This window comes from Macaca nemestrina, chromosome X (genome assembly GCF_043159975.1).
Source record: "Macaca nemestrina isolate mMacNem1 chromosome X, mMacNem.hap1, whole genome shotgun sequence".
Classification (NCBI taxonomy): domain Eukaryota; kingdom Metazoa; phylum Chordata; class Mammalia; order Primates; family Cercopithecidae; genus Macaca; species Macaca nemestrina.
In genome coordinates, this window is record NC_092145.1 from 82807590 (window position 1) to 82879678 (window position 72089).

Below are 72089 nucleotides of genomic sequence, written 5' to 3' on the forward strand. Positions count from 1 at the left end.
ATGGTACTGGTATAAAAATAACCACATAGACCAATGGAACAGAATAGTGAACCCAGAAATAAAGTTAAACACTTACAACCAACTGATCTTTGACAAAGCAAACAAAAACATGAAGTGGGGAAAGGACACTCTATTCAACAAATGGTGCTGGGGTAATTGGCAAGTCACATGTAGAAGAATGAAACTTGATCCTCATCTTTCACCTTATACAAAATCAACACAAGATGGAAAAAGGACTTAAATCTATGACCTGAAACCATAAACATTCTGGAAAATAATCTCAGAAAAACCCTTCTGGACATTGGCTTAGGCAAAGACTTCATGACCAAGAACCCAAAAGCAAATGCAACAAAAACAAAGATAAATAGATGGGATTTAATTAAATTAAAAAGCTTCCACATAGCAAAAGAAACAATCAGCAGAGTAAACAGACAACAGAGTGGGAGAAAATCTTCACAATCTATGCATCTGACAAAGGACTAATATCCAGAATCTACAAGGAACTCAAACAAATCAGCAAGAAAAAGCAAATGACCCCATCAAAACATGGGCTGAGGACATGAATAGACAACTCTAAAAAATATATATATAAATGACCAACAAGGATATGAAAAAAATGCTCAACATCACTAATGAACAGGGAAATGCAAATCAAAATCACAATGTGATATCACCTTACTCCTGCAAGAATGGCCATAATAAAAAAATTAAAAAATAACAGATGTTTGCGGGGATGCTAAAAAGAGATCACTTTTACACTGCTGGGGGGAATGTAAACTAGCACAACCACTATGGAAAACAGTGTAGAGATTCCCTTAAGAACTAAAAGTAGAACTACCATTTGCTCCAGCAATGCCACTACTGGGTATCTACCTGGAGGAAAAGAAGTCTTTATACGAAAAAGATACTTGCACATGCATGTTTATAGCAGGAAAATTTGCAATTGCAGAAATATGGAACCAGCCCAAATGTCCATCAATCAACAAGTGGATAAGGAAATTGTGTGTGTGTATATATATATATGTACGTATATATATATGTATATATGTGTGTGTGTGTGTGTGTGTATACACCATGAAATACTACTCAGCCATAAGAAGATTCAAAATAATGGCATTCATAGCAACGTAGATGGAACTAGAGACCATTATTCTTTTTTTTTTTTTTTTTGAAGTGGAGTCTCACACTGTTGCCAGGCTGGAGTGCAGTGGCACGATCTTGGCTCACTGCAACCTCCGCCTCCTGGGTTCAAGTGATTCTCCTGCCTCAGCCTCCCGAGCAGCTGGTACTACAGGCACGTGCCACCACACCCAGCTAATTTTTGTATTTTTAGTAGAGATGGGGTTTCACCATGTTGACCAGGACAGTCTCGATCTCTTCACCTCGTGATCCACACACCTCGGCCTCCCAAAGTGCTGGGATTACAGGCGTAAGCCACCGTGCCCAGGCTGGAGACCATTATTCTAAGTGAAGTAACTCAGGAATGGAAATCCAAACATTGTATGTTCTCACATATAAGTGGGAGCTAAGCTATGAGAATACAAAGGCATAAGATGGACTTTCTGGACTTGGGGAAGGGTTGGGTGGGGGTAAGGGATAAAAGACTACAAATTGGGTACAGTGTATGCTGGTCGGGTGATGGGTGCACCAAAATCTCAGAAATCACCACTGAAGAACTTATTTATGTAACCAAACACCATCTGTTCCCCCAAAACCTATGGAAACAAAAAATAAAAGTAAGTAAAAGAGTAATCAATTTGTAAACTGCTGATTTATTTGGGGCATTTCCCCCATAAACGTTTCTTTTTATTATTATTATTATACTTTAAGTTCTAGGGTACACACGCACAACGTGCAGGTTTGTTACATAGGCATACATGTGCCATGCGGTTTGCTGAACCCATCAACTCATCATTTGCATTAGGTATTTCTCCTAATGCTATCTCTCCCCCAGACCCCCAACCCCCAGCAGGCCCCCAGACTGTGATGTTCCCTGCCCTGTGTCCAACTGTTCTCATTGTTCAGTTCCCACCTATGAGTGAGAACATGTGGTGTTTGGTTTTCTGTCCTTTTGATAGTTTGCTGAGAATGATGGTTTCCAGCTGCATCCATGTCCCTGCAAAGGACATGAACTTATCCTTTTTTTATGCCTGCGTAGTATTCCATGGTGTATCTGTGCCACATTTTCTTAATCCAGTCTATCATTGATGAACATTTGGGTTGGTTGCAAGTCTTTGTTATTGTGAATAGTGCCACAATAAACATACGTGTGTGTGTGTCTTTATAGCAGCGTGATTTATAATCCTTTGGGTATATACCCAGTAATGGGATGACTGGGTCAAATGGTATTTCTAGTTCTAGATCCTTGAGGAATCGCCACACTGTCTTCCACAATGGTTGAACTAATTTACACTCCCACCAACAGTGTGAAAGTGTTCCTATTTCTCCACATCCTCTCCAGCATCTGTTTTTTTCCTGACTTTCTAATGATTGCCATTCTAACTGGAGTGAGATGGTATCTCACTGTGGTTTTGATTTGCAATTCTCTGATGACCAGTGATAATGAGCATTTTTTCATGAGTTCGCTGCATAAATGTCTTCTTTTGAGAAGTGTCTTTGCCCAGTTTTTGATGGGGTTGTTTGTTTTTTCCTCTAAATTTGTTTAAGTTCTTGGTAGATTCTGGATATTAGCCCTTTGTCAGGTGGGTAGATAGCAAAAATTTTCTCCCATTCTGTCAGTTGCCTGTTCACTCTGACGACAGTTTCTTTTGCCATGCAGAAGCTCTTTCATTTAATTAGATCCCATTTGTCAATTTTCGCTTTTGTTGCCATTGCTTTTGATGTTTTAGTCATGAAGTCCTTGCCCATGCCTATGTCCTGAATGGTATTGACTATGTTTTCTTCTAGGGTTTTTATGGTTTTAGGTCTAACATTTAAGTCTTTAATCCATCTTGAATTAATTTTTGTATAAAGTGTAAGGAAGGGATCCAGTTTCAGCTTTCTACATATGGCTAGCCAGTTTTCCCAGCACCATTTATTAAATAGGGAATCCTTTCCCCATTTCTTGTTTTTGTCAGGTTTGTCAAAGATCAGATGGTTGTAGATGTGTGGTGTTATTTCTGAGGGCTCTGTTCTGTTCTATTGGTCTATATCTCTGTTTTGGTACCAGTACCATGCTGTTTTGGTTACTGTAGCCTTGTAGTATAGTTTGAAGTCAGGTAGCATGATTCTTCCAACTTTGTTCTTTTGGCTTAGGATTGTCTTGGCAATGTGGGCGTTGTTTTGGTTCCATATGAACTTTAAAGTAGTTTTTTCCAATTCTGTGAAGAAAGTCATTGGTAGCTTGGTGGGGATGGCATTGAATCTATAAATTACCTTGGGCAGTATGGCCATTTTCAAGATATTGATTCTTTCTATGCATGAGCATGGAATGTTCTTCTATTTGTTTGTGTCCTCTTTTATTTCGTTGAGCAGTGGTTTGTAGTTCTCCTTGAAGAGGTCCTTCACATCCCTTGTAAGTTGGATTCCTAGGTATTTTATTCTCTTTGAAGCAATTGTGAATCAGAGTTCACTCATTATTTGGTTCTCTGTTTGTCTGTTATTGGTGTATAAGAATGCTTGTGTGTCGCATCTCTTCAATAGGCTGAGCCCCTGCCAGAATGGCTTTCTCAAAGATTGCAATAATATTTTCAATAGGACTTGTGAGTGGTTCAATAAGTCCAAGACATATCCAATACTTAACAAGCTTTTTGGCATCTGGAATATTTTTAATCAGGTCTTTCAGTGTGACCAGTATGTCTTCTTTTGGACATCCTTCATTAATCAAGTTCAGGCATTCAGAAAATGTGTTGTTTACTTTTTCAGTAAATTATCTTTGTTCATCTTCTTCTGCCATGGTAGTCCAAAAAGACCCAACTGGTTTTTCATTTTGTCCTTCAGGCTCATGCTGAGTAACTACTGAGTTAGGGGGCCTTTTCAGAACTCTTCCTTTGCCAGCTTTCCACTCACTCAGACGAGCTTTTCTCTCTTCTGAGGTTTCTTTGGGCTGAGCTGATCTACTATCAACAGTTGCTTTTCCTGTAGTATGTCTTCGCTGGTCAACAGGCTTTGACTTTTCCATCAGTTTATCATTAGACAATGAAACAGGCCTAGTTACAACTTCAGATGCTATGCATCTTGATAGTGTCTTATTTCTTATTATATTTTGAGAAGAACTGGTTTTGACACTAGATAAAGCTGTTTTTGATTGTAATACTTCTTTTTCACGAGGCCCTTTCCGGATTGTAACATTGGCAGAGGTTCTACTGATGCCTTGTTTCACAGTGTCCTGGGTATTACTGTGATGACTTCTAATAGGAGGTCGCACAAGTTGCGTGTTCTGAGATGTAGTGCTCACAAATTTAGTAGTGGCAGCCATATTGGACGATCTATTACTTTTAGTCTGTGGTCTCGTGGCCTCTTTAGATTATAATTGGGGTCACCAAGAAGGATACTTAATTAAATATCCCATTTCTAAGAGAAGATACTTTGTGTGAGAAAGGAAAGATGCCAGATTTAGTGGTTTAACTTCTGTAACTTCACTTGATAGATTTTAAACAATTAGAATGGAGTTAGGGAAAGAATATATCATACTGAATAAATGTCATTCTAGTTTAGACAGCATTTCTAAAATACCTGATACTAATACTTGTTTTGTTCCCTGTAACATAAAAACTTCACTGTTAAGTCATGTCCCCTGAAACATGATAGTTATATACACAGTTTTCTCTCCACACATAAATAACACTACTAAAGTTGTTTTGTAAGGTTCCAAACTGATAATTATATGGCACATATCTGTCAACTCTGCAGTTTCAAATAAATGACTTTTTAATTGTAAAAAAAAAAAAAAAGAATGCTTGTGATTTTTGCACACTGATTTTGTATCCTGAGACTTTGCTGAAGTTGCTTATCAGCTTAAGGAGATCTTGGGCTGAGATGATTGGTTTTTCTAAATATACAATCATGTCATCTGCAAATAGAGACAATTTGACTTCCTCTTTTCCTAAATGAATACCCTTTAGGAACGGCTAACTAGAATAAACAGTGTAGAGAAGATCTTAAATGACCTGATGGAGCTGAGAACCATGGCACGAGAACTTTGTGATGCATGCACAAGCCTCGATAGCCAATTCGATCAAGTGGAAGAAAGAGTATCAGTGATTGAAGATAAAATTAATGAAATAAACTGAGAAGACAAGGTTACAGAAAAAAGAGTAAAAAGAAACAAATGAAGCCTCCAAGAAATACGGGACTATGTGAAAAGACCAAATCTACCTTTGATTCATGTACCTGAAAGTGACAGGGAGAACCAAGTTGGAAAACACTCTTCAGGATATTATCCAGGAGAACTTCCCCAACCTAGCAAGGCAGGCCAATATTCAAATTCAGGAAATACAGAGAACACCACAAAGATACTCCTCGAGAAGAGCAACCCCAAGACACATAATTGTCAGATTCACCAAAGTCGAAATGAAGGAAAAAATGTTAAAGGCAGCCAGAGAGAAAGGTTGGGTTACCCACAAAGGGAAGCCCATCAGAATAACAGCGGATCTCTCGGCAGAAACTCTACAAGCCAGAAGAGCGTGGGGGCCAATATTCAACATCCTTAAAGGAAAGAATTTTCAACCCAGAATTTCATATCCAGCCAAACTAAGCTTCATAAGTGAAGGAGAAATAAAAACCTTTACAGACAAACAAATGCTGAGAGATTTTGTCATCACCAGGCCTGTCTTACAAGAGCTCCTGAAGGAATCACTAAACATGGAAAGGAACAACCAGTATCAGCCACTGCAAAAACATGCCAAATTGTGAAGGCCATCGATGCTAGGAAGAAACTGCATCAACTAACGAGCAAAATAACCAGCTAACATCATAATGACAGGATCAAGTTCACACATAACAATATTAACCTTAAGTGTAAATGGGCTAAATGCTCCAACTAAAAGACACAGACTGGCAAATTGGATAAACAGTCAAGACACATCAGTGTGCTGTATTCAGTAGACCCATCTCACGTGCTGAGACACATATAGGCTCAAAATGAAGGGATGGAGGAAGACCTACCAAGCAAATGGAAAACAAAACAAAACAAAAAAGCAGGGGTTGCAATCCTAGTCTCTGATAAAACAGACTTTAAACCAACAAAGATCAAGAGACAAAGAAAGCCATTACATAATGGTAAAGGGATCAATTCAACAAGAGGAGCTAACTATCCTAAACATATATGCACCCAATACAGGAGCACCCAGATTCATAAAGCAAGTCCTTAGAGACCTACAAAGAGACTTAGACTCCCACGCAATAATAATGGGAGACTTTAACACCCCACTGTCAACATTAGACAGATCAACGAGACAGCAAGTTAACATGAACTGTTAGGAACTGAACTCAGCTCTGCACCAAGCAGACCTAATAGACATCTACAGAGCTCTCCACCCCAAATCAACAGAATATACATTCTTCTCAGCACCACATTGCACTTATTCCAAAACTGACCACATAGTTGGAAGTAAAGCACTCCTCAGCAAATGTGAAAGAACAGAAATTATAGCAAACTGTATCTCATACCACAGTGCAGTCAAACTAAAACTCAGGATTAAGAAAGTCACTCAAAACCACTCAGCTATATGGAAACTGAACAACCTGCTCCTGAATGACTACTGAGTAAATAACGAAATGAAGGCAGAAATAAAGACGTTCTTTGAAACCAATGAGAACAAAGACACAACATATCAGAATCTCTGGGACACATTTAAATCAGTGTATACAGGGAAATTTATAGCACTAAATGCCCACAGAAGAAAGCAGGAAAGATCTAAAATTGACACACTAACATCACAATTAAAAGAACTAGAGAGGCAAGAACAAATACATTCAAAAGCTAGCAGAAGGCAAGAAATAACTAAGATCAGAGCAGAACTGAAGGAGATAGAGACACAAAAAAACCCTTCAAAAAATCAATGAATCCAGGAGCTGGTTTTTTGAAAAGATCAACAAAATTGATAGACCACTAACAAGACTAATAAAGAAGACAAGAGAGAAGAATCAAATAGACACAATAAAAAATGATAAAGGGAATATCACCACTGATCCCACAGAAATACAAACTACCATCAGAGAATACTATAAACACCTCTATGCAAATAAACTAGAAAATCTAGAGGAAATGGATAAATTCCTGGACACATACACTTTCCCAAGACTAAATCAGGAAGAAGTTAAATCCCTGAATTGACCAATAACAGGCTCTGAAATTGAGGTAATAATTAATAGCCTACCAACCAAAAAAAGTCCAGGATCAGACAGATTCACAGCCAAATTCTACCAGAGGTACAGAGAGGAGCTGGTACCATTCCTTCTGAAACTATTCCAATCAACATGAAAAGAGGGAATCCTTCCTAACTCATTTTCTGAGGCCAGCATCATCCTGATACCAAAGCCTGGCAGAGACACAGCAACAAAAAAAGAGAATTTCAGACCAATATCCCTGATGAACATCAATGCAAAAATCCTTAATAAAATACTGGCAAACTAAATCCAGCAGCACATCAAAAAGCTTATCCACCACAATCAAGTTGACTTCATCCCTGGGATGCAAGGCTGGTTCAACATATGCAAATCAATAAACATAATCCATCATATAAACAGAACCAAAGTCAAAAACCACATGATTATTTCAATAGATGCAATAAAGGCCTTCAACAAAATTCAACAGCTCTTCATGCTAAAAATTCTCAATAAATTAGGTATTGACGGGGCATATCTCAAAATAATAAGAGCTCTTTATGACAAACCCACAGCCAATACCATACTGAATGGGCAAAAGCTGGAAGCATTTCCTTCAAAAACTGGCACAAGACAGGGATGCCCTCTCTCACCACTCCTATTCAACATAGTGTTGGAAGTTCTGGCCAGGGCAATCAGGCAGGATAAATAAATAAAGTGTATTCATTTAGGAAAAGAGGAAGTCAAATTGTCCCTGTTTGCAGATGACATGATTGTATATTTAGAAAAACCCATCGTCTCAGCCCAAAATCTCCTTAAGCTGATAAGCAACTTCAGCAGTCTCAGGATACAAAATCAGTGTGCAAAAATAACAAGCATTCCTATACACCAATAACAGACAAACAGAGAGCCAAATCATGAGTGAACTCCCATTCACAATTGCTTCAAAGAGAATAAAATACCTAGGAATCCAACTTACAAGGGATGTGAAGGACCTCTTCAAGGAGAACTACAAACCACTGTTCAACGAAATAAAAAAGGACACAAACAAATGGAAGAACACTCCATGCTCATGCATAGGAAGAATCAGTGTCATGAAAATGGCCATACTGCCCAAGGTAATTTATAGATTCAATGCCATCCCCACCAAGCTACCAATGACTTTCTTCACAGAATTGGAAAAAACTACTTTAAAGTTCATATGGAACCAAAACAGAGCCCGCATTGCCAAGACAATCCTAAGCCAAAAGAACAAAGTTGGAAGAATCATGCTACCTGACTTCAAACTATACTACAAGGCTACAGTAACCAAAACAGCATGGTACTGGTACCAAAACAGAGATATAGACCAATAGAACAGAACAGAGCCCTCAGAAATAACACCACACATCTACAACCATCTGATCTTTGACAAACCTGACAAAAACAAGAAATGGGGAAAGGATTCCCTATTTAATAAATGGTGCTGGGAAAACTGGCTAGCCATATGTAGAAAGCTGAAACTGGATCCCTTCCTTACACTTTATACAAAAATTAATTCAAGATGGATTAAAGACTTAAATGTTAGACCTAAAACCATAAAAACCCTAGAAGAAAACATAGTCAATACCATTCAGGACATAGGCATGGGCAAGGACTTCATGACTAAAACATCAAAAGCAATGGCAACAAAAGCGAAAATTGACAAATGGGATCTAATTAAATGAAAGAGCTTCTGCATGGCAAAAGAAACTGTCGTCAGAGTGAACAGGCAACTGACAGAATGGGAGAAAATTTTTGCTATCTACCCACCTGACAAAGGGCTAATATCCAGAATCTACCAAGAACTTAAACAAATTTACAAGAAAAAATTCAAACAACCCCATTAAAAAGTGGGCAAAGGACATGAACAGACACTTCTCAAAAGAAGACATTTATGCAGCCAACAGACACATGAAAAAATGCTCATTATCACTGGTCATCAGAGAAATGCAAATCAGAACCACAATGAGATACCATCTCACACAAGTTAGAATGGTGATCATTAAAAAGTCAGGAAACAACAGGTGCTGGAGAGGATGTGGAGAAATAGGAACACTTTTACACTGTTGGTGGGACTGTAAACTAGTTCAACCATTGTGGAAGACAGTGTGGCGATTCCTCAAGGATCTAGAACTAGAAATACCATTTGACCCAGCCATTCCATTACTTGATATGTACCCAAAGGATTATAAATCATGCTGCTATAAAGGCACATGTACACGTGTTTTTATTTTTTTTATTTATTGGGCCAATATTCACAATAGCAAAGACTTGGAACCAACCCAAATGTTCATCAAGGATAGACTGGATTAAGAAAATGTGGCACATAAACAGACACATGAAAAAATGCTCATCATTACTTGCCATCAGAGAAATGCAAATCAAAACCACAATGAGATACCATCTCACACCAGTTAGAATGGCAATCATTAAAAAATCAGGAAACAACACGTCCTGGAGAGGATGTGGAGAAATAGGAACACTTTTATATTGTTGGTGGGACTGTAAACTAGTTCAACCATTGTGGAAAACAGTGTGGCAATTTCTCAGGGATCTAGAACTAGAAATACCATTTGACCCAGCCATCCCATTACTGGGGATATACCCAAAGGATTATAAGTCATGCTGCTATAAAGACACATGCACACATATGTTTATTGCGGCACTATTCACAATAGCAAAGACTTGGAATCAAACCAAATGTCCATCAGTGACAGACTGGATTAAGAAAATGTAGCACATATACACCATGGAATACTATGCAGCCATAAAAAACGATGAGTTCGTGTCCTTTTTAGGGACATGGATGCAGCTGGAAACCATCATTCTCAGCAAACTATCGCAAGAACAGGAAACCAAACACCACATGTTCTCACTCATAGGTGGGAATTGGACAATGAGATCACTTGGACACAGGAAGGGAAGCATCACACCCTGGGTCCTATTGTGGGGAGGGGGTAGAGGGGAGGGATAGCATTAGGAGATATACCTAATGTAAATGACGAGTTAATGGGTGCAGCACACCAACATGGCACATGTATACATATGTAACAAATCTGCACGTTGTGCACATGTACCCTAGAACTTAAAATATAATAAGAAAAAAAAGAAAGAAAAAGAAAATGTGGCGCATATACACCATGGAATACTATGCAGCCATAAAAAAGGATGAGTTCATGTCCTTTGTAGGGACACGGATGCAGCTGGAAACCATCATTCTGAGCAAATTATCGCAAGAACAGAAAACCAAACACCGGATGTTCTCACTCATAGGTGGGAATTGAACAATGAGAACACTTGGACACAGGAAGAGGAACATCACACACTGGGGCCTGTTGTGGGGTGGAGGGAACAGGGAGGGATAGCATTAGGAGATATACCTAATGTAAATGACGAGTTAATGGGTGGAGCACACCAACATGGCACACGTATACATAAGTAACCAATCTGCATGTTGTGCACATGTACCCTAGAACTTAAAGTATAATTTTTAAAAAAAGGAAAAGAAAAAAATGTGGGTTTCAGTAAAAAAATACCAAAAAAATGGTGGTGCCTTTGCACTCAATGCCAAGTTTTTGTTACAGATTAATTTTTCCATAAATTGAACCAATCAGTAATTTAAGATTTTGTTTTTTCTAAATGTAAGAGTTCAGGATTACATTCTATGAAAGTTTTGCCCTAAAATAAGAAATGCTACTGATTTTTGTACATTGATTTTGTATCCTGAAGCTTTACTGGAGTCATTTATCAGTTTCAGAAGCCTTTTGGCAGAGTCTTTAGAGTTTTCTAGGTATAGAATCATATCATCAGGGAAGAGAGATAGTTTGACTTCTTTTCCTATTTGGATGCCTTTTATCTTTCATTTCTTTCTCTTGCCTGAATGCTCTGGCTAAGACTTCATATGTGTATATTATATTTTCTTAACAAAACCAGTTAAGAAAGCAGTAATTGAAATGAATTTCCTTAAGCTGAAAACGATTTCTACAGAGAAGAGTTGAACAAGTTGGTAGAATAGATGCCTACACCATTTATCCCCACTGCAGGAACACTAGATTTTAATAACTGTCTGCACACGGAAAAGCACCACCACAAGAACCAAAAATTGGGGGAGCAATCACAGTGCCTGGTTTTGATTTCATATTTCTGAAAGAGGCATTGAAGAGTGTCAGAGAGAGAGAGAGTCTTGAATCACTGATACCACCCTCCCCCGATCCCCAAGCAACAGCCACAGAACATCACAAAGAGTCTGCACTTTGGGGAAGGAGAGTGCTGTGACTGGGGGACTTTATATTGAACTCAGTACTGCTCTATCATAGTGGAGAGCAAAGCTGTGCTGGGCTCAGCCAGCCCCCACGCATGGAGGGAACATTCGGACCAGCCCTAACCAGAGGGGAATCACCCATCCCAGTGATCAGAACTTGAGTTTCTCAGCAAGCCTCACCACCATGGGCCAAAGTGTTCTGGGTCCTAGGTAAACTTGAAAGGCAGTGTAGGACACAAGGACTGCAATTCTTAGGCAACTCCTAGTGCTGGGCTGGACTCAGAGCCAGAGGACTAGGGTGGTGTGTGACCAAGGAGGACACCAGCCAGGGTGGCTAAGGGAGTCCTTCTGCCACCCCTCCCCCAACTTCAGGCTGTGCAGCTCACAGCAACGAAAGTGACTCCTTCCTTCTGCTTAAGGATAGAAGAGCAAAGAGTAAAGAGGACTCTATCTTGCATCTTGGATACCAGCTCAGCCACAGTAGGACAGAGCACCAGTTAGAGTTGTGAGGCTCCCATTTCAAGCCCTAGCTCCCAGCCAACATTGCTAGACACAACCTGCGCCAAAAGAGAACCTGCTGCCTTGAAGGGAAGGGCCCAGTCCTGACAGGGTTAATCACCTGCTGACTAAAGAGCCCTTGGGCCTTGAATAACAGGCAGTAATACTCAGGTAATACGCCATGAGCCTTGAGCTCTGAGATGTGCTAACTACAGGTGTGACCCAGCACAGTCCCAGTTGTGGTGGCCATCAGGAGAGACTCATTCTGCTTGAGAAAAGCAGAGGGACCAGTAAAGGAGACTGTCTTGCACCTTAGGTACCAGCTTAGACACAGAGGAGTAGAGAAATAAGCAGGGTCTTAGGGTCCCTGAGTCCAGGCCTAGGCCCTTAGACAGCATTTCTGGGCCTGCCCGAGGCTAGAGGGGAACCCACTGCCCTGAAGGGTGAGTTCCAGGCCTGGAAGTATTAACCACAAACTGATAGGAAAGCCCTTGGGCTTTTTTTTTTATTTTTTTATTTTTTTATTTTGAGACGGAGTCTCGCTCTGTTGCTCAGGCTGGAGTGCAGTGGCACCATTTTGGCTCACTGCAAGCTGTGCCTCCCAGGTTCATGCCATTCTCCTGCCTCAGCCTCCCAAGTGGCTGGGGCTACAGGCACCCACCACCATACCCAGCTAATTTTTTCTATTTTTTAGTAGAGATGGGGTTTCACCGTGTTAGCCAGGAAGGTCTCAATCTCCTGACCTCGTGATCCACCTGCCTCGGCCTCCCAAAGTGCTGGGATTATAGGCATAAGCCACCATGCCCGGCCGGCTGCCCTTGGGCTTTAAATGAACATCAGTGGTGGCCTGGCAGAATGCCCCCATGGGCAAGTTGTGGTGGTGGCCACAGGGAGAGGCTCCCCTGCCTCTGTGGAAAGGAGAGAGAAGAGCAGGAAGGATTTTGTCTTTTGTGGTTTGAGTGCCAGCTTAGCCACAGTAGAGCAAATTTCTAAGGCTTTTGACTCCAATGCTTGGCTCCCAGACAGCATCTCTGGGCCCACCTGGAGCCTGGGGGAACTCACTGCCCTAGAGGGAAGGACACAAACCTGGCTGGCTTCACTACCTGATGATTATAGAGCCCTAGGGCCTTAAGTGAACTTGGGAGATAGCCAGTTAGTGATTACATTGGGCGTTGGGCAAGACCCAGTGATATGCTGGCTTCAGGTCTGACCCAGTGCAGTCCCAGTAGTGGTGGCCACAGAAGTGCTTGCATCACCACACCTCCAGTTCCAGGTGGCTCCACACAGAGAGACTCTATTTGTTTGGGAGAAAGTAAGGGAAAAGAATAAAAGTCTCTGTCTGGTAATCCAGATAATTCTTCTGGATCTTATCCACGACCATCAAGGCAGTACCTCTACAAGTCTACAAAAACCACAGTTATATTGGGCTTAAGGCCCACATCCCTTTGAATACCTGGAAAGCCTACTCAAAAAGGATGGGCACAAAGAAGACCAGAGTGTGAACACTACGATAAATACCTAACTTTGGCCTGGCGTGGTGGCTGACGCCTGTAATCCCAGCACTTTGGGAGGCTGAGGCCAGCTGATCACCTGAGGTTGGGAGTTCAAGACCAGCCTGACCAACATGGAGAAACCCCATCTCTATTAAAAATACAAGGTTAGCCAGGTGTGGTGACTCATGCCTGTAATCCCAGCTACTCAGGAGGCTGAGGCAGGAGAATCACTTGAACCTGGAAGGCAGAGGTTGCAGTGAGCCAAGATCATGCCACTGTACTCCAGCCTGGGTGGCAGAGTGAGACCCTGTCAAAAAAAAAAAAAAATACCCAACTTTTCAATGTCCAGACACTGATGGACATCTACAACCACCCAGATCAGCCAGGAAAACATGACCTCACCAAACAAATTAAAGGACCAATCCTGGAGAAACAGAGAAATGTGACCTTTAAAACAGGGAAGCCAAAATATCTGTTTTGAGAAAACTCAAAGAAATTCAAGATAACACAGAGAAGGAATCAGAATTCTATCAAATAAATTTAACAAAAAGATTGACATTAAAAAGAATGAAGAAGAAATTCTAGAGTTGAAAAATGCAATTGACATACTGAAGAATGAATCAAAATCTCTTAATAGCAGAATTGAACAACTAGACGAAAGAGTTGGTGAGCTTGAAGACCGGGTATTTGAAAATACACACTCAGGGGAAACAAAAGAAAAAAAAAAGAATAAAAAACAATGAGAAGGAAATAAATGAATTTGAAATGAAGAAAACAATAAAAAAGATCAACAAAAGAAAAAGTTGGTTTTTCTTTTGACAAACCTTTAGCCAAACTGATAAAGAAAAAAGAGAGAAGACCCAAATATATAAAATTAGAGATGAAAAAGTTGACATTACAACTGATACTGCAGAAATTCAAAGAACTATTAATGGCCATGAGTAACTATTTGCCAATCAATTGGAAAATCTAGAAGAAATAGACAAATTTCTAGACACATACACCTACCAGGATTGAACCATGAAGAAATCCAAAACCTGAACAGACCAATTACAAGTAATGAGATCAAAGCTGTAATAAAAAGTCTCCCAGTAAAGAAAAGCCCAGGACCTGATGGCTTCACTGCTGAATTCTACCAAACACTTGAAGAAGAACTAATATCAATCCATTCAAACTATTCCAGAAAATGGAGGAGGAGGGAATACTTTCAAACTAATTCTATGAGGCCAGTATTACCCTGATACCAAAACCAGACAAAGACACATCAGAAAAAGAAAACTACATGCCAATTTCTCTAATGAATATTGATGCAAAAATCCTCTACAAAATACTAGCAAACTGAATTCAACAATTCATTAAAAAGATCATTCGTCATAACCAAGTGAGATTTATCCCCAGAATGCAAGGACAGTTCAACATATGCAAATCAATGTGATACATCATATCAACAGAATTAAGGACAAAAACTATATGATATTTTTTAAACAGAGTCTTGCTCTGACTCCCAAGCTGGAGTGCAGTGGGATGATCTTGGCTCACTGCAACTTCTACCTCCCAAAATCAAGTGATTCTCCTGCCTCAGCCTCCTGAGTAGCTGGGATAACAGGTGTGTGCCACCACACCTGACTAATTTTTTTTGTATTTTTAATCTAGACAAGATTTCACCATGTTGGCCAGGCTGGTCTCAAACCCCTGTCTTCAAGTGATCCACCCTCCTTGCCCTCCCAAAGTGCTGGGATTACAGGTGTGCACCACCATGCCCAGCCTGAAACTATGTGATCTTTTTAACTGATGTTTAAAAAGCATCTGATAAAATTAAACATCCTTTCATGATAAAAGCCCTAAAAAAAACTGGGTGTAGAAGGAACATACCTCAATATAATAAAAGCCATATATGACAGATCTACAGCTAGTATCATACTGAATGGGGAAAAGCTGAAAGCGTTTCCTCCAAGATCTGGAACGTGACAAAGATGGTGCCCATTTTCACCTCTGTTATTCAACATAGTACTTGAAGTCTTAGCTAGAGCAATCAGACAGGAGAAAGAAATAAAGGGCATAGAAATTGGAAAGGAAGAAGTCAAATTATCCTTGTTTGTGGATGATATGATCTTATATTTGGAAAAACCTAAAGACTCCTTCAAAAAACTATTAGAACTGATAAATAAATTCAGTAAAGTTGCAGGATATTAAATCAATATACAAAAATCAGTAGCCGTTCTATATGCCAACAGTGAAAAATCTGAAGAAGAAATCAACAAAGTAATCCCATTCACAATAGCCACAAATAAAATTAAATACCTAGGAATTAACTTAACCAAAGAAGTGAAAAATCTGTATAATAAAAACAATAAAACACTTATGAAACAAATTGAAGAGAACACAAAAAAATGGAAAAATATTTCATGTTGATGGTTTGGAAGAATCAATATTATTAAAATGTCCATACTATTCAAAGCAATCTACAGATTCAGTGCAATTGCTATCAAAATGCCAATGACATTCTTCACAGAAATAGAAAAAACAATCCTAAAAATTATATGGAACCACAAAACACCCAGAATGGCCAAAGCTATCCTAAGCAAGAAGAAAGAAACTGAAAGAATCACATTACCTGACTTCAGATTGTACTGCAGAGCTATAGTAACCAAAACAGCATGCTACTGATATAAAGGAAACACATAGACCAATGGAACTGAATAGAGAACCCAGAGACAAATCCACACACCTACAGTGAAATCATTTTTGACAAAGCTTCCAAAAACATACACTGGGGAAAAGACAGTCTGTTCAGTAAATGGTGCTGCAAAAACTGGATATCCATATGCAGAGGAATGAAACTCGACCCCTATGTCTCACTCAAATTTATAAAGATGTCAATACACCCCAAATTGGTCTATAGATTCAATGCAATCCCAATGAAAACACCAACAGGATATTTGTGGAACTTGACAAACTTATTCTAAAATGTATGTGGAAGTCAAATCAAAATGGATTAAACACTTAAATCTAAGACCCTACATTATGAAACTACTAAAAGAAAACATGGAGGAAACTCTCCAGGACGTTGGAGTAGGCAAAGGTTTCTTGAGTAATACCTCAGAAGCACAGGCAACCAAAGTGTAAATGAACATATGGGATCACATCAAGCTAAAAAGCTTCTTCACAGCAAAGGAAACAATCAACAAAGTGAAGAGACACCCCGCAGAATGGGAGAAAATATCTGCAAACTACCGATCTGAAAATGAAAAGTATATAAGTTATATACTCTTATAATTAGAGTATATAAGGAGCTCAAACTCTGTAGAGCAAAACTCTATAGGAAAAAAAAATCTAATAATCCAGTGAAAAACTGGAAAAAAGATGTGGATAGACATTTCTCAAAAGAAGACATAAAAATAATAAACAAGTATATGAAAAGGTGCTTACCATCATTGATCATCAGAGAAATGCAAATCGAAACTACAATATCATCGCGCCCTAGTTTAAATGGCTTTTATTCAAAAGACAGGCAGTAACAAATACTGGGAAGGGTATGGTGAAAAGGGAACCCTTGTATATTTTTTGTTGGGAATGTAAATTAGTATAACCACCATGGAGAGCAGTTTGGAGCTTCCTCAAACAACTAAAAATAGAGCTCCCATATGATCCAGCAACCCCACTGCTGGGTATATACCCATAAGAAGGGAAAACAGTATATTGAAAAGATATCTGCACTCCCATGTTTGTTGCAGCATTGTTCACAATAGCCAAGATTTGGGAGCAACCCCAGAGTCCATCAACAGATGAATGGATAAAGAAAATGTGGCACTCATACACAATGGAGTACTATTCAGCTGTAAAAAAGAATGAGATCTTGTCGTTTGCATCAACATGGATAGAACTGGAGTTCATTATGTTAAGTGAAATAAGTCAGGCACAGAAAGACAAACATCTCATGTTGTCACTTATTTGTGATATCTAAAAATCAAAATAATTTAACTCCTGGACACAGAGAGTAGAAGGATGGTTACCATAGACTGGAAAGGGTAGTGGCGGTCTAGGGGGAGAGGTAGGGGTGGTAATGGAAGCACAAAAATAGTTAGAAACAGTGAATAATAGCTACTATTCGATAGCACAAATAGGAACACTATAGCCAATAATAACTTAGTTGTACATTTTAAAATAACTAAGAGAGTATAATTGGATTGTTGCTAATACAAAGGATAAATACTTGAGGGGACTCCATTTTCCATGATGTGATTATCATGCAATGCATGCCTCTATCAAAATATCTCATGTACCCCATAAGTATATATACCTACTGTGTAGCCACAAAAATTTTAAAAGTGCAATCTATAAGAAAAAAAATTCTACAAAGAACTTACATCATATTTCGTGGAGAAATGTTGAGAGGATTTAATCTAAGATCAGGAATAAAACCAGGATGTCTGCTCTCACCACTTGTATTCAGCATTGTACTCGAGCACCTAGACAGCACAGTATGGCAAGAAAAAATACATGGAAAGCAAAGAACGGAAAAACAAAGGGGTATAATCTCTCATTATTTGTGAACTATTTGATTGTGTCAATATAAAAGCCAAATTAAATCTATGGAGAAATTATAAGAATTAGTGAAAGTATTTAGCAGAGTTGTTTCATAGTCGGTATACAGAAATCAATTTTATTTCTAAATAGCATGAATATAAAAAATAAATTGTAAAGTCCAATTTATGATAATATCTAAATTACTTAAAGTACATCAGAATAAATCTGATAAAAGATACACATGATCTCTCTGAAGAAAATAATAAAACTTTATTGAAAAATTTAGTCAAAAGGAAGACTATTCTATGTCTTCAGATTGGAAGAGTCAAATTTATAAAGATGTCAATACAATCCAAATTAGTCTATAGATTCAATGCAATCCCAATGAAAACACCAACAGGATATTTGTGGAACTTGACAGACTTATTCTAAAATGTATATGGAAGTGCAAAGAGCCAAGAATGGCCAAGATTCTCTCATGAAGAAGAAGAAGGTGGGCGGACTTGCTCTAAAAGATGACAAAATTTATTATAAAGCTACTGTAATTTAAAAAATGTAAAATTGGCTCAAGAATAGACGAATAGACTAGTGGAAAAGGATTGAGATTCCCCAAACATTCCCACATACATAGACAATTCATAAAAAAGAAGGCATCATAGAGCAGTTGAAAGAGGATGGCTTTTTCATTATAGAGTTCAGGGGCAGCTGGCTATGGGTTTGAAGAAGAAAATGAAATGGACTCCTTTCCACATCACGAGGCACATTTAAAAAATGAAATGGACTCCTTCATTAAACCATGAACAGAAATAAATTCCAGGTGTATCTAAGACCAAATTTTGAAGAAGCAACTATAGAAGACTATCTTCATGACCTTAAAGTAAGGAAGGATTTTGTAAACAAGACAGAAAAAACCACGACCTTAAAAACAAAAAAGATTTTAGAATTCTACTGCATTAAAATGAAGTACTCTGGTGTTTGATGTTTACCTTGAACTGGATCAAAAATAAGATAAATTGATAAATGAAGGAGGGTTGGATAGACATGTGATAAACAAGTGTAATAAAATGTTAACAGTGGAACCTAGGTGATGGGTATCTTGACGTCCATTGCAAAATTCTTTCAACTCTCCTGTAGGTTTGAAGCTTTTCGTAATAAAATGTTGTGCAAAATAAAATAAAGTCCTTCTTTTCATTAAAAGGAACAATAAATGGAGTAAAGGCAAGCTACATTACATGAAATCATCAAGAATTAAAATACAGAATACATAAAGAACTCCCACAAATAAATAGGCTAACAACCCAAGGAGGAGATGGGCAAAAGATATTAAACGGGCATCTCACAGAAAATAAAACCCTAAAAACCAATACACATGAAAAGATGCTCACTCTCATTGCTAATCAAGGAATCACACATTAAAACTGCAATGACATACCATTTCACATTGGCCAGATTTGCAAAAATTTTATAGTTATAAATTATCAAATATCAAATGTTGATGAGGATGAAGACCAACTGAAACAGTGAAACATCCTTGATAGGACTATAAATTAGCACAGTCACTTTGTAAAATACCTGGCATGATCTGGTAAATTTGGAAACGTCTTGGTAACAAGTCCACTCCAAGGTATAAACACTGGAACACAGCTTCCCAGCAATTTTATCCCACGGCCTACACAGAAAATCATCCTTGTATGGTGCAGAAGAGTAAGAACACAAGGCCGCTCAGGGCAAGACTCAGCAGGTCCAGGGGCTGCTGTCTGGCTTCTGGCTACATCCAGGGCTACGGGCCCCAGTGTCCCAGCACAAAGGTTGGAAAGCTCTGGCCTGCAGGACTCTTGTACATGTTTAGCAGGAAACACACCCTAGAAGGTTTATAGTAGCACTGTGTATAATATTTGCTAAACTGGAAACAACACAAATGCTCATCACCATACAATGGATATACAGATTGAGATACAGTTGATCATTATTACACACAGATTCCATATCTACAAATTCGTCTACTTGCTAAACTTTATTTATAACTCAAAATCAATACAGGCACACTTTGGGGGTCATTCACAGACGTGTGCACAGCAGGGAAATATTTGAGTCACTCAAAGCACAAGTGTGTTCCCATCTGAGATCAAAAAAAGAGAAGCTCTGCCTTCTTGTTTCAGCTCTCATACTGTAAGCAAGAGTCCTCTTCTGGGTCTATTTAGTACCACATATTCCATATTTTGTGCTTTTTATTAGTGATTTCACCATTAAAAATGACCCCAGGCATGTACTTAAGTGCTGTCTAGTGTTCATAGAGCAAAATGGCTAGGATGCACCTTATGGAGAAAATATATGTATTAGATAAGCTTTGTTCAAACATGAGTTATAGTGCTTGTTGGCCATAATTTCAATACTATTGAATCAACAACATGTAAAAAATAAGGTGTTTTTAAACAGAAATACACATGAAACAAGGTTATATATTGATAGACTGATGAAAATCTTGTGATGACAGGATCACAGGAACTTCACCCTGTATTTCCCCTAGGATCAATGTTTCAAGATTGCCTCCTTCAGTGTTTGCAGTGACTTTTTAGAACGTCAATATCATGATAATGAGAATCAACTTTGTATTTACTCAGTGAAATCACACCAAACAATGATAATGGACACTTGCTTAATATATGCAATAACAGGGATAAATATGTTACACAATAGTGTGTGGGAGAAGTGAAGCACAATATAACTTATCCCACATATACAAAGAGAAAAAGATGCATATTGTTAAGAATATGTAATTAGGAACATATTGTTGGAAATATAATTTTGGTAATATGTAGATATGTAGAAAACAACTAAAAGAAAAGAAAGGCAATGAAGAAGACAGGTTCAGAATAAAGGTTACTCCTCATGAGGCTGAAGGGAATAGGATCAGAAGGGAGACCACAGGGGACATGAAAAGTGAGATTTCTGTGTAGAAAAACACTTCCATAAATGCTTGCTGAGGGAATAAATAATGGGTAAACCTGGAACTCTAGCACCGACATATCCCTAGAACCACAGAAGGAACTTTCATTTTTCCCTATTATTTTATTTTATTTTTAATTTTTTGACACAGGGTTTCATTTTGTGGGCAAGGCTGGAGTACAGTGATGTCATCAAAGCTCACTGCAGCCTCAAAATACTGAGCTCAAGTGATGCTACCACGTTGGGTTCCAAAAGTGCTGAGATTAAAGCATGGGACACCGAGCCCACTCAAAAATTTCTGAATGAAATCTGCATGTCCTACACCAGTACTTCAAACTTGGCTAGATTTTAGTCAAAAAACTAAACCCGTAATTTCCAACCTAAACTTGCTCGACTTCCTACATCCCTGTCCTACTGATCACCCCACCAAGCAGTCACTCAAAACAGGAATGTTAGTGGTCCTCGACTCCTGCCTCCCTGTGGTGGTCATGGAAATGTGCCCTTCAGATCTCCTGCTGCAGGGAACAAAGCTGATTGACAGACTCCAGCTGCCACTTCTCTGGATCCACCACTGAGTTTGCCCCAAGACCAGGCTTCCTCTGGGAGCCTCCCAGCCAGTGACGGAGCATGGCAGGGTTATGTGGCTGCGGGACAAGGACTTCTGAACTGGCAGCTGTGGCTGGGGACTTCACATCTGTGCAGCCGAATCTTAGTTAGAACTAAACTCCATATGAGATTCCTAGCCGACCCTACTTCTCCCATGTCTCTCATGGATGTGACAGTTGTGTTGCCCACAAGACTCTCCCCACCTGCTTCTGCTCCTTCCCCTTTATCATTCACCAGCATTTGCCCTATAATAATCCTTCCCATCCATTCACATCGTGGCCTCTATATTTTTGGGGGACCGAATTAACAAAGGAGGTCCCAGTAGTGGTCTGAGGAAAGACAGCAAGCAGTAAGAGGGGCTTTATGGATGGGCCCACTCACCTCCAGAATGACAAAGAGGATGCCATCCTGAGTGATATGTGGAGTATGGATGATCTCTAGCACCAGGTGAGCTACGGATAGCTTAAGGTTTCACCCTCAGTCACTTATGGTAAACATCCCAGTGGACGGTCTCACCTTTGTCGACAAGAAGATTCGGGCCTTTGAACAGGATAGAGGAAAGAATGTCTACATAAATGGCGGAGTTAGCTGCCGATGTCTAAATATATTGACGCCCTTTGGAGACGTAATGAGAAACTATGGGATGTCACCGAACAGTTCAGGGCTGGGTGTAAGACCCAGAAGGCCTCTTTGGTTGCTTCCAAGAAGAGCCTCACCTCTTGCAGAAGACGAGCAGACACAACTGAGGAGCACCACGTCAACATAATTTGATAGCAATTGACGGAGAACTCCAGAGACAATGGCACCCTCAAGCAACACAGGCCTGTTATGCGAAGGTCAGGGCCCTGTTTGGAGAAACCCAGTCACCTGAACTACAGGATGGAGATAGCTGGATGGAGTGTGAAGGGTGAGCCTTCCTGTCCTAGCAAGAGCTACCCCGGGCCGCATGCTGGTAGGGTGCTACACAGCCCTGGCCCTCACAAAGCCATGGGTGCCTCCCTCAGGGGCTGCCCCATATGCTGTCACCTCGCTGGGTGATGCTGAGCCAGATAAAGGGAGAACAGTGATTATATGCCAAGCAAGAGATAGCCTGTACAGGCAGGAGACAGGGAAATACCCCTGGGAATGGATTTTGAGAGTGCTGGATCAAGGGTCTGGAGTATATGACTACATAAGCAAGTCTACTCGACTACAGGCACTTTCTGGTGTCGTGGGATTTAACACCCTTGCAGATACATTTTGCAGTTTTAGGAGGCTCAGCTCTAAGCACGAACTCCATGAAGCCCGTCTGCCTGGTTTCCGACCTGCAGCTGACACCCACCGGCCAAACGAATGACCTTGGGCAAGTCCTGAACCTCTCTGTGCCCACTTATCCACCTGTAAGAAGGTGGCAATAGCAGGCATTTCCACCTAAAACTGTCCCGAGGATGAGTTATCATGTAGTGATAAGGCCCAGAAGAGAGCCAAGCACATAGTGAATGATGCATAAGTTGAGTTTCATGGATCCTGCCAAATTACCCTCCCAAGTGGCTGCCTTCTCCCTTTCCCCCAGCAAGTGAGCAAATGCACTGGTTTGCTCAGGACCTCTCCTACCCCCAGAATGGTTAAGCTCTCTAAGAGTCACAAACCTGCCGTGTGAAAATTGAGTTTTGATTTTAGTTTGCACCTTTAGGGTGAGTGATCGTGAGCATCTTTGGGGTATCCTAGACCATTGGTTGGACTTCCGGCTTCGTTGAATAAACGACAGCAACAGCGGGTTGGGGGAGGCTGGGAGAGGTGGGAAAACTCTGGCCTGCCAAACCACCACACCCACATGCCAATCAACCCTTGTAGGCACACAGCCTTGTGCCGATTTGATCACCTACTCTAAGAAAAAGAAAAAAAAGGTATCCAAATTGGAAAGTAAGAAGCTCAATTATCTCTGCTGCAGATGACATGATCTCACATGGAAAAAACCCTAGCATACACTGCACCAAAAAACGTTCAAAACCAGTAGACAAACTTAGTAAAGTTGCAGAATGGAAAAGCAAAATGCGAAAATCACTGGCATTTCTATGCCCTAACAACAAACTATCCAAAGAAGATAGACGGGAAACCAACGTATTTAGAATACCAGGAAAAGAACAAAACCCTTCGGAATACATTTATCCAGGGAGGTGAAAGGTGTGCATAATGAAACCGACCAAACACTGATGAAAGACTCAGAAGACAAATAAATGGGGACACATCCCGTGCTCATGGTCTGGAAGATGGTTAACACGTCTGTGCTACCCAAAGCCATTACAGTTTCAATGCCGTAAGTCCCCAGGAAAATGACAAAGGGGTTTTTCCCAGCACTAACAGAAACAACCCTGAAACTTCTGTTTCTTGACTGTGGGCCTCCTTGTCCATGTTCCTATCGGGCCCTACCTCTTGGTCTGGAACGGAGGCTTGAAGCTCCTCTGTGTGCCGGGTGATTGGCGTGCATCATGACATTTACTCTCCCAAGCTGATGAGCTGGGGGCGGCTCTCTCATTGACCCCTGCCTTACAGATGGGACACTGGGGCTCAGAGATGTGGCTCTCATTGGAAAGTATGTGCCTGGCCGCCAGAGGCGGCAGGACAGGAAGAAAGAGATGGATGGAGAGCTCCAATGCGCCCTGGCCCCAAGAACCTACCGGAGCGCAGCCACCCAGTCAAATGACAGGCGTCGGGGCAAACCAAGAGCCGGTGTCCGGATGGTTACAGCCCAGAGGCCCCGCCAAACAAAGGGAGCTCTTGTTGACAGAGGGTGGACCAATGAGAAGGCACGGTGCGGGCGTTGAGGGTGCACAGAAGCCACCGCTGTCTGGACATCTCCTACTGCCGCCTGGAGTGAGGACGGCGGTGACCTGCAGGCCTTGCTGTTCCTGTCGCGTGGCCCCCTTGGTTGGGCTTGGCTGGGCTTGGCTCTTCCCTCCCACCGTTACCAGGACGACCATCTCCGCACAGCCCAGGCTGCCCTGACCGGCTCCATGAGCTCCCCAGACTAGGTGTCCGTTTGGGGGGCCCGTTTCAGGTCAGAGGGTGGCGAGCAGGCTGGCGCCTGCACGGCCACTTCAGGAGCCCCTTGGGGCCACGGGAATGTCCACGGCGTCGATTTGGGGGTGCTGCACAGCAGCGAGGGCGAGGGTGAGGGCAAGAGCGGGTTCACAGATCCCGAGGGCTTCAGCTTCAAGTGTGAGAGCAAATTGACAGAGCAGGGGAGGGTGGTGCTCTGGGGCTAAGGCCGGCCTGACACCCCAGTAGACGACCAAGGGGACTGTGTGGACTACTCGTCCTACCTGACTGACGAGCCAGCTGCCGTCGTGCCGCTGCCCAGCATCCAGGGACACATGTCCTCAGAAAGCACGGCTGCCAAAGGGTCCACTGACATTTGGGCGGACCTGGAGGTCGATCCCAGTGGGAGTGGAGCCCTGGGCCCCAGCCCTGGAGAATGGCAGCAGGCCTCTGCCGGCCCTCTCCACCTCAGTGGTCCTGGGCCAGGCCCGGCCTGGGAGAATCCAGAAAAGGGGCTAGAAGAGTAGATGGAGAATCGGCGTAGATCCCCAGCAGCCCTCGGCGAAAGACCCCTCGGGGCCGTCTACCCACGTGTCTGATTCCGCAGAAGAGAGCAGCGGCTTACCACTGATGAGGGTGGGCATTCGCCGCAACGAAGGAAGCCAGGCCAAGCCCGGCAACCCCAAGAAGCCAGCAGACACATCCAGACACGTAGGCTTCCACTGCAAGGAGAGTTACCTGCCCGTGCCGGGCCGTTTCCTGACCTCTGCTCCCTGCGGACTCACTCCAGTCATGGAGAGGCCGGCTGTGGGAGAGCTGGAGGACTCTCCCGGAAAGAAAATACAGAGCAGGACCTGGGGAAAGGTGGAGGCCAGGCCCAGCTGCTCAGGAGCTGCCACTGCAGGGGCTCTGCCCCAGGGCCTTTCAAGGAGGAAGATGGCCCAGGAGAAGTCCCTAGGGGGTGCCTCTCAACTGGCCTCGGGGAGAGCCTTTACTGCCTGCGGAGAGAGACTCCCTCTGTGGAGAGGGCCACTCCCTCGGAGCCGGCCACCTTCCCGCCATTCTCTGGTGTGGGGACACATGGGATGTCCAAGAAACCCCAAAAGCCTAAGCACAGCAGCCCTGGGAAGAAACCTGCAGGAAGGAAGACCAGGGAGTCCCAGGCTGTGGCCAGAGAAGATAATGACCCAAATAGAGATGCAGTCCCAAGGGTCCATGGGAGTAGGCCTTGGGACTTGTCGCCCTCCTCTCCCTCTTCACCCTCCTCCTCTTCTGTCTCCCCCCACGCCTCCTCTCTTCCAGCACACACCTGTTTACCCATGTCCCCTCTGTCCCTTGCTCGAGGGTTGTCATCAGGAGCCCAGGGACACTAGAATGCCCAATCGTAGGGGCACACGTTAAGGGGAGCACTTGGTGTGTGACGGGCATGCCTTCGGACACTCTGCAGGGGTTCTACTTCCTCCTCCATGGAGGAGCTGGGAGGGAAGGCAGGGCTGGCAGCTGGTTTGGATGAGATGACCCCTTAAAGTGTGGGCTGCAAAGCTGGGGTGTGTAGGATCATCAACTTCCTGATTCCTCCTTCCTTAGCTGTTGCCTGAGCCACCTGGCAGGCTGCCTGCGCTATCTCAGTATCCCCAGTGTTTTCCCTGGCTGGGCTCTGCCTCCTGGCCTGGGACTGAGAGAGAAAGTGCTAATGAGATTAGGCTCCGAAGTCTCCATCTTACCACAATCCCTCCCCACCTGTACTCACTGCCCACCCCCACCGCCAGCCTGACTCAGACATTTCTGTTTTAGCTTCCCACACACAGGCCAGGGCTGCCTCGCCTGTCTGTGCGTCATGGAGAATTCAGCAGTGGTGACCCCAACATCAGAGCTCCCCAGCTTCTGGGACGTTCAGAGCCCTCAGCCTACAGCCTGGGAGGCCTCGTGCCCAGACGCCACGCACCCTCCGGTGAGTCTTGCGGATTTGATAGGGGTGGAGGGGAGAGGGGTTGGGAGGGAATCCTCTGGTTCTGTCGCTTCTAGGGGCTCAGCCTTGTTCCCAGGCTTCCCTGCCCACCCAGGCAGCTGTCCCACGGGAAACGGGGTGTCGAATGGACTGGCTTTAAGCCACATCCTCCTCTCAGTGGGGTTTGTGTGGTAGGGGGCAATTTGGAGCAGCGCCCCAAACTCCAGCTCTGGAAGGAGACTTTCGGCGGTACGGAGCCCTTTTCTGTTAAGTCCTGCTCAGCCACACTGGCTCTCCCAGGGCCTGGCTGTGGCTGCCGCGCTGCTGGAGTCCAACCAAGAGTCACAATGCTAGGGGGCCACAGGTACACATGGGCTTACACTGGGAAACAGGGAAGACAGTCCCAGAGGGAGGGTTGGAGTTGCTGGGCAGAGCATGGGCAGCATGTTGCCAGCAGAGGGTGACGGTGCTTCACTTTAGACCCTGCTAGGCCTTTTCCACCTCACTGGGAGGCTTGGAAGCTGGATTTTGTGTTCTCTTTCAGGTGACCAGCAACCACCTGTCCATTCCCCAAGACCAGAAAGGCAGCAGCAGCCCCCGGGAGCCCAGGACTGTCCTCGGGTAATGCTTTGTGTGGCTCTTAGAAATAGAGGTCCACACTAGATGGTGGGATCCGTGTCCAGGTTAAACTGACTTCTGCGTCCCCCTACCCCCCGCCTCCACCTTCCACACCCCATGGAGAGAGGATGCCTCCTTTCCATTGAGGATTCTGTGCCAACCCACCTCACCACTGGGCTGCAGGCTGTGGGGGCTGTACGGCCTGGGGGAGAGAGGGAGTCCGGAGAGAGAGCAGGCCAGAATTGACTAACCATTTATCTTCCTCTGGTGTCTGCTGGTCTAGTGCATCCAGCTGCAGAAGGAAATTGAGGACCTTACACAGCAATTAGGTATGACAGAGCTCTGGCCAGGGCAGGGATGGACAGCAGTGTCTTTCTGCAGGCGTGGGGGGCTGGGGTGGGCTGCAGGTACAGGCGGCGTCACTGGGACTGACTTTCCTCTGCGGAAGAGAACTAAGCAAAGCCTGGCCCTGGAGCCTTCTGTGCCTTTCCAGCTAGGGATGTGCACAGACAGCAATGTGTTGTCTGAACTCCATGTACACTTGGTCCACAAGTCACAGAGATCTGCTTTGCTTAGGACGGTTAGAGATACCACATGTGTTTTCCCTTTAACTGCTGCCTGGTATGGCTTGTATGGATTTTTGCTTACTGGCTGGCTTATCTGTCTTTGAAACATGTTCTGAACGGTTCTGGGTTGCCTCAACACCTGAGAACCACTTTCCCACTTAGAAGGCATTTCCACATTTAATTCAGGTGATGGGTGGGTGAGTCAGTCCCAGGGCTTGTGGGATTTCGCATTGCAGAGCTAGGTGGTTCCCCACAGGGGCAGGGGGTGGGTTTCTGTTTCCCCAGGTCTGGAGTGCCCGGTTCTGCCTCTGTTTCAGCAGCCATGCAGTTCCTCACTGACAAGTTCCAGGGCCTTTGAAGTGAGTGTGGCACACACCATGCCCCTTCCCACAATCCTGGTAGCTTAGGAGGGCTGTAGGCTGGCCCTGGCTGGTAGCCCATCCCTGAGCCTGCTCTGTTTCACAGGTTTGAGCCAGCGTCTTCCTACAAGACGAGCAGCTGGTACCTTTGGAGTTCTGGAGCTGCAGCCAAGCAGGTTCCCTCCGTATCCTCTTCAGCCAGGGCTTTCGCTCTTCCACTGAATTTGCACACTTTCCAATGCAGTTCAAAGCAGTTTGAAATAAAGTCATTCTCATATTCTGTGGTCTGTGATCTGCCCTCTGCGACTGTTGGGAGTGTTGGGGGATTCAGTGTGTTGCTCCCTTCCCTGACACTTGAAGAACAGTTCCCCTGGTGCTCTGTGGTGGGCCCACTCCTTGCGGGGCACCTGGGTTGGCCTCTGAGCAGCAGCCCTGCACTCGGGCTCACCACAGTGCCGTGGGTCTAGGTGCTGTGGGGGCCCTGCCTGGCCACAGCAGCATTTCCTGCCTTTCCCTTACATGCCCTGCTCATGTCCCTCCTCTTCTCCTCTTACTTCAGGGTCTCACAAGTCCCCTTCTTCAGCACTATCCTCTCTCCACTTCTCCAGGAACTGATGGTCTCCTAGAACCCTGGTCTTTCTCTCCTTTTCTCCTGCAGTTCACTGTCTCGGTTTTGCCCTGTCACCGTCCTTTCCATTGTGAGCATCCTTGCTCTCTCGTGTGGCTTGACGCTGGTGGTCTTTCCTGCACGGTTATTTCCGTGCTGTTGAGGAACACGTTGGAGCTTATCCTCCCACTCAGGAGACCAGTCTTCTTTCTGGAGCCATTATGTCCCTCTGGTGCCAACACACACATAGTCAGGTCATCTGGGCCAGAAACCAGGTAGCATCCTCAGTTCCTCTTAGCCCTCATATTTGAACCTCAGTTACCAAATCCCATCAGGTCTCCTCCTTAGTTTCAGTAGCCAGGTGGAGACAGAAGCCACATCCCAGTGGCTGGCTGAGCAAAAGGGAAGGTACGTGGAGTGCCGAAGAAAAGGGCAGGGTAGTCTCTTGGTTGGAGGTGGGGGCACTGAGTCTGTTCTGGTGCCTGCAGGCCAACCTTGTAGAAACTGCCCGCTGGCAGCTACACGGAAGGTGGATTCCTCATCCTTGGTGTCCTATAGGGGGCCAACAGCCCCTTCTCCAGCCAGTCGACTCCATACCCTTGATTTGAAAATGGCAAGGGTGGTGTGGATACTAGGCAGGGCAAGTGTGGATGCTAGGCCCAGCTGTTCTTTGATGGTCCCTGTCAAATACTGTTCCACCACCCGCAAGGCCTCAGGTTTTTGTGGACGTGATATTTCTGCATCCCTGATCAGTCTTTCAGATCGCCTCTCGAGGTTACACGAGATTTCCTCGAGTTCCCTGTTCTGCCTTCACCCTCCCTGAGAGTTGGGATCACCCGCTTCCTTCAGCCAGAATCCTGGACTGGGCAGGCCCCAGATTTGGGCACAGATTCCGGTTCCAGTGAGGAGGTGTGGGTAGGTTCTGCCAGCTCCCATCGCCAAGAGACTGGATGTTGAACAGATGAAGACAATAGAAATGCAGATACCATTCAAGGTTTGTGTGTGTGTGTGTGTGTGTGTGTGTGTGTGTGTGTGTGTGTGCGTGCGCCTGCTTGAGCATGCCCTTGCAAGCACTCGCTTGGGAATCAAATTAATCATGGGTGCTGTCCATTGAGGGAGAAAGGGCTGATTGACAGAGTGGAGGCAGTGGTGAAGGATACCTGAAGGAAGGATGGAATGCACAAAAGCAGAGCTGGGGTTCACTTTTTACAAGAGGTGTTGTTCAATTCTAACACCTAGAAGGCTGTGGAGTAGGATGAATGGGACATCCCCAAACACAGGGACGGGTGTTGGCGCTCTCAGAATGCTGGAGGTGCCACAGTAGGCTCCTGATCTTCCACCGGATGGATGGGATGTCTCAGCACTCCCCTGTGTGGGTGCAATGATAATACTTCAGAGTCGCTGGTTGGTGCCTTATCTAGGAATTGGGGAGCTCCCATGGGAGGGTGCCCCAATGCCAGCTAACAGAGACACGGGCAGGACGGACAGTGAGGGTGGAAAGTGGGGAATCGGGACTGCCCTGGGACAGCTGGTTGGGTTCGGTATTCGCCTTCCCCCATACTCTCTCTGTGTCTCCCTGCCAGGCCCGTGGTGTGAGCTCAGTGAGAGGGACCGTCACATATGCGGTGGGCCAATCACAGGCCTCAGACCTGGAAACGAATGGTGGTGGGGACCTACGCTATCCACCTCAAATCCCTAGCCTGAGATGGTTGACTTGATTCCTCGGGCCAAGGCTTTGATCCTGACACAGATGGTTGTTTCTTGGGAGGATAACACAGCGGGGTGGGCTCTGGAAAGGAAGTCTGTCAGGAACTCTCCAGCTTGGGTTTTTGCCACCGGGGACATCTATGCAGGTTCTGGTTGGGTGAGAACTCCAGCCCCAGACACTGGCCCGGGGGCCATGGGCCATGGTCGACAGGGTGTGGAAGGGGAGAAGCCTGTGGACGGAGTTGTGGAAGGCGTGAACCCATCCCTTGGCGGCTGGATTTGCCAGCCCCGTCTCTCAGCACACCACCTCGGTTCCATATTCAGACCACTTCCCGCACAATAATGGAGCTGTAACATGTACACTCCAGGCCATGGTCGGGCAGAGCCTTCCACTTCTAGGGGAAATAAGTGCAGAATCCGAGGCTCCTCGGATTAGAGGAATCCATTTGGGCCCCAGTGGAGAGGAGGAGGTCGAGCCTCTCCCCTTATTCAGTGCCCCCCTCTTGCTTTTCCCTCAAGTCTCCTCTCTCACCAAGAGGAATGTGGAGTCCGGCCTGGAGAGTCTTAGTCCCCCTCCTGCCTTGTCCCGCCACTCAGTTCATACGTGCTCCAGAGGTCTGCTGAGCTGTGTGCTTGCCCTTGACGCAGCCGCTGAGGCTGAGCCCTGAGCAGAATCTCACCTGCACTCAGTGCCAGAGATCCCACTGGTACATTTCCGGATGAGACCTCTTACTCGGTTGGCAGAAAAGAGCATCTCCCCTTCAGGCTCCAGCTGGGTTTGAAGGTGTGTGAGTCTCCTCACATGCATGCCAGTCAGAGTCCCCAAGGTTGGCCGTCCAGGCTGTGGTGGAGGCTTAGGGCACTGCACACGGAGATGTGAGATGGCAATCATAGGATCATAGTGGTCACGGTAACAGGATGAACTTTAGCCCACCTGGAACACAATTCTGGGTGAACTCGGACAATCTCATGCCCATCTGTCCTCAACCTGTACACCAAGATGTTTTCCTTTTCCCCATACTTTTTCTCATCATCCGTTTCCTCGAAGGATGAAGCCAGAACCCATGTTTGCCAGGTACGGTTGCGTAGGCTGTGGCCACCAGGGTGGCCATGCAAACACTACATGCGGGAATCCAGGGTGCTCAGTTCAGATGATCTAGCGTGAATGGCTCCCCTGTGGTTGTGCAATGTTGAAGTCTGGGTCACTACCACGCAGAGCAAGGAACAGAAGGTTGGCAGGGTGTTGGAACCCTCCTGTTTGCCCTACCCCAATCACTACTTCCCCCTTTGCACATCCCTCCAGAAGTAATCACTCTGCTGACTTTTCCAATAATCACTCACTTTCTTTAAAGGATTAATAATTGCCATTTAATAACCCTCACCAAGATATAAAAGTTAGAGGCAGTTAAATGTAAAATTTTATTTTTGAAACAATACACACACACACACACACACACACACGGAGAGAGCTCAGAAGTTGGCCATTTGACAAACAGTTATAAGGTGATCAAGCCAGGTAACTACTACCCAGGTCATGAATCTGTACATTGCACTTTTAGAGAGTTGCGGTCAGAATGTCTTTCTCTGAAGGAAACCAAATGCACATGATACGTACTGTGTGATTCCATTTATATGACATTCTGGAAAAGGCAAAATTCTAGGAGCAGAAAACAGATTGGTGGTTGCCAGGGTCTGAGAGTTAAGACCAAGTGTTCACTACCAGAGGGCATGAGGGAACCTGGCAGGGATGGCGATGCTCTATATCTATATATCTTGTGCTGGTGTTTCCACAGCTGTATGCATTTAGAAAATCCCATAGACCTGTGCGTAAGTTATAGCCCAATAGTCTTGACTTTTTAGAAAAAAGAATTGTCAGCAATACATCTTGAAAGGAAACTGACACTTAGTCAATAATTTTGTGACTACGAAGAGCATGTTTCTCTCCCCTAATCTGTTAATGTGGAGAATTATGGCACTTTATTTTCTGAAGGGAAATTAAATTTGTATTTTTGAGATGAAGCTAATATTTGTCATGCCACATTAGGTATTTTCCTTTTTATATCCTGAAGGCTTCCGTGTGCTAAGATTCTGGTTCTGATTTTTGCTTCTGTGTCATGAGCCTGTGATTGATCTGCAATGTTTCTCTAAGTGTCCTTGAAGTATTTGGTATCGAGGTTATGCCAAGCTCACACAGTTGAGTGGAGGATTATTCCTCCTTTTCAATTTTCTGCACGAGTTTGTGTCAAATGGAAGATATGTATTCCTAGGATGTTTTTCAGAATGTGGTGGGGAATCCTGGAGTTTATTCCTGGAAAGCCTTTGACTACTCATATCTTTCTGTAATGATTCTGGAACGGTTCAGGTTGGCCGTTCTTTCTTGTGTCAGTTTTGGCGGGTTTTGTTTCCTAGAGATCGGTGACCTTTTTCTTTGTTTTCAAACTGACTGGAATAAAATGGTCCATAATATCCACCTTCATCTCAGATTGCATTTGTTTAAATTTCAAAGCCACGGAAGAGTTGCAGGGAAAGCACAAGGAGCACTCATACATATATTCTTCTACTGAATCCTCCAGGTTTTTTTAGCATTTTCTGACATTTGCATTATCCCTTCCTCCAACCCATTCCCTGTCTTTCTCTGTGTGTGTGTGTGTGTGTGTGTGTGTGTGTGTGTGTGTGTGTGCGCGCGCGCTTGTATTTTCCATTATTTTGTGGAATCATTTGAGATCTATTTGAATCATTAAGATACATCATCCCCAAATACGAGAAAGCAGGGTCTTTCACAAAGCCTTAATGCCATCATGACACTCAGGAAATGTAACACTGAAACCACACAATTTTCTACTGTATGATCACATGAAACATTTTCTGATAGTCCCCATGGTCCCGTAGTATCCCTCATAGCTGCTTTCTAACTAAATTCTCTTTCCAACCAAACATCATGCTTCGCACTTAGTTTTCAAGTCTCTTTTGAGACAGGGTCACCCTCTGTTATAATGTGGAACTTTATACTGCAGCCTTGAGCTCCCAGGCTCAAGCTGTCTTTCCCCGCCTCAGCCTCCTGAGTAACTTGGACTACAGGCATGCACCACCATGCCCGGCTAATTTTTAAAATATTTTTTGTAGAGACTTCGTCTCGCTGTGTTGCCCAGGCTGGTCTGGAACTCCTGAGCTCCAGCTGGGTCTCCCAAAGTGCTAGGATTACGGGTGTGAGCCATGGTGCCCGGCCCGTCAAGTCTCTTCAGTGTCCTTTAAAGTGTGCTTTAAAGCAATGTTTAAAATTTCCTTTAAACCAGTGCAGTTGTTGTCAGGAAGCCCTTGAACTTGGGTTTGCCGAATGTCTTCCTTGTGATTAGACTCAGGTAGGTTTAACATTTTTGGCAGGACTACTCCATAGCAGATGTGCTGTCCTTCTTGGGGCATGACATCAGCAGATTCTCCATGTTGGTTTGTCTTATGACTGGTGATGTTCATCTTGACCATGTGGTCAGGGCACTATTCCAAATTACTCCATTGTGAAGGTGTCATCTTTTCTTTGTATTGAATTAGCCATGTGCTGTTACTGCATGAGCACTGTGTGATTATCCAGTCCCCCCACAATATCCTCTTTGTATCTTTTGGATGTCTGCATATGATATGATTTGGATCTGTGTCCCCAGCAAGTCTCATGTCAAATCGTAACTTCTAATGTTAGAGGTGGGACCTGGTGGGAGGTGACTGTATCATGGGGCTGAATCTTCAGGAGTGGTTTAGCAGCATCCACTTGGTGCTGTCCTCACAGTGGCGAGTGAGTTCTCATGAGTCTGATTGTTTAAAGGTGTGTGACACCACCGCCTGCTCTCTCTCTTGCTCCTGCTCCTAGCATGTAACAAGTACCTGCTCCTGTTTCACCTTCTACCATGATAGTAAGCTTCCTGAGTCCTCCCAGAAGCAGAAGCTGCTACACTTCCTGTACAACCTGCAGAACCCTGAGCTCTTTTCTGTATAAATGGCTCAGTCTTAGGTATTTCTTTATAGCAGCACGAGAGCGGACGTAACATGGTTTGTGCTTGTTTCTCCCTTTTCTTTCCTGATAGCAGTGCTCTTCCCCCTTATTTTCTTAACCAGTCTCAAAAGAGTTTTACCAATTTCATTCTTCTTCCAAACACCCAACTTCTGGTTTTGTGATTCTTATGCTTGTTTCCCCTTTCACTGATTTCTGCTTTTACTTTGATTATTTCCTTCTACTTTAGTTGGTCTTATCTTGTAACTTTTTCTCATTAATTGTATGCTGTCCTATTTCGCATGGTTTGGCTGTGTCCCCACCCAAATCTCAACTTGAATTGTATTTCCCAGATTCCCATGTCTTGTGGGAGGGACCCAGGTGAAGGTAATTGAATCATGGGTGCCGGTCCTTCTCATGCTATTCTCGTGATAATGAATAAGTCTCATGAGATCTAATGAGTTTATCAGTAGTTTCCACTTCTGCTTCTTCCTCCTTTTCTCTTGCTGCCACCACATAAGAAATGTCTTTCACCTTCCACCATGATTCTGAGGCCTCCCCAGCCATGTGGAACTGTAAGTCCAATTAAACCTCTTTTTCTTCCCAGTCTTGGTATGTGTTTATCAGCAGTGTAAAAACTGACTAATCTACTAAATTGGTACCAGTAGAGTGGGGCATTGCTGAAAAGATACCTGAAGATGTGGTAGCGACTTTGGAACTGGGTAACAGGCAGATATTGGAAGAGTTTTGAGGCCTCAGAAGAAGACAGGAAAATGTGGGAACATTTGGAACCTCCTAGAGACTTGTTGAATGGATTTGCCCAAAATGCTGATAGTGATATGGACAATAAGGTCCAGGCTGAGGTAGTCTCAGATGGAGATGAGGAACTTGTTGGGAACTGGAGTAAAGGTGACTCTTGTTATGTTTTAGTAAAGAGACTGGTGTCATTTTGCCCAGGCTCTAGAGATTTGTGGAACTTTGAACTTGAGAGAGATGATTTAGGGTATCTGGTGGGAGAAATTTCTAAGCAGCAAAGGATTCAAAGGGTGACTTGGGTGCTGTTAAAAGCATTTGGTTTTAAAAGAGAAACAGAGCATAAAAGTTCAGAAAATTTGCAGCCTGACAATGCGGTAGAAAACAAAATCCGATTTTTTGAGGAGAAATTCAAGCCAACTGCAGAAATTTGCATAAGGAGCAATGAGCCTAATGCTAATCCCCAAGACCCTGGGGAAAATGTCTCCAGGCCATGTCATAGACCTCCAAGGCAGCCCCTCCCATCCCAGGCCTGGAGGCCCATGAAAGTGGTTTCATGTGCCGGGCCCAGGGTTTCCATGAAGTGTGCAGCTAGGAACTTGGTGCCCTGTGTCTCAGCCACTCCAGCCATGGCTGAAAGGGGCCAACATAGAGCTCAGGCTGTGGCTTCAAAGGGTGGAAGCCCCAAGCTTGGCAGCTTCCATCAGGTATTGAGCCTGCGGCTGCACAGAAGTCAAGAATTTAGGTTTGGGAACCTCTGCCTAGATTTCAGAAGATGTATGGAAATACCTGGATGTCCAGGCAAAAGTTTGCTGCAGGGGTGGAGCCCTCATGGAGAACCTCTGCTAGGGCAGTGCAGAAGGGAAATGTGGTGTTAGAGTCCCCACACAGAGTCCCTACTGGGGGACTGCCTAGTGGAGCTGTGAGAAGAGGGCCACTGTCCTCTAGACCCCAGAATGGTAGATCCACTGACAGCTTGCACCGTGATCCTGGAAAAGCTGCAGACACTCAATTCCAGCCGGTTAAACCTGCTGGGAGGGAGGCTGTATCCTGCAAAGCCACAGGGGTGGAGCTACCCAAGACCATGGGAACCCACCTCTTGCATCAGCATGGCCTAGATGTGAGACCTGGAGTCAAAGGAGATCATTTTGGAGCTTTAAAATTTTACTGCCCTGCTGGGTTTTGGATTTGTATGGGCCCCATAACCTCTTTGTTTTGGCCAATTTCTCCCATTTCAAATGGCATATTTATCCAATACCCGCACATCCACTGTATCTAGGAAGTAACTAGCTTGCTTTGATTTTACAGGCTCATAGGTGGAAGGGACTTGCCTTGTCTCAGATGAGACTTCGAACTGTGGACTTTTGGGTTAATGCTGAAATGAGCTGAGACTTTAGGGGACTGTTGGGAAGCCATGATTTATTTTGAAATGTGAAGACATGAGATTTGGAGGGGCCAGGGGCAGAATGATATGGTTTGGCTGTGTCCCCATCCAAATCTCAACTTGAATTGTATCTCCCAGAATTCTCACATGTTGTGGGAGGGATCCAGGGGGAGGTAATTGGATCATGGGGGCTGGTCCTTCCCATGCTATTCTTGTAATAGTGAATAAGTCTCATGAGATCTGATGGGTTTATCAGGGATTTCTACTTTTGGTTCTTCCTCCTTTTCTCTTGCTGCCAACATGTAAGAAGTGCCTTTCATCTACCACCATGATTCTGAGGCCTCCCCAGGCATGTGGAACTGTAAGTGCAATTAAACTTCTTTTTCTTCCCAGTTCTGGGGTATGTCTATATCAGCAGTATGAAAACAGATTAATACACTATTTTAAATATGTGCTTTTAGCAGCCTATACATCCCCCTCAGGACTCCTTTACTTGTGCTGACAAGGGTTTATGAGTAGTATTTTTGTAGTCATCCAGTTCCAAATATGGGAAACAATGAATATTACAGCTTTCATGGAATGGGATCAGTATATTGTGGTGTGTTCATACAATGGAATACTATTTCAGCACTTCATCTAGGAAGTGCTAGATGAGGAATCAAAAGACCTGGCTCTCTCCTAACTTGCTGAAAAGTCCTTCCCCTTTCAGAACCTCCATTTCTCCATCTGTGAAAAGAGAAAGATGGCATGGAACAGTGCTTCTCAACCTGAGGTCCATGAACTTTCTGAAAAAGTGAAAGTACAAAGTACTCCTCTAAGGAATAATAGACACGAATCTTACAAAGATAGCATCGAATGAAAGAAGCAAGTAACAACACGGACATGTTTAATGACTCCATTCCGGTAACTTCAAATGACAGGCAACACTAACCTATCTTGTTGAAGAACGCATACTTAGGGTATAAAACCATAGAGAAGAGCAAGGAAAGGACAATCAGAAAAGCCAAGATGTTGGTTTCCCTTTGGAGTAGGAGTGGGGCTGAGCTCAGGCAGGGCCACCCCAGGAGGCTTTGGGGGATGCTGGCGGTGTTCTCCTCTGGGACCTAGGGGAACGTTTCCGTACAGATGCACTTGATAATCATGTATTAAACTGTGCGCATAGATTGTGATGTTTTCTTTCCATACATTGCCTTCCATCATAAGTGGAGAAAAAACAGTGCTAAGGGAAATAACATTGCATTAAACAGGTAAGTATTTTATAACTAGAAGGATAACCAAAATTATTTTCCCTATTTATAGCAGATCTCCTTGAGAGTAGTAATATCAGTTTATTGACAATAATAGCTTTATTTTCAACTTCTCATAAATTTCACTAAACATCATAGGAATGATACATAGTTGTGATATTGATTTTGACTTTTTAGTAAATATTTTATATTTGGATGGTAAGTTTTCATTCAGAATTTGTGATTTTGTACTGGAACCTCATGAACCTGGTAACTTGATACAGTTTCTCACAGGAGATCTGCCACCTCCCATCCACTTACTCTCAGAGGTGGAGGACCAAGAACTGGAGAAAAATAAATGACCAAAAAAAAATCTAAAAAGATGTGCCCTCATCAAAAAGGATGAGTTTGTGTCCTTTATAGGGACATGGATGCAGCTGGAAACCATCATTCTTAGCAAACTATCACAAGAACAGAAAACCAAACACCGCATGTTCTCACTCATAGGTGGGAACTGAACAATGAGATCACTTGGACTCAGGAAGGGGAACGTCACACACCGGGGCCTATCATGGGGAGGGGGGAGGGGGGAGGGATTGCATTGGGAGTTATACCTGATGTAAATGACGAGTTGATGGGTGCAGCACACCAACATGGCACAAGTATACATATGTAACAAACCTGCACGTTATGCACATGTACCCTACAACTTAAAGTATAATAATAATAAATAAATTAAAAAAAAAAAAAAAAAGATGTGCCCTCAATGTAATATGTTAATTTGACCAGGTGAGGGCAGTGCCGTTTTAAGCTGTTTGCTGGGAAGCTTGTAGCGGCAGCTGGTGATTTCACGCCTTTTCGATTTGTCCTCTTCTCTAAGGTTAGCTGTTGGGATTGAAAGGGCCATTTGTGCCAATGAAGGTGGAAGCAGTGTTGGCAATTCTTCTGATGGGCTGCATCTCCTTTGCCCGCTTGGCACTTCCATCTTAACACCAACCTTGCCAGCAACTTTGCCCAGCAACTCTTTTCTTCCTCTTTCTTCTCCTCAGGCCCAACCAAGACCACTGATGTGCTAGACAAAGCACGGGACCCTGACAAACAGTGATAACAGGCTGGAGTGCACAGCCTCTTGGGGCCTTATTGTTTGTTGCAACTTTCATGGGATGGGTTCAATACATTGTGGTGCATTCACACAATGAAGTACTATTTTAGCAGTGTAGAAGTACAAAGTACTCCTCTACAGAATAATAGGCAAGGCCAGAGGCATTTTCCTAAAAATCAGCCTCCATCCAAGAATGAGTTTCCCCTGCTTTTGTTTCTAGTCTTGTACTCCTCCAGAGTGGCTCGAGTGAAGTCTCCACACTGGTTTGTGGCTTTAATACGGTCAAATAGGAAGACTGTTGTGGTTATTTATTTCATCAATTGATGAAACAAAATAAAAACTCTTCTCTGGAGCCGGGCACAGTGGCTCATGCCTGTCTGGGAGGCCAAGGCAGGAGGATCGCTTGAGCTCAGGATTTCAAGACCTGCCTGACCAATATGGCAAAACCCTGTGTCTATGAAAAATACAAAAAATTAGGCAAGTGTGGTGGCACATGCCTGTAGTTCCAGCCACTTGCGGGGCTGAAGTGGTAGGATCACTTGAGCCTGGAAGGTAGAGCCTGGCAGTGAGCTGACGAAATCACCACTGCACTCCAGACTGGATGACAAAGTGAGACCCTGCCTCAAACAAACAAACAAAACAAAACAAAACAAACCAACAAACAAACTATTCTCTGGTTCTCTGGGGACCACCCCTCTGCCTAGAGATAAATAGCATTTCCCATGGTAAGTGCTGCTCCATTGTCTGATCCCATTGTTTAGAAGTCCAGCAACTGTAAGGACTTACTTAAGGGTGTATGAGAAGCAGAAATCAAGGAACCACTTATGTTGAAACTTTACTTTAAATTACTACTTAAGTAAAGGGTCTTCTCAGATTCTCGTTAGGGATTTTTCATCTACATTTTTTTTGAGACAGGGTCCCACCCTCTCACCCAGACTGGAGTGCAGTGGCATGCTCATAGCTCACTCCAGCCTCCAACTCTTAGGCTCAAGCCATCCTTCTACCTCAGCCTTCCAAAGTGCTGGAATTCCAGGTGTGAGGCAGCACACCCAGCCTTTTTCATCCCTTTAAACTAAATTTTCTTTATTGCTAATTCTATACCATTAGAAGAAATTCAAGAGAAAAAATTATTTTGGAAATAATTCTAGGACACAAACACCTCAACTGATTTTTTTTTCTCCATAGTTCTTGCTCTAAGATCATAGAAGTGCAGAATATTGGAACTAGAAGAACTCTTGGAGAAATTTAACAGGCCAACTCATGGTAAGTGTGCAAGTGAGGAATCTAAGAGGGGCAGTGCCACGTCAAGGCCACCAGATAGTTCAAGGCTGCACCTCCTCAGACTCTATTTTGTCCTTCAGCAGGGCAGAAGCCACTCTATCTCCTCATACACAGGCCTCATGTGGATTGATATCGAAGTTGGTGCAGCTTCTTCCCAACCTCTTGACTAGTTCTAAGCACAGCAATCCATCCCATTTGCTGTCAGTTACAGCTAGAGCCAGATTAGCTCATGAGAGCATCTTAGGTGAAGAAGCAGCTGTTGCCTTTACTCTGTCCATAGGACCTGTGGTGTGCTGGGGTCACTCCGGATGGTTGTCTCTTGGTATTGTACAGTTCTGTACAGGCACAACAGATGGCAGAGTAAGGCAAAACAAGCGCTAGCTGAGGAGTCAAAAGAACTGGCTCTCTCCTAACCTGCTGAAAAGCACTTCCCCTTATAGAACCTCCATTTCCCCATCTGTGAAAAGAGAAAGGTGGCCTGGAACAGTGCTTCTCAACCCGGAGTCCATGAACTTTCCGAAATTGTGTGCGGAGTTGTGGGAGGTGGTGTATGCAGTCTCTTAGGAAGAGTGTATAGAGATTTCAACTCATTCAACAACACTGAGGGGAAACTATGCAAATTTTTACCTTCATAGTTTGTGTCAGTTAATTGTGGTATATTTGTATGATGGAATTCCTTTTTTTTTTCCCCCCCACAATGGAAATGTCCTGGGTATTCTTAGGTATACTATCTGTTTTTAAGAAAAGTCCATTACCAAGATATAACAAATTACATAAAGTTAAATATTACATGATATTTATGAAGCATACTATACATATATACAAGTTTAGAAAACCAATCAACTGTGAATGAACTGTTGTGAAGTGATGAAAGCATGTATTTAGCACCAAGGTCAAGAAAGAGTACCATTGCAGTTCTAGAGGTGTTGTATGTATTTCATTGTGTTAAAGACACCAAATATAGAATGCTACACAATTTATGATTCCATTTGTGGGACAATCTTAAAACTGGAAAACTACACATACAGAAAACTAATCAGTCATTTCCAGGTCTGTGGATTGTGAGAAGTGTTTAACTACAAATGTGTGTTATTTGTTATTAGCAATTTCATCCCTCTTTATTTTGAAATGTTGTTTAATAGTGATTATCAAGGGCACCTCTATAGAAACACCCCTATGTCACAGAGGAGAAAACCACCAGCATTCCCCAAAGCTCCTGGGGTGTCTCTGCCTGATCTCAGCCTCATTCTTCCTTCAAGAGGAAACCAGCACATTTACTTTTGTGATCATCCTTTCCTCTTTTTCCTCTACGTTTTTTTTGTCCTATGTCCTATATTACATTCTTTTAATAGTACAGTTTGCCTGCAGACAACATGATCCTAAATCTAGAAAACCCCGTAGTCTCAGCCCCAAAGCTCCTTAAGCTGATAAACAACTTTAGCAAAGTCTCAGGATACCAAATCAATGTGAAAAATCACTAACATTCCTATACACCAACAACGGTCAAGCAGAGAGCCAAATCAGGAACACAGTCCCATTTGTAATTGCCACACACACACACAAGATACCCAGGAATACACCACATCAGGGAGGTGAAAGATCTCTACAAGAGGAACTACAAAACGCTGCTCAAGGAAATCAGAGATGTCACAAACAAATGGAAGAACATTCCTGCTCATAGATAGAATCAATATCATTAAAATGGCCATACTGCCCAAAGCAATTTGTAGATTCAATGCAATTCCTATTAAGTTACCTTTGACATTCTTCACAGAACTAGAAAAACTATTTTAAATTCATATGGAACTGAAAAAGAGCCTGAATGGCCAAGGCAATCCTAAGCAAGAAGAACAATGCTGGAGGCAGCACACTACACAACTTCAAACTATACCACAGGCCTATAGGAACCCAAACAGCATGGTACCGGTACGAAAACAGACACAGAAACCAATGGAACAGAATAGAGAACCCAGAAATAAGGCTGCACACCTACAACTATCTGATCTTTGATAAACCTGACAAAAGCAAACAATGGGTAAAGGATTCCCTATTCAGCAAATGATGCTGGGATAACTGGCTAGCCATATATGGAAGATTGAAACTGGACCCCTTTTCTTTACACCAGGTACTAGTCCATTCTCTTGCTGCTAATAAAGACATACCCGAGACTGGGTAATTTATAAAGAAAAGAAGTTTAACGGACTCACAGTTCCGCATGCCTTGGGAGGCCTCATAATCATGACAGAAGGCGAAGGAGGAGCAAAGGCATGTCTCACATGGCAGCAGCAAAGAGAGCATGTGCACGGAAACTGCTCTTTATAAAACCATGAGATCTTGTGAGACTTATTTGCTGTCATGAGAACAGCAAAGGAAAAATCTGCCCCCATGATTCAATTACCTCCCACCGAATCCCTCCCAGGACATGTGGGGATTATGGGAGCAGCAATTCAAGATGAGATTTGGGTGGGGACAGAGCCAGACTATATTACACCATATACAAAAATTAACTCAAGTTGGATTAAAGACTTAAATATAAACCCCCAAACTATAAAAGTCCTGGAAGACAACCTAGGCAATCATATTCCAGACAAAGTAACAGACAAAGATTTCGTGACAAAGACACCAAGAGCAATTACAACAAAAGCAAAAATTGACAAATGGGATATAAATAAACTACTGAGCTTTGCCCACTAAAGGAAACTATCAACAGAGTGAACAGATAACCTACAGAACCGGAGAAAATTTTTGCACACGATGGATCTGACAAAGATCTAATATCCAGGATCTATAAGGAACTTAAACAAGTTTAAAAAACCACCACCACCACCACAACAAAAAACAACCCCATTAAAAAGTGGGCAAAGGACATGAACACTTTTTCAAAAAAAGACATACATGAAGCCAACAATCCCATGAAAGAAAGCTCAGCGTCACTGACCATTAGAGAAATGCAAATCAAAACCACAATGATTTACCATCTCACTCCAGTTAGAATGGTGATCATTAAAAAGTAATAATAATAATAATAACAGATACTGGTGAGGCTGCAGAGAAAAAGGAACACTTATACACTATTGGTGGAGTGTAAATTAATTCAACCATTGTGGAAGACAGTGTGGTGATTCCTCAAAGACCTAAAGACAGAAATACCATTTGGCCCAGCAATCTCATTACTGGGCATATACCCCAAGGAATATAAATCATTCTATTATCAACACACATGCATGTGTATGTTCACTGCAGCACTATTCACAACAGCAAAGACATGGAATCAACCTAAATGCCCATCAACAGTACACTGGATGAAGAAGATGTGGTACATATACACATAGCATATTATGCAGCCATAAAAAAGAATGAGATCAGGTCCTTTGCAGGAACATGGTTGGATCTGGAGGCCATTATCCTTAGCCAACTAATGCAGGAACAAAAAAACCAAATACCACATGTTCCCACTTATAAGTAGGCACTAAATAATGAGAACACAGGGACACAAAGAGGGGAACAACACACACTGGGGCCTATCGAATAGTGGAGTGTGGGAGGAGGGAGAGTAGCAGGAAAAATAACTAATGGGTACTAGGCTTAATCACTGGGTGATGAAATAACTTCTACAAGAAACCCCCATGTTACAAGTTTACTCATGTAACAAACCTTTACATGTAGCCCTGAACTTAAAATAAAAGTTAAATTCAAGAAATACTAATAATATGATTTGGTGTTGACTGTTATGTACTTTTATATTAGTGGAATCACAAAATATGTTCATATTGCTTGCTTCTTGTGTTTAATGTCAGGAGTTTGGTTTTGGATATTTAAATTTGAGATGTCTATTAGGTATCCACGTGGAGATGTTGAGTAGACAAAGGTCTGGCTCTGGGCTAAAGAAATACATATGGGAATAATCATAATATCAATATTTTTCTTCAGGGTCCACTCCAGAGACAGAAATTACACCACTTTTTCTATTGAGTTATGTTAAAATACATAGAACATAAAATTTACTATCTTAAGCATTTTTCAGTTTTCAGTTCAGTAGTGTTAAGTATACTCGCAGTGCTGCGGAGCCAATCTCTAGCATGTCTTCCATTGCAAAACTGATATGTATACCTATTAAACAACTCCTCGTTTTCCCCTGCCCCCTAGCCTCTGGAAACCACCACTCTACCTTCCGTTTCTGAGTTTGAATATTTTAGATCTGTCATACAGGGTGGAATCATGTAGTATTTGTCCTTTAGTGACTGGCTCATCTCATAGCATAATATCCTAAAGTTTTATCCACATTATAGCATGTATCAGAATTCCATCCTTTTACAGGCCAAATCATAACTCATCTTAAAGGCCAAATAATAACGTACCATACTTTGTTTCTCTATTCATCCATCAGTGGACACTTGGATTGCTTCCATCTCTTGGCTCTCATGCATAATGCTGCTATGAGCAGGGATGTACAAATATCTATTTGAGACTCTGATTTCTATTCTTTTGGATATAGACACAGAATGGAATTACTGGATCATATGGCAGTTCTATTTTTAATTTTCTGAGTAACTGCCATTCGGTTTTCCACAGCAGCTGTGCCATTTTACATTCCCATCAACAGTGCACAAAGGTTTCAGTTTCTGCACATCTTCACCAGGATCACATCAGTTTTATTGAACAAATGGAATTGATTTCAAATTTTTTGTATTTTATTTTTGTTTATATTTTAATTGACAAAATTGTATATATTTATAGTATACCACATGATGTTTTGAAATAGGTATACATTGTGCAATGGGTACATTAGGCTAACTACAATATGGTTGAACTCATATACCTTTCATCTTTTGTGCTGAGAACACCTAAAATCTATCTACCTTCTTAGCAATTTTCAAGTATTTGTTATTATTAACTATAGTCACCATGTTTGCAATAGATCTCTTGAACTTAGACTTCTTGTCTAAATGAAGTTTTGTATCCTGTGACCAGTGTCTCCCCAGTCGTCCCCACCCCCAGACCCTGGTAACCGCCATTCTATTCTCTATTTCTAAAAAGTTTGATTTTTTAAGATTCCGCATCCCAGTGAGATTATACAGTGTTTGTCTTGCTGTGCCTGGCTTATTTCATTCAACATAATATATTCCAGATTCACTCATGTTGCCACAAATGACAGAATGTCCTTTTGTCTTTTTTTAAAGGCTCAATACTATTCTATTGTGTGTAGATATACACATGTGCTTTATTCATTCATCCACTGATGGGCTCTTAAGTTGATTTCATGTCTTGGCTGTTGTGAACAGTGCTGCAATGAATATGCGAGTGTAGATATTTTCGACATACTGATTTCATTTCCATTGGCCATATATCGAGTAGAGGGATTGCTGAATCAACTGATAGTTCTGTTTATAATTTTTTAATTTTAATTTTTAATGGATTTGTGATAGTTGCACATATTTATGGTGTACATGTGATATTTTGCTGCGTGCATATAATGTGTAATGATCAATTCAGGATATTTGGATTAGCCATCACTTGGAATATTTTTCATTCCTATGTATTGGGAACATTTGAAGTCCTCTCTTCTGGCTATTTTGAAATTTATAATACATCGCTGTTAACTCTACTCACCCTATTCTCTGACTAAACATTAGAAATTATTCCTTCTGGTTTTGTTTTTTGTTGTTGTTGTTGTTTGTTTGTTTTGTTGTTTTGTTTTGTTTTGTTTTTTGAGACAGGGTCTGACTCTATCACCCCAGGCTGGAGTGGAGTGGTGCGATCACAGCTCACTACAGCTTCAACCTCCTGGGCTTAAGTGATCCTCCTGCCTCAGCCTCCAGAGTAGCTGGGATGACTGGCGCACACCCATATGCTGGGCTAATTTTTTTTATTTGTTATTTTTATAGACAGAGTTTAGCTATACTGTCCAGGCTGGTCTTGTACCCTTGAGCTCAAGCGATCTGCCCTCCTCGGCCTCCCTAAGTGCTGGGATTACAGGCGTCAGTCACCATGCCCAGCCTAGAACTTATTCCTTCTTTTTAACGGTATGTTTGTACCTATTAACCAACTGCTCTTCTTTCCAACGCCCTGTCCCCCATTCCACACATCCTTCCCAGCCTCTCATATCTATCACTGTATTCTCTATGAGATCAGCTATTTTAGCTCCCACATATGAGTGAGAACGTATGGTATTTGTCTTTCCGTGCCTGGCTTATTTCACCTAACTTAATGACCACCAGTTTCATCCAGGTTGCTACAAATGAAAGAATTTCATTCTTTTTGTGGCTGAATCATATTTCCTGTGTATATTTTCTTTACCCATTCATCCACTGATGGACACTTAGGTTGATTCCATATCTTGGCTATTGTGATGAGTGCTGCAATAAACATGGGGGTGTAGGTATCCCTTTGATATTACCGATTTCCTTTCTTTTGGATAAATACTTGGTAGTGGGATTGCTGGATAGTGCTATTTTTAGTGTTTTGAGAAATCTCCATACTGTTTTCCACAGTGGCTGTATTAATTTCCATTCCGATCAACAGTGTATAAAGGTTCTCTTTTCTTCACATCTTCGCCAACACTTGTTCTCTTTTATCTTTCTGATAATAGCCATTTTACCAGGTGTGAAGTGATAGCTCATTGTGGCATTTCCCTGATGATGTGATGTTGAGCATTTTCATACAACTGTTGGCCATTCGTATGTCTTCTTTGGAGAAATGTCTATTCAGATCCTTTGCACATTTTAAAATCAGGTGATTTGTTTTCTTGTTATTGAGTTGAGTTCCTTATATATTTTGGATATTAACTCCTTATCAGATGTATAGTTTGAGAATATTTTCTCCCACTCTGTAGGTTGCCTCTTCACTCTGTTGATTGGTTCCTTTGTTGTGCAGAAGCCTTTCAGTTTGATGTAATCCCATTTCTCTATTCTTTCTTTGATTGCTCATGCTTTTGGGGTCATAGCGGAAAAATTATTGCCCAGATCAATGCCATGGATGTTTCTCCCTATGTTTTCTTCTGGTAGTTTTATAGTTTCAGGTCTAACGTTTAAATTCGGAGTCCAATTTGCCTTGATTTTTGTATATGATATGAGACAAGGGTCCCATTTCATTCTTCTGCATGTGGATATTCAGTTTTCCCAACACCATTTATTGAAGAGACAGTCCTTTCACCATATGTGTTCTTGGCATCTTTGTTGAAAATCGCGTGATGATACCTCACCAGCCCACTGTTGTGGCTTTGTAGCACATTCCATATCTATCATATTCTAGAACACTGTAATGCTACTAGTCTGGCCCAGAAAAGGTTTAAATGTTGAATTCACTTAAATTGCATTTGTTGCACCATCATGGAATCCTGATGTGTATTATTTACGGTGGAAGTAGGCTCCAAGGTGTAGAGAAAACTTGGGTCTTGGATAATATGGACCTTTTCATCCTCAGACTTGTTAGGAGTACATATCTTGGTCTTGACACCAGTATTTTTCAGTTATCTATGTAACTGCCTTTATTACACCTGGTTATCACAATTCAATTCTCAGGTGCTGCAGAAAAATCTACCTCTTTCAGACTGTAGATGGAAATAACTGTGAAAAAAAAGATGCAAATATCTTCTGGTTTGTGCTATATACACTGCTTTATATTTACTGCCCACATCTTTCATAAGGATACGAATTATTAAGAGTCAGTCTTGTTTTGCTTTTCAAAGACATTTTGTAGAGATTTTTCACTAAGGTGAATCTGATTTTATCTACTTGATTCTGTATAGATTAACTAAATATGTATAATAAACTTTAAAAAAGAAAATCACGTGACAATAAACGTATTAATTTCTTTCTAATCTATTATGTTGGTCGATGTGTCTGTTTTTATGCCAGTACCATGCCATTTTGATTACTCTAGCTTTTATTATATTTTGAAATCAGGTTGTGATTCCTCCAGCTTTTTGCTCAAGATTGCTTTGGGTAACTGGAGTCTTTTGTGGTTTGACGCGAATTTTAGGATTGCTTTTTCTATGTATGTAAAAATAGCATTGGAATTTTGATAGGGATTGCATTGAGTCTGTTGATTGCTTTTAGTTTAAACAATATTGTTTAAATATTGGACATTTAAACAATATTGTTTCTTCCAATCCATAATCATGGGATAGCTTTCCATTTATTTATGGCTTCCTTGATTTCTTTCATCAGTATTTTACAGTTTTCAGTGTACAGATCTTTCACCTCCTTGATTGAATTTATTCCTAAGTAGTTTATGTTATTTTTGAGAGCTATCGTAAATGGGATTGTTTCCTTGATTTCTTTTTCAGGTAGCTACTGATTTGTGTATGTTGATTTTGTATTTTGCAACTTTCCTTAAAATTCATTTGAATTTTAAGGTTTTTTGTAAAATATTTTAAGATTTTATGTGTATAAAATCATGTCATCTGCAGGCAGAGGTAATTTAATTTCTTATTTTATTTCTTTTCTTTTTTGAGATAGGGTCTCACTTTCTCACCCAGGCTGGAGTGCAGTGGTTTGATCTCGACTCACTGCAGCCTCAGTTTCCTGGATTCAAATGATTCTCATGCTGTAGCCCCCCAAGACACTGGGACTACAGGCACACGCCAGCATGCCCGACTAACTTTTGTATTTTTGGTAGAGACAGGGTTTCTCCATGTTGCCCAGGCTGGTCTCGACCTCTTGGCCTCATGTGATCCACCTGCTTCAGACTCCCGAAGTGTTAGGATTACAGGCATGAGCCACCACTCCCAGTAAACTTGTTATTTTCTGATTTGTGTGATTTTCAATTTTTTCTCTTGCCTAAGTTTATTGGCTAAATTTTTCAGTATCATGTGGCATAGAAGTGGTGAAAGGGGGCATCTTTGTCTTGTTCCTGATACAGGTAGTATTAAAACCAGGGTCTTCCATCAGCTATGGCAAGAGTGTAGTGAAAGAAAAGAATCAGACCAAGGATTGAGCCCTGGGGCTCTCTATTTGTAAGAATTTGGGGAGAAGAGAACTTCCGCATAGCTGAACACATGGAGGTTCCTGGAGGGAGGTGCACCAAGAGAGGGCATGGAAGCTCCATGCCCCTTCTCACATACTGTGCCCTATACATCTCTTTCATCTGGCTGTTCATCTGTAACTTTGTCATCTTCTTCATAAAAAATGGATAAACATATTTACTGATCAGTGTTAAAACCCAACACGATACAGTAACATGATTTTGTGCACTTAGAGGAGAAATATTACCTAATTAAGTGGAAAATTGTGCAAAGGGCCTCTGGAAGACCTTCACTCTAAGCTGTTTTGTAGGGAAACATTTCATTTAGAAGTCTGGACATTTTTTCTTCAGTTTGCTCTAATCTACATTCACCGAGTAGAACTTGTATTGATCACTGGGTCCCAGTTTATTTCAGGGTTCTGTGGGATTCTTTCTGTCCCAACTAGCATCTGGGTTAAACAGTGCCAGATGAAAGACATGCAGACCTGCTCTAGTGCCTCCTGCTCAAATACATACAAAGAGAGGGATGTCAAACTCGAATGCATTCTGGCCTGACCAATGGTGGAGCTTGTGTGTAGCCTGGAAGGAGAGAAGAAAAATATTTCAGGCCCGGATCTAAGTAGTCTAATGCAGTGTTTGATTTTTGGAGGAGACTTAGGTAAAACAGAAGAGTTAATAATACTCCTTGTTTCATAACATGCTACTCGTTACTGATGTGAGGCCCTATTTGTTTATTTATTTTACAATGCTAGGTGCCCCCATTTGCCTATTACCCAATCCAAGAGCTAGACTATTACTAGTAACTTACTTATATCCACCTCTAAGCTCCCCCTCACTGCATCCTCATGACCCTTCACTCCCACCAGAAGCAACCCTAACCTGAATTGTGTAGTTGGCATTCTTTTGATTTTTGTTGCAAATAAGTATATACTCTTGTTTTCTTTTTTGAGGCAGGGTCTCACTCTGATTGTTCAGTATGGAGTGCAGTGGTATGATTTTGGCTCACTGTAGCCTCGACCTCCCTGGCTCAGGTGATTCTCCCACCTCAGCCTCCTGAGTAACTGGGACTACAAGAGCGCGCCCTGACACCTGGCCAATTTTTTTTGTAAAGACAGGGTTTAGCCATGTTGCCCAGGCTGATCTCAAACTCCTGGACTCAAGCCCTCCATCTGAATCTGCCTCCCAAAGTGCTGGGATTACAGGCGTGAGTCACTGTGCCCAACCATTATCCTCTTCAGTTTTGCTTGATATTGAGTTTTATAAAAAGGGTATCACACCGCATGTGGTCCTGTGGGAATTGCTTTTCTCAAACTAACATTTATCCATTGTTGAGCATAAAACTGCAGTTCCCCCATTTGCCTTGCTACATAATATATCATGGTGTGGATTTGTCACAGTTTATCTAGTCATTCTCTTGTTCGTGAGCATTTGTAGTGTGACCAGGTTTTTGCTACTGTGGCCAGAACTGCTGTGAAATTCTTCTCCAGTGGACATTGAGAAGAATTGCTGAGTTGTGAATGTTCAACTTTATGTACTGATGACACATTGTTTTCCAAACTGGTTGTGTTCATTTATATTCCCAACATGTGGCTAGCTGTGTGAGATCCCACTGCTCTGCATCCTCTCTAACCTTTGATGTTGCTAGGTTTCTAAATCTTTGCCAATCAAATGAGTATAAGATTTATGTTGTAGTCATGTTTAGCATTTCCCTGACTACTGATGAGCTGAGCATATCTTCACGTGTTTATTGGCCACATAGTTTCCTTCTTCTGTGGAATTCCTGTTCATAATCTTTGTCTACTTTCCTACCCGACTGTTTGCCTTTCCTTATTGATTTCTAGGAGTTGTCAAAATATATTCTTGATACCAGCCTTTTGTCAATTGCATGTAGGATAAATATCTTCTTCCAGCTTGTACCATGTATTTCCACTTTTATATGATATATTTTAAAATTGATGTAGAACAGGTCAGGAGAGGGGGGTCACACTTGTAATCCTAGAAGTATGGGTGGCCAAGGTGGGTGGATCACCTGAAGTCAGGAGTTCGAGACCAGCCTGGCCAACGTGGTGAAATCCTGTCTCTACTAAAATACAAAAATCAGCCAAGTGTGGTGGCAGGTGCCTGCAATCTCAGTTACCCAGGAGACTGAGGCAGAAGAATCGTTTCAACTCAGGAGGCAGAGTTTACAATGAGCTGAGATCATGCCATTGCACTCCAGCCTGGGTAACAAAAGTGAAACTCTGTCTCAAAAAAAAAAAATTAAAAGATGAAAAATAAAAAAAATGATGTATAACATACATACAGAAAATCACAGAAACCTAAGGGTACAATCTTAACACAGTTCTACACCCATGTAACCACCATGCATATCAAAATAGAGAACATTTTCAACAGCCTCCATCCCCAAAAAGAGAATTTTGAGAGAAGATGAGGAACCAGTAAGGAAGATTGAGGAGTGATCACTGAGATTGGAATAAACCCAACGTCTTCTCCTTCTGGTAATGGCAGACTAGATAATTCAGATAAACCCTCTGTGTTGACCATCACTTAGTTGGCCATCTGGTTGCACTCAGTCTACAGCCTTGCTCTCTCTCTCTCTGATGATTGGGCTGATACTGCATAGTTCAATGACCCAACCCTCTAGTCATGTGGTTGGTCTTTCTAGTATGGCCAACCTCCATTCAGAGTCATCTCATTACATAAACTATCTAGGGGCCTACCATGATTCACCTCATTAGCATAAACCATGAAGCGTGGTCCATGGGGCCCACCAGGAATAACAAAGCCGCACCTATCTCTTGGGAAATTGCAAGGGATTAGAGGTTATCTCCCAGGACTCAGGGACAAAGTCCAGGCAAATTCTTTATTATACATTAAGTGCACAGAAAAATGCACATTATAGAAAAAATTCATCTTATTGGGATAGAAATATACTGCTATGGTTTGGATACGATTGGTCTGTCCCTGCCAAAAGTCATGTGGAAATTGGATCTCCAGTGTGGTGGTGTTGGGAGGTGGGACCTTGTGGGAGGTGTTTGGGTCATGGAGACAGAACCCTCATGAACAGCTTGCTGCCGTTCTCGAGGTAGTGAGTGAGTACTGGCTCTGGTGAGACTGGATTAGTGCCCACAATGGTGGGTTTGTTATAAAGCCAGCATGCCCCTCAGGTTTTCCCTCTTTGCACATGTCTGCTTCCCCTTTGGCCTTTTCCACTATGTTTTGGCCTAGGAGGTGGCTGTCACCAGAAGCTGAGCAGTTACTTTTGCCATGCTTCCTTTACTTCCCAGCTTGCTGAATCATGAGCTAAGTAAACCTCTTTTATTTTTAAATTACCCAGTCTCAGGTATTCTGTTACAGCAACACAAAACAGACTAAGACACAGACTAGCAATGTCCCAGTAGAGGGAAAAATGGTAGTAAGTTGGTGCAAAAGTAATTGCAGATTTTGCCGTTACCTTTTTTTTTTTTTTTTTTTTTTTGACAGAGTTTCTTTCTTGTTGCCTAGGCTGGAGGGCAATGGCTGAATCTCGGCTCACTGCAACCCCCGCCTCCCAGGTTCAAGCGATTCTCCTGCCTCAGCCTCCCGAGTAGCTGGGATTACAGGCACCCCCCACCACGTCTGGATTTTTTTGTGTGTGCTTTTAGTAGAGACGGGGTTTCACCATGTTGGCCAGGCTGGTCTGGAACTTCTGACGTCAGGTGATCTGCCCACCTTGGCCTCCCAAAGTGCTGGGATTACAAGCATAAGCCACCGCACCTGGCCCGTCATTACTTTTAACAGCAAAAACTTCTGCACCAACCCAACACTACAAACAACTCAATGCATGTAATTCAACAACTTGAATTGTTGTTGAATGGACTAATTCTTTTAAAAACACAAATTATCAAAACTCACCCAATATAAAATAACTTGAATAGTCCTGTAAAGACATTGAACTTTGGGAGGCCAAGGTGGGAGGATTGTCTGAGCTCAGAAGACCAAGACCAGCCTGGGCAACAAAGTGAGACCCTATCTCTACAAAAAAAATTCTATATAGAAAGAAATGGAATTCATAGTTAAACACCTTCCAAAAAAGATATTCCGAGCCCCGATGGCTTCACTGGCAAATTTCACCAAACATTCAAAGAAGAATTAATACGAACTCTACAATATCTCTTCCCAAAAATAGAACAGGAAGGACTACTTGTCAACACATTTTACGAGGCCAGGATTACCCTGATACCAAAACCAGCCAATGACAGTATAAAAGAAGCAAGCAAGAAACAACAGACCACCAACTCTCATTAACATAAATGTGAAAATCATCACAAAATATTAGCAAACTGAATCCAGCAATGTCTAAAAAGAAAAACATCGCTCAACCATGTGAGGCTTATTTCAGGAATGCAGGGTTTTTCAATGTTAAAAAACAATCAATTGATTCCATTATATTAATGGTCAATAAAAGAAAGAAAGATATGGTCATATTAATTGATGTATAAAAAGCCTTTAGCAAAATTCAACATCTATTCAGGACATAAACTCTCACCAAACTAAGAATGGAAAAGAACTTCCTCAACTTGATAAAGGGAATCTACAAGAAAACCCACAGCTAATATCATAGTTAAGAGTAAACAACTGAATGTTTTCCTCCTATGTTCATGAACAACACAAGGAAAAAAAAAAAAAAAACAACACAAGGTTGTGTACTCTTGCCACTTCTATTCAATATCATACTTAGAAGTCCTTCCTACTGTAATAATTCAGGAAATAGAAATAAAAGACATTCGGAGAGGAAAAGAAGAAACAAAACTGCCTGATATTCACAGATGACATTATTATCTATGCAGAGAATCCCATGGAATCTACAAAAAAATTCCAAGAAATAACAAGTGACTTTACGAAAGGTAAAGCATATATGCTCAATACACAAAAATCAGTTTTATTTGTATATACAGTAAGTATATAAATGGAAACAAAGCATTTAAAAACCAGTGTCATTTGCAATAGCTCCAAAAATGAAAAACCTAGGTATGAATCAGAGAAATTCTAAGTCCTGAAAACTACACAATGCTAATAAAAAATCCAGGAAGGCCTAAATAAAGGGAATAAACATGAGTATACTTTGTTTATGAATGGGAACACTCAATAAATATATGAGTTCTCCTTGTATTCATCTATAGATATAACGCAGTATAATTAAACTGACAGTAACATTTTTTGTAGACATGCACAACATGATTCTGTAATTTATACTGAAAATCAAAAGAACTACAATCATTAAAACAATTTTAAAAAGAATAAAGTTGGAGGAATCACTTTACCTACTTCTGTTCTTTTTCTTTTCCTTCCTTCCTTTCTTCCTTTCTTTCTTCCTTCCTTTCTTCCTTCCTTCCTTTCTTTTTCTTTCTTTCTTTCTTTCTTTCTTTTTCTTTCCTTCTTTCTCTCTCTCTCTCTCTCCCCCACTCTCTCTCTCTGTCTCTCTCTCTCTTCCCCTCTCTCTCTCCCCCCCGTCTCTCTGTCTCTCTCTGTCTCTCTCTCTCTCTCTCTCTTTCTTTTTTGACAGAGTCTCATTCTGTTGCCCAGGCTGGAGTGCAGTGACAAAATCTTGGCTCACTGCAGCATTTAACTCCCAGGCTTAAGTGATCTTCCCGCCTCAGCCTTCTGAGTAGCTAGGACTAAAGGTGTGCACCACCACACCTAAGTTTTTTATTTTCTTGTAGAGATGTGGTCTCACATGTTTCACAGGTCTCACTACATTGCCCAGGCTGGTCTTCAGTTCCTGAACTCAAGTTGTCCTCCTGGTTTGGCCTCCCCAAATCCACTTTATTATTATTATTATTATACTTTAAGTTCTGGGGTACATGTGCAAAACGTGCAGGTTTGTTACATAGGTATACATGTGCCGTGTTAGTTTGCTGCACCCATCAACTCATCATTTACATTAGGTATTTCTCCTGATGCTATCCCTCCCCCAGCCCCCCACCCCCCAACAGGCCCCGGTGTGTGATGTTCCCCTCCCTGTGTCCATGCCAAAACCCACTTTTAAGACTCGTCAGAATACTACACTAATTAAGACAAGTGTGTTATTAGCAATGGGGTAGATATAAGTCAGGGAAATATATAGAGATTCCAGAAACAGGCCCTGCTGTGTGATGTTTCACTCCCTGTGTCCATGTGTTCTCATTGTTCAACTCCCACTTATGAGTGAGAACGTGTTATGTCTGCTTTTCTGTTCCTGTGTTAGTTTGCTGAGAATGATGATTTCCAGCTTCATCCGTGTCCCTGCAAAGGATGTAAACTCATCCTTTTTATGGCTGCATAGTATTCCATGGTGTATATGTGCCCCATTTTCTTTATCCAGTCTATCATTGATGGCCATTTGGGTTGGTTCCAAGTCTTTGCTACTGCAAACAGTGCTTCAATAAACATATGTGTGCATATGTCTTTGTAGTAGAATGATTTATAATCCCTTGGTTATATACCCAGTAATGGGATTGCTGGGTCAAATGGTATTTCTGGTTCTAGATCCTTGAGGAATCACCACACTGTCTTCTGCAATGGTTGAACTAATTTACACTCCCACCAACAGTGTAAAAGCATTCCTATTTCTCCACATCCTCTCCAGCATTTTTTTTTTACCTGACTTTTTAATGTTCGTCATTTTAACTGGCATGAGATGGTATCTCATTGTAGTTTTCATTTGCATTTCTCTGATGACCAGTGATGATGAGCTTTTTTTCATATGTTTGTTGGCCACATAAATGTCTTCTTTGAGAAGTGTCTGTTCATATCTTTGCCCAATTTTTTATAGGGTTGTTTGTTTTTTTTTTCTTGTAAATTTGTTTAAGTTCTTTGTAGATTCTGGATATTAGCCCTTTGTCAGATGGACAGATTGCAAAAATTTTCTCCCATTCTGTAGGTTGCCTGTTCACTCTGATGATAGTTTCTTTTGCTGTGCAGAAGCTCTTTCGTTTAATTAGATCCCATTTGTCAATTTTGGCTTTTGTTGCCATTGCTTTTAGTGTTTTAGTCATGAAGTCTTTGCCCATGCCTATGTCCTGAATTGTATTGCCTATGTTTTCTTCTAGGGTTTTTATAGTTTTAGGTCTTACATTTAAGTCTTTAATCCATCTTGAGTTAATTTTTGTATAAGGTGCAAGGAAAGGGGGTCCAGTTTCAGTTTTCTGCATATGGCTAGCCAGTTTTCCCAACACCATTTAGTAAATAGGGAATTGCTTCCTCATTGCTTGTTTTTGTCAGGTTTGTCAAAGATCAGATGGTTGTAGATGTATGGCATTATTTCTGAGGCCTCTGTTTTGTTCCATTGATATCTATCTATCTATATCTAGATAGATAGATAGATAGATAGATAGATAGATAGATAGATAGATAGACAGATAGATAGATAGATATACTGGTACCAGTACCATGCTGTTTTGGTTACTGTAGCCTCGTAGTAGAGTTTGAAGTCAGGTAGCGTGATGCCTCCAGTTTTGTTCTTTTGGCTTAGGATTGTCTTGGCTATACGGGCTCTTTTTTGGTTCCATATGAAATTTAAAGTAGTTTTATCTAATTCTGTGAAAAAAAGGCACTGGTAGCTTGTTGGGGATAGCATAAAATCTATAAATTAGTTTGGGCAGCATAGCCATTTTCACGATATTGATTCTTCCTATCCATGAGGATGGAATGTTTTAAAATTTGTTTGTGTCCTCTCTTATTTCCTTGAGCAGTGGTTTGTAGTTCTCCTTGAAGAGGTCCTATGTAGGGAGACCCCCGAAACTATTGCTACGGAATAAAAGATGAAATGCTCCTGATTATTGTAAATACAAAATTGCATGCAGGATTGTGTAAAGACAATGCCAGGTTGATGTGCTTCCCCTTGCAGAGAGTCTATGAATGGACGTGCGGTCAGGGAGGTTTCACATTACCAAGATTCCTATCCTAGAAAAGTAGATGTTCATAGCTCTGGGAATGGAATACAACCCTCATGGAGAACCTATAAATGGACACATGGGGGGCGCCTGTCCATATCGATAAGGTAGGGCTATAAACGCCCTCATCTTGCCGTGGCTCTTCTAGGCCTCTTTAGGGTTAAGGCACACTCCCTTCTGAGAAATTCTGGTCTAACCAGTGGTCTAACTTCACGTCCTGTTTCTATGAATTGTTTGTAACCAGCTTTTGCTGCAACTGTTGCCGCTGATTCATATCTTGCTAATCATAGGTTATGGACAGACTGTGTTCCTGTTTTAAGGCTCTGTTAGAAATAACTGATGCACACACTATATTGTATACTTCTGCATACAGATGTTATGTTAAAGAATTATTTCATCCCCATGTGACCATCTCACCTCATAATCAAATGACCCTAAATCCCTCACTAACCTACCCCCGCCCTTACTAACCTTAATAATAAATGCTGGCATATCCAGTGCTTTGTTGGCACCATGGGACCAGAAGGCGATGATCCCCCTGGACCCAGCTTTCACTATCTTGTGTGTGTCTATTTTTCTTGACCTGCTGATCCGCCTGGGAACAAAGAGAGAGCCCCGTTGCATTGCAGGCTCCTGGCCAGATCCTGCAATAGTCCTTCACATCACTTTTAAGTTGTATTCCTAGGTATTTTATTCTCTTTGTAGCATTTGTGAATGGGAGTTCACTCATGATTTGTCTCTCTGTTTGTCTATTATTGGTGTATAGGAATGCTTGTGATTTTGCACATTGATTTTGTATCCTGAGACTTTGCTGAAGTTGCTTATCACCTTAAGGAGATTTGGGGCTGAGACGACGGGATTTTTCTAAATATACAATCATGTAATCTGCAAACAGCGACAACTTGACTTCTTCTCTTCCTGTTTGAATACCATTTATTTCTTTCTCTTGCAGGATTGCCCTGGCCAGAACGTCCAATACTATGGTAAATAGGAGTGGTGAGAGAGGGCATCCTTGTCTTGTGCCAGTTTTCAAAGGGAATGCTTCCAGCTTTTGCCCATTCAGTATGATATAGGCTGTGGGTTTGTCATAAATAGCTTTTATTATTTTGAGATATGTTCCATCAATACCTAGTTTACTGAGAGATTTTAGCATGAAGGGGTGTTGAATTTTGTCAAAGGCCTTTTCCGCATCTATTGAGATAATCATGTGGTTTTTGTCATTGGTTCTGTTTATGTGATGGATTACATTTATTGATTTGTGTATGTTGAACCAGCCTTGCATCCAAGGGATGAAGCTGACTTGATCGTGGTGGATAAGCTTTTTGACGTGCTGCTGGATTCGATTTGCCAGTATTTTACTGAGGATTTTCACATTGATGTTCATCAGGAATATTGGCCTGAAGTTTTCTCTTTTTGTTGTGTCTCTACCAGATTTTGGTATCAGGATGATGGTAGCCTCATAAAATGAGTCAGGGAGGATTCCTTCTTTTTCTGTTGTTTGGAATAGTTTCAGAAGGAATGGTACCAACTCCTCTTTGTACCTCTGGTAGAATTTGGCTGTGAATCCTTCTGGTCTTGGACTTTTGTTGGTTGGCAGGCTATTAATTACTGCCTTATTTTCAGAACTTGTTATTGGTCTATTTAGGGATACGACTTCTTCCTGGTTTAGTCTTGGGAGGGTGTATGTGTCCAAGAATTTATCCATTTCTTCTAGATTTTCTAGTTTATTTGCATAGAGGTGTTTATAGTCTTCTCTGATGGTAGTTTGTATTTCTGTGGGATCAGTGGTGATATCCCCTTTATCATCTTTTATTGTATCTATTTGATTCTTCTCTCTTTTCTTCTGTCTTAGTCTAGCTAGTGGTCTATGTATTTTGTTGATCTTTTCAAGAAACCAGCTCCTGGATTCATTGATTTTTTTTGAAGGTTTTTTTGTGTCTCTATCTCCTTCAGTTCTGCTCTGATCTTAGTTATTTCTTGCCCTCTGCTAGCTTTTGAATTTGTTTGCTCTTGCCTCTCTAGTTCTTTTAATTGTGATGTTAGGATGTCTATTTTAGAACTTTCCCACTTTCTCCCGTGGGCATTTAGTGCTTTAAATTTCACTCTAAACACTGCTTTACCTGTATCCCAAAGATTCTGGTACCTTGTGTCTTTGTTCTTATTGGTTTCAAAGAACTCATTTATTTCTGTCTTCATTTTGTTATTTACCCAGTAGTCATTCAGGAGCAGGTTGTTTAGTTTCCATGCAGTTGCGCAGTTTTGAGTGAGTTTCTTAATCTTGAATTCTAATGTGATTGCACTGTGGTCTGAGAGACTGTTTGTTACAATTTCTGTTCTTTCGCATTCGCTGAGCAGTGTTTTACTTCCAATTATGTTGTCAATTTTAGAATAAATGTGATGTGGTGCTGAGAAGAATGTATATTCTGTTGATTTGTGGTGGAGAATTCTGTCGATATCTATTAGGTCCGCTTGGTGCAGAGCTGAGTTCAAGTCCTGAATATCCTTCTTAATTTTCTGTCTCGTTGATCTGCCTAATATTGACAGTGGGGTGTTAAAGTCTCCCACTATTATTGTGTGGGAGTCTAAGTCTCTTTGTAGGTCTCTAAGAACTTGCTTTATGAATCTGGGTGCTCCTGTATTGGGTGCCTATATATTTAGGATAGTTAGCACTTTCTGTTGAATTGATCCCTTAACAATTATGTAATGCCCTTCTTTGTCTTTTTGGATCTCTGTTGGTTTAAAGTCTGTTTTGTCAGAGACTAGGATTGCAACTCCTTTTTTTTTTTTTTTTTTTTTTTTTTTTTTTTTTTTTTTTTTTTTTGCTTTCCATTTGCTTGGTAAATACTCCTCCATCCCTTTATTTTGACCCTATATGTGTCTTTGCATGTGAGATGGGTCTCCTGAATACAGCACACCAACAGATCTTGACTCTTTATCCAATTTGCCAATCTGTGTCTTTTAATTGGAGCATTTAGTCCATTTACTTTCAAGGTTAATATTGTTACGTGTGAATTTGATCCTGTCATTATGATGTTAGCTGGTTATTTTGCCCATTAGTTGATGCAGTTTTTTCATAGTGTCAATGGTCTTCATAGTGTCAATTTGGTATGCTTTTGCAGTGGCTGGTACCAGTTTTTCCTTTCCATGTTTATTGATTCCTTCAGGAACTCTTGTAAGGCAGGCTTGGTGATGATAAAATCTCTCAGCATTTGTTTGTCATAAGGGATTTTATTTCTCCTTCACTTATGAAGTTTAGTTTGGCTGGATATGAAATTCTGGGTTGAAAATTCTTTTCTTTAAGAATGTTGAATACTGGCCCCCACTCTCTTCTGGCTTGTAGGGTTTCTGCAGAGAGATCTGGTGTTAGTCTGATGGGCTTCCCTTTGTGGGTAACCCTACCTTTCTCTGACGGCCCTTAACATTTTTTCCTTCATTTCAACCTTGTTGAATCCGACGATTATGTGTCTTGGGGTTGCTCTTCTCGAGAAGTATCTTTGTGGTGTTCTCTGTATTTCCTGAATTTGAATGTTGGCCCATCTTGCTATGTTGGGAAAGTTCTCCTGGATAATATCGTGAAGAGTGTTTTCCAACTTGGTTCCATTCTCCCTGTCACTTTCAGGTAAACCAACAAATGTAGGTTTGGCCTTTTCACATAGTCCCATATTTCTTGGAGGCCTTGTTCATTCCTTTTCATTCTTTTTTTCTCTAATCTTGTCTTCATGCTTTATTTCATTAAGTTGATCTTCAATCTCTTATATCCTTTCTTCTACTTGATCGATTTGGCTATTGACAGTTGTGTATGCTTCCTGAAGTTCTCGTGTTGTGTTTTTTAGCTCCATCAGGTCATTTATGTTCTTCTCTAAACTGCTTTTTCTAGTTAGCAATTCTTCTAACCTTTTTTCAAGGTTCTTAGCTTCCTTGCATTGGGTTAGAACATGCTCCTTTAGCTTGGAGGAGGTTGTTATTACCCACCTTCTGAAGCCTACCCTGTCAATTTGTCAAACCCATTCTCCATTTGGTTTTGTTCCCTTGCTGGTGAGGAATTGTGATCGTTTGGAAGAGAAGAGGTGTTCTGGTTTTTGGAATTTTCAGCCTTTTTGCACTGGTTTTTCCTCATCTTCATGGATTTATCTACCTTTGGTCTTTGATGTTGGTGACCTTCAGATGGGGTTTCTGTGTGGATGTCCTTTTTGTTGATGTTGATGCTATTCCTTTCTGTCTGTAAGTTTTCCTTCTCATAGTCAAGGTCCTCTGCTGCAGGTTGGCTGGCATTTACTGGGGGTCCACTCCAGACCCTGTTTGCCTGGGTATCACCAGTGGAGGCTGCGGAACAGCAGACATTGCTGCATGTTCCTTCCTCTGGAAGCTTCATCCCAGAAGAGCACCCACCAGATGCCAGCCAGAGCTCTCCTGTATGAGGTGTCTGTCAACCCCTGCTGGGAGGTGTCTCCCAGTCGGGAGGCACAAGGGTCAGGGACCCACTTGAAGAGGCAGTCTATCCCTTAACAGAGCTTGAATGCTGTGATGGGAGATCTGCTGCTCTCCTCAGAGCTGGCAGGCAGGAACATTTAAGTCTACTGAGGCTGTGCCCCCAGCTGCCCCTTCCCCCACATGCTCTGTCCCAGGGAGATGGGAGTTTTATCTATAAGCACCTGACTGGGGCTGCTGCCTTTCTTTCAGAGATGCCCTGCCCAGAAAGGAGGAATCTAGAGAGGCAGTCTGGCTACAGTGGCTTTGTGGAGCTGCAGTGGGCTGTGCCCAGTTTGAACTTCCTGGGGATTTTATTTACACTGTTAGGGGAAAACTGCCTACTCAAGCCTTAGTAATGGCAGACGCCCCTCCCCTCATCAAGCTTGAGCATCCCAAGTCAACTTCAGACTGCTGTGTTGGCAGTGAGAATTTCAAGCTAGTGGATCTTAGCTTGCTGGGCTCCGTGGAGGTGGGATCCACTGAGCTAGACCACTTGGCTCCCTGGCTTTAGCCCTCTTTCCAGGGGAGTGAACAGTTCTGTCTCGCTGGCATTCCAGGTGCCTCTGGGGTATGAAAAAAAGCTCCTGAAGCTAGCTCGGTGTCTGCCCAAATGGCTGCCCAGTTTTGTGCTTAAAACCCAGGGCCCTGGTGGCATAGGCACCTGAAGGAATCTCCTGGGGAGGGTTGCAAAGACAATGGGAAAAGTGTAGTATCTGGGCCGGAGTGCACTGTTCCTCACAACACAGTCCCTCATGGCTTCCCTTGGCTAGGGGAGGGAGTTCCCCAACCCCTTGAGCTTCCTGGGTAAGGTGATGGCCCACCCTGCTTCAGCTCACCCTCCGTGGGCTGCACCCACTGTCTAATCAGTCCCAGTGAGATGAGCTGGGTACCTCAGTTGGAAATGCAGAAATCACCTGCCTTCTGTGTTGATCTTGCTGGGAGCTGCAGACTGGAGCTGTTCCTATTTGGCCATCTTGCCAGTCCCTGCTTTTTTTTTTTTTTTTTTTTTTTTTTTTTTTTTTTTTTTGAGATGGAGTCTCATTCTGTTGCCCAGGCTGGAGTGCAATTGTGGGATCTCAGTTTACTGCAATCTCCGCCTCCCAGGTCAAGCAATTCTCCCACCTCAGCCTCCCAAGTAGCTGGGATTACAGGCACCTGCCATTGTGCCTGGCTAATTTTTGTATTTTGTAGAGAAGGGGTTTCACCAGGTTGGCCAGTCTGGTCTTGAACTCCTGACCTCAGGTGATCTGCCCGCCTCGGCCTCCCAAAGTGCTGGGATTACAAGTGTGAGCCACCGCACCTGGCCTGTTTTCATTTCTTTTGACTATATACCTACGAGTGTAATTCCCAATTCACATGGTAATTGTATGTTTAACTTTTAGGAACCACCAAAGTGTTTTCCACAGTGGCTGAATTATTTTACTTTCCCAGCAGCCATGTATGAAAGTTCTAATTTCTCCACATCCTATTCAACAATTATTTTCTATCTTGAAAGAAGTATAGCCATCCTGGTAGATGTGAAATAGTACCTTATTGTTTTGATTTGCATTTTCCTAGTAGCTAATGATGTTGAGTATCTTTACATGCATTTCTTGGCTATTTGTGTATCTTCGTTGGAGACATGTCCATTCAAAGCTTTTGCTTATTTCAAAACTGGGGTTGTCTTTTGTTGTTGGGTTTTTTGGTAAGTTTTGACATATTCTGGATAGCAAACTATTATATATATGATTGGCAAAGTTTTTTCTACCATTTTGTTATCTTTTCACTTTTTGATAATGTCCATTGATGCAAAAAAGTTTACAATTTCAATGAAGTCCCATTTATCTTTTTACTTTCGTTGCCTGTGCTTTTGTTGTCACATTCTAAGAATCGAATGCCAAATACAAAGTCATGATTTATCCCTATCCTTTGTTCTAATAGTTTTATATTTTTAACTCTTACATTTAGGTTTTTGATACATTTTGAGTTAATTTTGGTATATGGTATAGGGTATGAGGTAGGGGTCCAACTTCATTCTTTGGCATGTGGATAACAAGTAGTCCTAACACCATTTGTTTAAGAAATGATTATTTCCCCATTGAATGGCCTTGGAACTCTTGTTGAAAATCAATTTAGCATAGGCTGGCCCCCACAGACTCAGGTTCTAGGCTTGCCCTTGCAGTCCCAGGCACCAGGTCACCTCTGCATACTGTCTTCAGCTCCAACCCAGTGCCAGTCCCAGGCTCCAGGTCACCGGTGCACACTGTCTTCAGCTCCAACACAGTGCCCGTCCAGCCTGCACAGACTCAGGCTCCAGGCCCACCTCATCACCAGGCAGGCCCTGATTGTCCCAGGCTCCAGACTGACTCCGTGGTCAGGCTGCTCCCTTCAGCCCTAGACTCTGGGTGCATCCATGAACCAAGCCTCCAGGCCCGCGTTGGGGCCAGGCTAGCCTCACAGCCCCAGGCTCTGGGCTGGCACCCATGGCCGCCAGGACTGCCGAGTCACCAGGGTGGCCCTGCAGCCTCAGACTCCAGGTCAGCCTCCAGAACCCCAGACTCCAGGCTGGCACATGCAGACATTACCTCCAGACCAGTCCCCACCACCCCAGACTTCAGGCCTGGACTTGTAGACCCAGCTTCCAGATCCTCCAGTGTCGGGACAACGCGTACCTACCCCGGACCCGGTCTTCTTCGATGATAGGCTGGTGTCTGTAGTTTCAGACTTCAGGCTGGCATACATAGACCTAGCCTCTGTACCCACTCCAGGTCCAGGCTGACCCCTGTGACCTCAAGGACCAGGCCAGCACCTGCATAGCTAGCTTCCACGTCAGCCCCCAAGGATTAAAGGCTCCCGGCTTGCCCAGTGCCAGACTAGCTCCTTTGGCCTCAACTCCAGGCTGGGCCTCTGAGACGCAGGTCCAGGAACACCCAAGGCATCAGATTGGCTCAGAGCAAGCACAGAAACATTGTAACACTAGGAGATAGTTGAACATATTTTACAATAGACTGGATATACTATATAAGTGTGGTAAGCAACTTTTGTAGAGATAGTATGTGTGCGATAATGTGATTTTTTTTTCCAATTTTGGACTACAGTTGAATAAACTTTTTAATTATTTAAACACATTTTTACTGAATAGTGTTACTGTTTTTTGAATAATAAATTTGGTTTTGTAAATATGTATTTCCTGATGTGATTTTTGTGAGAAACACTAAATCTTTTGTAAATCATATCCTTGTATAATTGGCATGAGCTAAATAACAGTTTGTGGCTGATTTGCATTGTACAATACTTGCAAGACTTTTAGAATTATAAAAATATTTATTAACTTGTAGTGTGTTGTTTAAACAAATGATTGGAACATACTGAAGATATAAGTAGGATTTTTTCTGAGTATTTCAGATGTGTACTCGGGCTAGCTTTCTTGTCTTTTTCAAAACAAAATAGTGTCTTTTCTCTTAAAATCAATAAATCTGTTTTCTTGTTACAAAGAAGTTTACAATTTTCACTATTGTTAAGCATACAGTTTAATAATATTAACTACATCTCCATTGCTGTGCAACCATCACAACTATCTATCTCTACAAGTTGTTTCATCTTCCCAAACAGAAACTATGTACCCATAAAATAGTCCCCCATTTCCTCTTCCCCTACTCATATGCTGGCACACAACATTCTGTTTTCTGTTGATATAAGTTTGATTATTCTAGGTACCTTATATAAACAGAATCATACAGTATTTTTCCTTTGGTGACTAGCTTCTTTCACTTAGCATAATGCCCTGAAGGTTCACTCATGTTGTATCGTATGACAGGCTTTTCCTTTTTTAAAGGCCAAATAATATTTCATTCAATGTATATGCCACCTTGTAAAAATCCATGCATCCATTCATGGAGAGTCAGGTTGTTTGTACCTCCTGGCTATTGTGAATAACGCTGCCATAAATATGGGTGTGCAAATATATATTCAAGATCCTTTTTCAGGTATTCTTGATATATACCCAGAAGTCAGATTAATGGATCATATTTAGGTAATTCCATGTTTAAATTTTGGAGAAATTATCATACTGTTTTTAATAGTGGGTACACCATTTCACATCCCCACTAGTGTACAGGAGTTCCAGTTTTTGGGTTTTTTTTTTTCTTAATAGTGGCCATCCCAACAGGCATGAGGTGATATTGTGGTTCTCATTTGTATTTCCCTGATGATTAGTATCTTAGTCAGTTCAGGCTGCTATAACAAAGTACCATAGACTGGATGGCTTAAAGAACAAATGTTTATTTCCCACAGTTCTGCAGACTGGGAAGTTCAAGGTAAATGTGTTCACAAATTCAGTGTCTGGTGATGGCCTGCTTCATGATGCATGAGAAGCACCGGGCTCACAGAGGAGCTGCAAGCCTGTTCCACACGAAGAGCCAGCACCCAATAGAAACATGGGCAGAGAGGCTCACAGTCAAGAAGCAGGGATTTTAGGGTTGTTTCTGCTGGTGCTGTGAAAAGCACCATTGTCGTTTTCCTAGGGACTCACCACGTTTAACCTGTAACGGCTTTGTGTAGCACCTACTTGTTAACTGTGTTCCTGTCCACAAACATGGGATGTGTCTCCATTTATTGGTCTTCTGCGTGTTCCATCAGTGTTTGATTGGTTTCAGTGTGCACACGTTTCACCTCCCCGGATAAACGTATTCCAAAGGGTTTTGTTCTTGTCCTGGTATTCTAAATACGTTTGTTTCCCAGGTGTCTTTTCAGATAGCTTCTTGTTCAGGTATAGAAATGTGAATGATTTTGACATGTTGCTTTTGTACTCTGTAACTTTGCTGACTTTGTTTATTGGTTTTGACTGTTTTTTGGTGCAGTGTACATCAGGGTTTTCTCTATGTGGGATCATGTCATCTGCAAGCAGAGAAAATTGAGCTTCTTAGTTTCCAATTTGTTTGCCTTTTATTTCTTTTTCTTAGAATAGGTGATCAAATCGGCATGTGGCTCTGCCCAAGAGGGTTAATTGACATGTGGGTGTGGTGGTTTGGCAGGCCAGAGTTTGTTTCTAAGAGTTTGTCCCACTCCATGCCCTCCTAGGTTTTAGAATTGAAAAATACCTCTTGTTTAAGGTAGATCGCAGCCCTGCTTTTGTGCATTCAGGCCTTCACACATCCTTCACCACTGCCTCCACTCTGTGAATCAGCCCTTTCTCCCTCAAGGGAGAGCACACCTGATTAATTTGATTCCCTAGCAGGTGTGTGCATAGGCGCACGCACGCACGCACACACACACACACACACACACGAGAAACACAGGACTCAGCATGGTGGCTCACGCCTCTAATCCCAGCACTCTGGAAGGCTGAGGCGGGCAGGTCACTTGAGGTCAGGAGTTCAAGACCAGCCTAGCCAACATGGTGAAATCCCCACAACCACCAAAAAAAAAAGAAAGAAAGAAAGAAAAAAAAAAAAACTACCCAGGCATGGTGGTGCATGCCTGTAGTCCCCAGTTACTTGGAAAGCTGATGCAGGAGAACTGATTGAACCTGGAAGGTAGAGGTTGCAGTGAGCCAAGATCGTGCCATTGCACTCCAGCCTGGGTGACACGGTGAGATTCCATATCAAAAAAGCAAACAAAAAAACCCCCAAAAAACCCACCACAGACATCTCTGCACACATGCTAATCTTGAATGGTATCTGCATTTCTCCTCACTGGAACCGGAATTTATGTCCAAATCTCATGCCCATCCAGCTAGGGATTCTGGCTGAAGGAAGGAGGTGATCCCAACCGTCAGGGAGGGTGAAGGCAGAACAGGGAGCTCGAGGAAATAGCATGCGACTGCGAGAGGTGGTCTGAAAGACTGAGCAGATACACAGAAATATCACATCTACAAAAACCTGTGGCTTTGAGGATGGTGGAACAGTATTTGACAGGGACCATCCAAGAACAGCCAGGCCTAGCATCCACACTTGCCCTGGAAAGCAGCTGGCCATTTTCAAATCAAGGATATAGAGACCGCCGGCTGCAGAAGAGGCTGTTGGCCGCCTACAGGATGCCAAGGATGTGGAAGCCGCCTTCTTTGTAGCTTCAGGCAGGCAGTTTTCATCAGGTTGGCCTGCAGGCACTAGAACAGACTCAGTGTCCCCACCTCCAATCAAGAGACTACCCCACCCTTTTCGTCCATGCTCCCTGTGCCTTCCGTTTTGATCAGCCACCCACCGGGATGTGACTTCTACCTCCACCTGGCTGCTTAAACAAAGGAGAGACACCTATGGGATTTGGTAACTGAGGTTCAAAGGTGGGAGGTAGGAGTGAAACTGAGGATGCCGTGTGGTTTTCTGACCCAGATGACCTGACTGCGTGCGTGGTGGCACCAGAGAGACATAATGGTTCCAGAAAGAGGACTGAGCCCCTGAGCGGGAGGATGAGCTCTGTCATGCTCAACAGCACAGAAGCAACTGTGCAGGTAAGACCTCCAGCATCAAGCCACGGGGGAAAGCAAGGATGTTCGTGATGGAAAGGACAGTGACAGGGCAGAACTGTGACAGTGAATTGCAGGAGGAAAGGCGGGAGGGACCGGGGTTCTGGAAGGAGGACATCAGTTCCTGCTGAAGAAGAGGGAGAATAGCACTGAAGAAGGGGACCTGTGAGACCCCAAAGTAGGAGGAGAAGAGAAGGGACCCTGAGCAAGGTGTGCCAGGGAAAGGCAGGAAATTCTGCTGTGGCCAGGCAGGGCCACCAAAGCACCTAGGCCCAGGGCACTATGGTAAGCCCGAGTGCAGGGCTGCTGCTCAGATGCCGGCTCAGGTGCCCCCCAGGGAGTGGGCCCACCACACAGCACTAGGGGAACTCCTCTTCAAGCGCCAGGGAACACAGCAACACCCCGCACCCCCCAACACTCCCAACAATCAGAGGGCAGACCACATACCACACATACCACAGAATATGAGAACGACTTTATTTGAAATTGCTTTGGGAAGGGGGCAAATGCAGCAGAAGAGCGAAAGCCCTGGCTGAAGAGGATACGGAGGGAACCTGCTTGGCTGCAGCTCTGGAGCTCCAAAGGTACTAGCTGTTCATCTTGTACGAAGACGCTGGCTCCAACCTGTGAAACAGAGCAGGCTCAGGGACAGGCCCCCAACCAGGGTCAGCCCACAGCCCTCTTAAGCTATCGGGATTGTGGGAAGGTACATAATGTGTGCCACACTCACATCAAAGGTCCTGGAACTTGTCAGTGAGGAACTGCATGGCCGCTGAAACAGAGAGGCAGAACCAGGGACTCCAGACCTGGGGAAACAGAAACCCATCCCCTGCCCCTGTGGGGAACCACCTAGCCCTGCAACCAGATACCCCACCAGCCCTGGGACTGACTCACCCACCCATCACCTGAATTAAATGTGGAAATGCCTTCTAAGTGGGAAAGTGGTTCTCAGGTGTTGGGGCATCCCAGAACCCTTCAGAACGTGTTTCAAAGACAGATAAGCCAGCCAGCAAGCAAAAACCATACAAGCCATACGAGGCAGCAGTTAAAGGAAAACACATGAGGTATCTCTAACCGCCCTAAGCAAAGGAGATCTCTGGGACTCGTGGACAAAGTGTACATGGAGTTCAGACGACACATTGCTGTCTGTGCACACCCCTAGCTGGAAAGGCACAGAAGGCTCCAGGGCCAGGCCTGTGTGGTTCTTTTCCCCAGAGGAAAGTTAGTCCTAGTGAAGTTGCCTACACCTGCAGCCCACCCCCGCCCTGGCATCTGCAGTAAGACACCGCTGTCCATCCCTGCCCCAGCCATGGTCACATCATACCTAGTTGGTCTCTAAGGTCCTCAATTTTTTTATTACTATTATTATACTTTAAGTTCCAGGGTACATGTGCACAACGTGCAGGTTTGTTACATATGTATACATGTTCCATGTTGGTGTGCTGCACCAATTAACTCATCATTTACTTTAGGTATATCTTAATGCTATCCCTCCTTCCTACGCCCACCCCACGACAGGCCCTGGTGTGTGATGTTCCCCACCCTGTGTCCAGGTGTTCTCATTGTTCAATGCCCACCTATGAGTGAGAACATGCAGTGTTCGGTTTTCTGTCCTTGTGGTAGTTTGCTCAGAATGATGGTTTCCAGCTTCATCCATTTCCCTACAAAGGACATGAACTCATCCTTTTATATGGCTGCATAGTATTCCATGGTGTATATGTGCCACATTTTCTTAATCCAGTCTATCATTGATGGACATTTGGGTTGGTTTCAAATCTTTGCTATTGTGAATAGTGCCGCAATAAACATACGTGTGCATGTGTCTTTATAGCAGCATGATTTATAATCCTTTGGTTGCATACCCAGTAATGGGATAGCTGGGTCAAATGGTATTTCTAGTTCTAGATCCTTGAGGAATCACCACACCGTCTTCCACAATGGTTAAACTAGTTTATAGTCCCACAGTGTAAAAGTGGGACAGTGTAAAAGAAACAGTGTAAAAGTGTTCCTATTTCTCCACATCCTCTCCAACACCTATTGTTTCCTGACTTTTCAATGATTGCCATTCTAACTGGTGTGAGATGCTATCTCATTGTGGTTTTGATTTGCATTTTACTGATGGCCAATGATGATGAGCATTTTTTCATGTGTCTGTTGTCTGCATAAATGTCTTCTTTTGAGAAGTGTCTGTTCATATTCTTTGCCCACTTTTTGATGGGGTTGTTTGATTTTTTTCTTGTAAATATTAAGTTCTTTGTAGATTCTGGATATTAGCCCTTTGTCAGATGGGTAGATTGTAAAAATTTTCTCCCATTCTGTAGGTTGCCTGTTCACTCTGATAGTAGTTTATTTTGCTGTGCAGAAGCTCTTTCATTTAATTAGATCCCATTTGTCAATTTTGGTTTTTTTTGCCATTGCTTTTGGTGTTTCAGCCACGAAGTCCTTGCCCATGCCTGTGTCCCGAATGGTATTGCCTATGTTTTCTTCTAGGGTTTTTATGGTTTTAGGTCTAACATTTAAGTCTTTAATCCATGTTGAATTAATTTTTGTATAAGGTGTAAGGAAGGGATCCAGTTTCAGCTTTCTACATATGGCTAGCCAGTTTTCCCAGCAACATTTATTAAATAGGTAACCCTTTCCCCATTTCTTCTTTTTGTCAGGTTTGTCAAAGATCAGATGGTTGTAGATGTGTGATATTATTTTTGAGGGCTCTGTTCTGTTCTATTGGTCTATATCTCTGTTTTGGTACCAGTACCATGCTGTTTTGGTTACTGTAGCCTTGTAGTAGAGTTTGAAGTCAGGTAGCATGACGCCTCCAGTTTTGTTCTTTTGGCTTAGGATTGTCTTGGCAATGTGGGCTCTGTTTTGGTTCCATATGAACTTTAAAGTAGTTTTTTCCAGTTCTGTGAAAAAAGCCACTGGTAGCTTGGTGGGGAGGGCATTGAATCCACACATTACCTTGGGCAGTATGGCAATTTTCACTATATTGATTCTTCCTATCCATGAGCATGGAATGTTCTTCCATTTGTTTGTGTCCTCTTATTTCCTTGAGCAGTGGTTTGTAGTTCTCCTTGAAGAGATCCTTCACATCCCTTGTAAGTTGGATTCCTAGGTATTTTATTCTCTTTGAAGCAATTGTGATTTGGCTCTCTATTTTTCTGTTATTGGTGTATAGGAATGCTTGTGATTTTTGCACATTTATTTTGTATCCTGGAACTTCACTGAAGTTGCTTATCACCTTAAGGAGATTTTGGGCTGTGACGATGGGGTTTTCTAAACATACAATCACGTCATCTGCAAACAGGGAAAATTTGACTTCCTCTTTTCCCAATTGAATATCCTTTATTTCTTTCTCCTGCCTGATTGCCCTAGCCAGAACTTCCAACACCATGTTGAATAGGAGTGGTGAGAGAGGGCATCCCTGTCTTGTGCCAATTTTCGAAGGGAATTCTTCCAGCTCTTGCCCATTCAGCATGATATTGGCTGTGGGTTTGTCATAAATAGCTCTTATTATTTTGAGATATGTCCCATCAATACCTAGTTTATCGAGAGTGTTTAGCATGAAGCACTGTTTAATTTTGTCGAGGGCCATTTTTGCATCTATTGACATAATCATACGGTTTTTGTCTTTGGTTCTGTTTACATGCTGGATTATGTTTATTGACTTGCATATGTTGAACAAGCCTTGCATCCCAGGGATGAAGCCAACTTGATTGTGGTGGATAAGCTTTTAGATGTGCTGCTGGACTCGGTTTGCCAGTATTTTATTGAGGATTTTTGCATCGATGTTCATCAGGGATATTGGTCTGAAATTCTCTTTTTTTGTTGTGTCTCTACCCAGCTTTGGTATCAGGATGATGCTGGCCTCATAAAATGAGTTAGGGAGTAATCCCTCTTTTTCTATTGATTGGAATAGTTTCAGAAGGAATGGTACCAGCTCCTCTTCGTACCTCTGTCAGAATTCAGCTGTGAATCTGTCTGGTCCTAGACTTTTTTGGTTGGTAGGCTATTAATTATTGCCTCAGTGTCAGAGCCTGTTATTGGTATCTTCAGGGTTTAGTCTTGGGAGGGTGTATGTGTCCAGGTTTAGTCTTGGGAGGGTATATGTGTCCAGGAATTTATCCATTTCTTCTA

General features: G+C 42.6%; 4 pseudogenes; 1 reads left to right on the forward strand and 3 right to left on the reverse strand.

Moving 5' to 3' along the window:
• Positions 1-3598: 3598 nt before the first annotated feature.
• Positions 3599-24578, reverse strand: LOC139360677 (cytoskeleton-associated protein 2 pseudogene; annotated as a pseudogene).
• Positions 24579-24611: 33 nt separating this feature from the next.
• On the forward strand, positions 24612-28407 carry LOC105464731 (uncharacterized protein CXorf49-like; annotated as a pseudogene).
• A 21047-nt stretch (positions 28408-49454) lies between these two features.
• On the reverse strand, positions 49455-50412 carry LOC139360678 (cytochrome c oxidase subunit NDUFA4 pseudogene; annotated as a pseudogene).
• Positions 50413-68686: 18274 nt separating this feature from the next.
• LOC112423651 (uncharacterized protein CXorf49-like) overlaps positions 68687-72089 on the reverse strand; it is a 9298-nt pseudogene continuing 5895 nt past the window's right edge.